We start from the raw sequence: 71,645 nt of genomic DNA on the forward strand, positions 1-71,645 counted from the left end.
ACCAACCAAAATACGTGACAAGAAGGTTTCAAGCTTCTGAATGCAAGAATCAGGAACCGAGGTCTCTCAGACCTCAGCTGAGCCCAGCCACCGTTCCTTGCTACCACAATGAGTCCCCAGGCCACTGTGCAAGCTGAGGAGACAGAGAGAGGCTTCAGGAAAGTCAGGGCAGCCAGACTTCCAGGGAGGAGCACTTGGAGAGGAGTAAGCTACACCTAGAGAGTTCTGGAGCCCTGAGGGAGGTTCCTCGAGACAAGGAAAATGAAAATGCCATCTGACATGAGAGGAATGAAACCACAGAAGGTGGACCAGCCTTTAGAACCTCACAGCTAGTGCAGAAAATGCTCTGTGTACAGCAAGTGCTGAGACAGTCCTCCAGGCCTCAGTGATGGCCACTGGAGCCTGCAGCACTTTCCAGACTTACACCGTGCTTTAGCTGCACAAGAAACTGTGGGAGGAGACTAGGCGAAGAATGCGTGAGGCTTCGTTCCACGTTGTTAACCTCCTGTCAATCCGTACGTCAAAATGTAAAACAATTTTAATCACACAAACGAAAGAAAAGCATATAGAACGGAGGGAAAAAATAGAGACCAACAAATGATCGATACAAGCAACCACAAGAATGAATATCAGCAAAATACAGAGTGGGAAGAAATAATCTAGAAATGCAGCTAGGGAAGGTGGCTCTGTGGGTAAGTGCTTGCCACACGAGCGTGAGGACCGCAGTTCAGAACCCTGGCACCCAAGTAAAAAAGCCAGAGGCAGCGACGCATGCCTGTAATCCCAGTGCTAGCGAGGCACAGCCAGGAGGGTCCCTGAGGCTTGCTGGCCAGCCAGTTTTGCTGAATTAGCATGTTCCAGGTTAAGCCTCTCTCAAAAGGTGGGAAGAGTGACTGCGGAAGGCACCCCATGTCGATTTCAGGCCACTGCAAACATGGGCGCATGCACGAGGACACTGCTCACAAAAAAAAAAAAAAAAAAAAAAAAAAAAAGATATATTACGCAGTTCCATTCATGTGAAACGCCAAGACAGTTAAAAAAAAAAAATCATCCACCGTGACAAAGTCAGGAGTCATCTGGGACCCTCTGAGGGCATGGTGGTAAGCCTTGCTGCAAAAGAGCACAAGAGAACTTTAGGAAGGATGATGGAAATTTATTTTATTTATTTTTGTGTGCTGATGAGTGTTTGCCTTCGTCTGTGTGTGTGCAGGCCAGGGGAGAGCATCAGGTCCTCCTGGAAGGAGACTTACAGACAGTTGAGGACTACCATGTGAGTGCTGGGACTCGAGCTGGGAAAAGCAGCTTGTGCTCTGAACTGTGTCACCTCTCCAGTCCCAACGATGGGCCTGCCTATGTCTTTTCTAATTTATTTTTATTTTATGTGCACTGATGTTTTACCTGCCTGTATACTGGTGTGAGGGTGTTGGATATTCCCTGGAACTGGAATTACAGACAGTTGTGAGCTGCCGTGTGGGTGCTGGGAATTGAACCCAGCACCTCTTGAAGAGCAGTCAGTGCTCTTAACCATTGAGCCATTTCTCCAGCCCCCAAATGTCTACATCTTGATTGCAGCAGATATTACATAGAGGCCACCCTTACCAATTCTCATTGAAATGAGTGTTTTTAATGAGTGGATATTATTACATCTAAGCCATACTTCCTGAAAGTTGAGATATTAAGAGTAAAGGAAGCCATGGGGTGTAGAGTAGCACAGGCTGGCTTCTGTCCCACCTCTGCCCACTCACTAGCTCTGTGACGGCAGGCAACTTACTTCATCTCTGTGTCTTTCCCTTTTCTCAGCTATAAAATGGGGTAGACAGTGGCACTGTCCTAGCTTGCTTTCTGTTACTGTGATAAAATACTGACCAAAACCAACTTGGAGAGGAAAGAGTTTATTTGGCTCCCAGCTTACAGTCCATCATCCAGGAGAGCCAAGGCAGGAACCTGGAGGCAGGAACTGGAGGCAGAGGCCATGGAGGGACGCTGCTTACTGGCTTGGTCCTCGCAACTTGCTCAGCCTGCTTTCCTACACAACCCAGGACCACCAGCCCAGGGCCAGCACCACCCACAGTGAGCTGGGCCCTCCTACATCATTAGCCAAGAAACTGTCCCACAGACATGCCTATGGGCCAATCTGATCAAGGCAGTTCCTCACTTGAGGTTCCCTCTCCCAAGGGGACTCTAGTCTGTGTTGAGTTGACAAAAACTAACCAGCACTGGCACCTTCCTACCTTACACTGCCCTTTGAGAAATAAACTAGTTGCTTTTGATGGAGCTTTGCTCGGAACAAGTTCTGAACATGAGTTTTTAATACCCAAAGAGGCCAGATGCAGTTTTCGAAGTTCCAATCTATGCCTGTCACTGTCACTTACTCTCTTCCTACTCCTGGGTGAAACACTTTAGTGGACATGCAACCTGCTTCTTCGTGCCTCACTCCCCAAGGCTTCTGCTCAGGGCTTCTTTCTGTCCCTCCAAGATGTCACATTTCCCAGGTCAAGGTCACCTATGAAGATTCCTCCTGGCTAGAGATCCCTTTTGGCCTGGCTAACTCAACCCATTATAAACCTCAAGTCTTCCACACAGCCCTCTGTGAATTCCCTAAAAAAGACAATTAGCCAGGAGAGAAAGCCACTACTTCTCTTTTAGAGATCCGGGCATGGCTGAGGTACATATTTATATCTGCATAATTATTTCATGCATTCATTTATCAAATGTTTACTGAGCAGCACTGAGGGCCAGGTATCATTCTACACTCTGAGGATACAGCAGCTTGCAAAGCTGAGTCCCCACCGATGTGTTGGGGAGCCAGGAAGAAAATAAATGGGCAATCAAGAAACTCTGTTTATGTCAGGGAGTGATGGATGCTACAGAGGAAAGCGAAGCAGGGAAGGAATGGGAACCACGGTAAAACAAGCAGGGAAGGTCTGAGGACAGGAAGGAATGAGTTACAGTAATATCTGGAGAAGAAAAGTTCCAGAAAGAAAAAAGAAAAGAAACACAAAGGCCTTTGCAGTTAGGAGCATGATTTATTTGCATGGTCTCCCATAAACCACACAAGAAGGAGAAAGGAAGGCAGTGAAGCTGGGAATGGCTGGCCTCCTAGGTTAGCACCTACACTTGGCTTTGAAACAAGGCGGAGCCACTGGAAGGGCATTAGCACAGGAACATCTTTTTTTAACTTTTTATTGATTCTTTGTGAATTTCACATCATGCACCCCAATCCCACTCATCTCCCTGTCCCCCTGTACCCACCCTCAACCCTTGTAACACCCCCAAAAGAAAAATATCTCAACGTGAAAGCTGTAGCACTTCAGCAGTGTGTCCAGCAGTCTGTCCACACTTCTTTGCATGCAAATGTTCATCGCAGTGAGTCACTGATCTGGTCCGAGGCTTCGGCTTCTGCTACAGCATCAAAACTGTATCCTCACTGGGACTCCTCTCAGATGTCCTGCTGTTGCCCAGCACAGGAGCATCTTACTCTGGCATTTATTTTAACTGGATCCTGAACACAGAGAATGCCTTGGACAGAACAGCGGCTGTATCAGGGAAACAGCCTAGATGAGCGGTGTGCAGAAGACTCAGTTGCAGGCAGTGAGGGTGAGGAAAGTTGGCTGGTTCCAGGGGTGTTCAAAGGTGAAACCAAAACATTTGATGTACAGGGTAAGAGAAGCCATAAATGATGCCAAAGATTTTGGTCTGAGCATGTGAAATAAAAAAAAAAAAAAAGTAGGAGCCTGGGGCAGCATCCATGCACCAATTTGTTGAAGAAGCACTGAAACTCCATTTTGGATGTCCTAATTTTGAGGGGCCTATTGAGTACATGGCATGGTATGGATGGCGTTGGAAAAGGCAGGATTTGAGTCTGCAGTTGGCGGGAGCAGTTCAGACAGAAGCTATCCAAACACAGCAGCCAGCATATTTTTAAACTCAGGAACTAGGTGAAGCCACAGAAAAATAAGCACAGAGAGAAAGGAGATTTCTAAAGACACATGGTTGGGCCAGAAGAGGGCAAGACTCTACCATCGAGATGTCTTGTTACACAAGTACCAACAGCAAAGTCAAGCAGAAAACTGTCAGAACAACCTAGCTCCTTCAGTAAATGAAAGTGGAAAGGTAGACTTAAGGGCTACATCCATCACTTGTGCATGCTTAATTTGAATTCTGATTCAAATATAACATTAAGAAAATGATTAGGGCTGAGAATGCAGTCAGGTCGCCTAGCATGCACAAAAATCATGGGCTAAATTTCTAGTACCACATAAGCCAAGCATGCTGGCACACACCTGGAATCCTAGCACTTGGGAGACAGAGACAAGAGGGTGGACTTTCAAGTCTTCCTTAACTAGCAAATTCAAGGCCAACCTGGACTACCCATCAGACTTTATCTCAAAAAAAAAAAAAAAAAAAAAGACAAACAACTGGAGAAATCTGAGCCTTGACTGTGTGCATATTTCAAAGAATAATTATTAGTCTTTTTAAATCTGAAAATGAAACTGTACCGTTACATTTTCTAAGGAGCTCTCATCTTTTAAAATAATTTCCCTATCTTGAGGAGTATACCATAGGGTTCATGTGGAGGTCAGAGGTCAACTTGTGGACGTTAGTTCTCTCCTTCCACCATGCAGGTGCTAGAGATAGAACTCAAGTCATCAGGCCTGGCAGTGAGTGCCTCTGCTGAGCCATCTAATATTTTAATAGAGGGATCAGCAAATTGCATCTTTGGCCAACTCAAATGGCTGCCTGGTTTATAGAGCTCATGAGTGTAGAATGGAACTGTGGTTGGATGACAGATGTCCCCCCACACCCCCCAAAGCTCCTGTTAAAGGCTTGGTCCCCAGGAGGGTACTCTTGGGAGGTGGTGGAGCCTTTGAGAGGTGGCACGTTGTGGAAAGTTCTTTGGTTGGGTCAGTGGGAGATTGTGCTCAAAGGGACTGAGAGGAGACTGCAGCACCCTGGACTCTCTCTCTTTCTCTCCTGCTTTCTGAGCACTTACGCTCCACCAAACATTCCAGACACGATGAACCATCGCAACCGAAGGCGTCAGCTTGTCATGGAGGAGCCTCCAAAGCCATGAGCTAAAGTAAACCTTTCCTCTTTATAAACTGATTGACTGAGGTGTTTGGGTATATTGGTGACCACAAATGGTTGCTTAAATGGGAAGGAGGAGGAAGAGGAGGAGGAGGAAGAGGAGGAGGAAGAGGAGGAGAAAAAGAAAAAGAATTCTTGACAGCATAAACATTCCACATAGGCAACTTACATTTTCACACCCACACACAAAATCAATACATAAATGGAGTTTTAAACTGTTTACTGAGAAGCATTGTGTGTCTGCAACAGAAACCTCATGCACACATTTTTGCCAGATCTGCTTGTGAGCCACCACATGGTAGGACTAACGTGTGGTATCCGGATCCCATAAGCATGCACAATAGTTTTAATCCTCAATAACGTGATGTCAGACCCTCTCCCCACCACTGTGCATGCCATTTCTTTGTGTAAATGCTTGACATTTTCTCCACCTCAGCTTCTTTTAAACACAGAGGTAGAAACTGCTTTTTTTTGTTGTTGTTTTTGTTTGTTTGTTTTTGGCCATTTGTTTTGTCTTTAAGCAAAAAGTTATTTGGACAGATGTCGAGGAATCAGGAAAGAAAATTAAGAGGAGTGGTGACGGGCGGGGGTACCTCAGGTGAGAGAGGTGAGCAACAGGGGATGCTCAGGGGTCAGGCAGGATGAAGACTGGAAACTGCATTTTGCTTCTGCTGACCCCAGGCAGGCCACACCCCCAGAGAGGTGATAAAGAGACAGGAGGGTAAAGACTAGAAAAGGCTGGACAACACAGACAGAAAAGAACTGGTTTGTAGAGGGAGACTTCCTCATGCTGCCCTCATCTGGTGAACACAGCACGTGTGAAAAGAAGCCCAGCGGTGAAGGGGTGCTATCAGAGACCACAGCACAGCCCTGAGCCACTTGAGCTCGAAATTTCCTTGGCTCACTCACTATCCCTCTTCTATCCTCTGGAGTGCTCGTCCCTTCCTGGTAAACTATCGGCAACTTAAAGGAATGACTTTCTCCATCTCTCCTCCTCCTGGTGGCTGCTGGGATTTTTCACTTCCCCCTTTTTACGTTTTTCTCTTGAGCTCTGATAAAACTGTTTTTTTTTTTTTTTTTTGGCCTTCCTTCTGAGTCAATGTATAAATTGTTTGTGAGAGTAAGAACCTTAAAAGGGAACCTCAGTTCCCTTTTCTTGGTTTCTCCAGTACCGAGGTAGCAACAGCACCTTCTTTCGGTACTAGCAGGAACTTCTGGTGGTAAAGAAAACCCCAGGAGGCGTGGTATCCAAAAATTACAAGCACCTCCGCTTTCCCTAGTCCAACTCTCATTAGCATTGCCTGACTTATTAGTGTTTTGCTCTCTCAGGGAACCTCCACAGCAAAACATCAAAAAACAATTGCGCACATTTGACTTTCCAGGGCAAAGGCAGACCATGACACTTCAAAACCTCCAGGCACCAAAACCCCACATTCTAAGAGGGTCTGAACTACCATAGTTCATGGTGTTCTAGAACATTCTGCCTGGCCCGGGAGCTGCTAGGTTCAGCTCTAACAATAACTTCCTGGATTCGGGTGGTTGGGAAATCTTTGGCCTCCTTCCCTTTTCTCTTTGGTCACACGCCTCCGGGCCATCAGCTTCATTCACCGTCCTCTAGTTTCCCAGACAATGAGGCTTCTTGTGCTGATGGCTACGCTGATCCTGTTACCTCTGTGAGAGCTCTACGATTACGAAATAAATACTCCTTTTTCTGGGCACAGAATGACTTCAGTCCAGTGAAACCCCAGCCCACCGCCAATTAAAGGCCCTTTGGGGTACTCCCTTTTAGAGGGCTGGTCAAAGACTGAAAGGACTGGGCAAGGTGTGGGCCATTTGGTGGTGGACAGCTGATAGCTTTCTCTGTGGCCCCGCCCCTTCTCCACCAAACCACCTGGCAGGAGCTCAGAGGAAGACAGCAGCAGTCATTACAGACCTCAGAGCTTCTCCGGACAGAGGTTGCCGGAGGGAGTGGGCAGCTGTCCTGCCAGCTGGAACAGGGGGGCTTCCAACATAACATCTCAAAACCTGCATGTCACAGGCAAGGCAGAAACAAGCTGCTCAGACTGTGTGCAGCCCGGGCAATTGTCTTCTGTGAGATGAGAAGTGACGCTGGGAGGTTCCTTCAAGCTGGGACACGACACCCAGACATCTACCAAATAGTTTACCACCATTGTGAGGCAGCTTCGTTTAAAGTCTGTGGCCTGAGCACTACATGGGCCCATGGACATTGACTGGGTTTACACACACACACACAACACACACACACACAAATAAATAAAAGATATTATTTCCTAGTAGAGTTTGACAAGCTATGCAGCCATGTGCCTGTAATGTAATCCTAGTACTGTGGAGGATGTCAGAAGCAGGAGGATCACTGCCAGTTTAAGGCCGGCCGAATGTATGTATCCAGTTCCCAGATAGCCTGGGCTACATAGTGAAATCCTTTCTCAAAAACAAAAATAAAACAAAGCAAGGGTATTTCATGGCTAAGGCAAAAGAAAACAGCCAGAGTTAAGGGAACTTGCATTTTATTTCAGTCCTTCATGATGGAACCTGCTAGCTTAGGGCTGCAGAAGTCAGGGGGATGGTGAGTGTGTTGGGAGAGGTATGGAGGCCTAAGTATTTATCCCCCTCCGCCCAGAATGCAAACTCTCAGACACATCCGTCTTGATCATCGTCAGAAGACTCTGGCTTCCGTTAATGGAAGGAAGGAGAGGTGGTACTTCCTGTCTCCTCACCAGGTGTCCTTCATATTGAGTCCCTCCCTGTTCACTCCATGAGCCCTGAGTTTGCTATGTTTCACAGGTGAATTCATGTATTTGAAGAGTTCATACAGCAAGCAAATGGCAGTGCATACCCTAAAACCCAGCTACCGGCTCCCTGGGATTCATGGCACTTGGAAACACTGAATGAGGCGGCCAGGAGTGTGCCCTGCACACGTATGCATCCCCACACTAAAGTCTTCTAGAAAGTCAAGTGAGCAGACCAAAGCTAACGCAGCTGCCAGGTGACAGAGCCAAGCCTGGGCTGAGGAATTGCAAATGTCGACACGCTCAGCCGACCCAGAACCCGAACCCAGGAATGGGATCACAGCTTTAACTTGGATTACCAGTTTCTAGCTGTGTGTGACTGAGCAAATTCCTTAATCTCTCTGGCCTTTTCCATCTTTACATGAGGATGGCATGAAAACAAGTTCTTAGGCATTCATAAAATGTATCACGGCAGGGCTGGGCTAGCTCAATGGGAGAGCTTGCTCGCCTAGCGTGTGTGTGTGTGTGTGTGTGTGTGTGTGTGTATTGCGTTCACTACCCAGAGCAAAATATATGTATCCGGTGTGTGCTGGGCCCATCTCCTCACATTTCCTCACAAGAGCCGGGCAAGCATTAAACATCACCTCCTCACCTTTAACATGCCCAAAGCTCCCAGCCCAGCCTGGCTCTCCGGACTCGAACAGCGGTTGCTGTTATGTGTGTGACTGATGCTATGGTTGCTGCAGGTGTCCTTACAATGGTGTCCCTCTGTTGCTGATGTGACTGTTCTTAAGCAGGTTCTGATGCCTTTCTGAGAAGCGTCATCACACACACACACACACACACACACACACACACACACACCCTCCCATCATCCTACACATCCCTTGTGTACTCACACTCTGCCTACCGTCCCTCTGTATGTCCACTCCGGGTCCCCGGCGCCTGGCCCTCGGATCCTCAGCTGATTTGCTGCAGGTTCCACTTCTGTGTCTGGTCACAGTGGGGCCAGGGCCACACCTCTCAGGACAGGACCGCTTGCCCACACAGCTCCCCCGCCCCCCTCCCTGCCAAGGCCAGATTGTTTGGGGTCCCCCCCTGCACCCTCCGGGACAGCAGCCAGAACGGGGCAGTCAGCTTCGCTGAAAGCAGCACCCGTGACAATGCAGTGAGTTTATTTGGATCCAGATTCAAAGACACCATTCAAAATTAAAAGTCGAGCTGGGTGGAGTGACGGCACACCTGTCGTTGGAGGCTGAGACCGGATGACTGTGAATTTGGGGACAGCACCATGGGCTAACAAGCTAAGACCCAGGCTCACAAACAAACAAACAAAAACAACAACAAAGCAAAATTACAGTTGGAGCGATGTGGCCACGGGCTGTTTAAAGATAGGACCATCATAGCAGGCTCCTTAAAAGTCCCGTCTTAGCCCAGTGTGGTGAACACAGATCTCTGAGGCCAGCCTAGCCTACAAAACAAGTTCTAGGGCTGCATAGTGAACCCTATCTCAAAACCCAACAAAAAAGCACGTTTACAAACTGTAAGGTAGGTGGAGCCTCGCATAAAGGAGATGGGATCCAGTGTGCAGGAGGAAGTGGCGTCTGTAGTTGCTGAAGCCATGTCTTGTCAGGGTCTCTGTTGCTGCAATAAAACACCATGGCCAAAAGCAAGCTGGGGAGGAAAGGGGTTTTTTGGCTTACACTTCCATATCACTGTTCATCATCAAAGGAAGTCAAGATGAGAACTCAAACAGGGCAGGAACCTGGAAGCAGGAGCTGATAGAGAGGCCATGGAGGGCTGCTGCTTACTGGCTTGTGCCTCACAGCTTGCTCAGCCTGCGTTCTTACAGAACCCAGGACCACCAGCCCAGGGATGGCACCACCCACCATGGGCTGGGCCCTCTCCCATCAATCACTGATTAAGAAAATGCCTTACAGATGGATCTTACGGAGGCATTCTCTCAATAGAGGATCCTTCCTTACAGATGATTCTAGTTTGTGTGTCAAGTAGACATAAGCCTGGACAGCACCCCATGCATTTGGAAAAAAAAAAAAAAAAAAACATGTTTGGAACTTTCCAGGAAAAAGGCCAAACCTACCAGCAAGGCTACAGTAGATGCACACATCAGAGATAGCAGGCAGAGATCTACCTTGGGTCCTCAGGAGCAAGACTGCAGCTAGATGAGCATCCATAGACTGAACAGATTATGCTCCCGTGAGAATAGCCTTGGGCTGAAGATATAGCTCAGTGTAGAGAATAAACATATGCCAGGCCCTGGGTCCCATCACAACATGGAAGGACTGTCTTTTTAAAAAGATCATACAATAAAAAACACAAGAGAATCCTTTCATTCCCAAAACAAGGGAAAAAAAAAAGCCAACTACTAATATATGTGCTTTTATTAAAATGAGAAACAAATACATTAAAATAATGGGTTTGCATCAGTGAGATTATGCATACCTGTTTTTCATCTTACCCAGTGAAAACAAAATTATGGACCCAAGAGGCTTTCTTACAATTCTCCCATTTAATGAAACATTTCAGTCATCCTAATTTTTGCATTATTTTGTCACAACAGCATTAAACATTCCCTTCAGAAAGGTCCCACGGAGGTGTTCTGATGCCTATCAATGAATTTTTATATTCTTTCTCCAACATCCTCAAAAAGCAGCCTTTTGTCTCCCAGGCCTTGGATCAATTTGTCCTCAAGCCCTGAAGGATAGGATGTATCTTGCATCTTTTGTCAGCTTCTAATTAGAAACCAGGTGCCTGTGAGCTCTGCATGATTTCTCCTAGTGAAATAAAAGCATGTATTGCCACACGAAGACCCATGAACTGGGCGTGTACACACACCACTGGGGAGCCATTCGAGGACACCTACCAAAATGCCAACAGCCGTGCACACGGCTACAGGCCGGACAGGTGAAGTTCACCGGCATTGTCTTCGTTTTGCCTGTTTTTCTTTTCTCTAGTTACTGTGATATTTGGAACCCAAGAGCCCAGCAGGGCTTTGGGACCAGAAACAGGCACCAGCGTCAAAAACAAGTGCTGAGAAACTGCAACTGAGTTTGGGAGGACAGTCGAGTGGTCCTGGCCCCTTCAGCACACCCCTGGGTTGGGGCTCACAGACACTTAAACACAATATTCCAGCCAGGGCAGTGGCATAAGGCTGCAGTCCCTTCCCCTCAAACAGCTGACCTAGAAGGATCACTCCAAACTCTTGAGTTTGACACCAGCCTGGCAACAAAGCAAGACACCATCTCAAAAAATAAATCAGTATTCCAATGTCAAATGCTAATCAGGGTGTCTGATAACAGCGTTTAGGTACCCTCTCTGTTCTTATTTATGTTCTAGAACTTATTTAGTTCAGCTAGCCAATGCTATGTCCACCATTTTACAGGTACTGAAAGTTAGTTTTAAAATGACTTTATAATGAAAGCATTGATTCATCTGAATGGGGCACCGTGACTTTCAAGCCCAGAGGGACTCTTAAATTCGAGTTATGTAATAATATTCTCCAGAGAAGTCTAAGATTTCACAGAGAAAAAGGATTCTGTTGTTCAGGGTACCAGTAGATGTTTACAAGGTGCGCTTTATCAGGAAACGAAGCCAAATGCCCCAAACTGAACTATGAAAAGTATGATGCATTAATCGTTAGGAAATGAGAATCAGATAGTTTCGCCTCATACACATTAGATGATCTAAAATACATAAGTGCTGGCAATGGTGTGGAGAAATTGGGACTCTCATGCACTGTTGGTGGAAATAGAAAACGGTTTCATCATTGTAGTTCCTTAAAAAAATAAAACCAGAATAAGTTACAATATGACACAGTAATTCCACTTTTTGGTATCTGCTCCGACCCCACCCCCCAAAAGTGAAAGCAGTCTTGAAGAAATATTCATAGAGTCCTGTTTACAGCAACATGGTACTCAACAGCCGAAATGTGGAAGCACTCTATCAGTAGTGAAATAGATAAGCAAAATGTGGTATGTCCATATAGTGGAATAGTATTCAGTCTTAAAAAGAAAATTTTATAAATATGGCTGCAACTTTGTATATGCTAAGTGAAATAAGCCAGTCATCCATAACATACACAAAAACACTTTGGTTCTATATATGCAAGAAATCTAGACAAAAAATGCTCATTTAATAGGTAGTTTCCAGTTTGACAAAATGAAGTGCTCCTGAGCTAGATGAAGAAAATGATTGCACTGTAATGATTATACCTAACAAAATGGTTGGTTAATTTATGCTACATGTATTTGACTACATTAAAAAAAAAATGGAAAAGCAAATGTTGCCGTTCTATTTCAGTGAGCACTAATAATTAAAAAACAGAATCAGCTGCAGAGGAGGCTCAGTGGGTGTCAGCACTGGCTGCTCTTGAGGACCTGGGCTCAGTTCCTAGCACCCACAGGACAGCTCACAACAGAGCTGTATTCCCGTTCTGGAAGAACTGGAGCCCTTTTCTGACCTCCACCTGCACCAGGCATACATAGCCAGCACACAAAAACACGCAGGCAAAACACTCATATGCAGGAAATCAAAACAAATCTTTGAAAAAACAAAAACCAGCTGGTGGAGTGGGACGTCCTTAATGGAAACTGAGGATAGGAAGATGACCTTAAGAAAAAGTAGCAAAACCCCCAGCAGCCTTGAACACAGGACGGGTCCCCTGAATAGCAGCACTAGGGCCAATTAAATGAGCGCTAAATCAGAGCTCTAACTTTTACAAACCTAAAATTAGCCCCAAGTTAGCTTACTTTTAAAATTAAGACACTACTAGAATTTTAGAATCCCTGCCCTGGAAGGACAGATAAACTGACCAGGTGAAATGCAGCTGTGCATAGCTTCAGCCTGTGCGTTATCTTTAGCCATGTTTCACAGCCTCTTAGCTAGTGTCTCACAGCCCACTAGTTACAAGAGACCTTGGAATCTCATGTCACAGTGCTGGATTTCCACTACAAGTATCTCTTCACATGGATGCAACATGAAACTCTTCATTCATGGTGTGTGTGTGTGTGTGTGTGTGTGTGTGTGCGTGCGCGCGCGCGCGCACGCCTGTTTGGGTATGAGGTACTTGTGCAGATATGTGTGTGCTGAGGTCCAAGGCTGACTTCTGGTAGTTTCTTCAGTTGCACTCAGTTTACATACTGAGGCAGGAGCTTCCACTGACCCTGTAGCTTGCTGTTACAGCTAACCTAGGAAGCAACTTTGCTCCAGGGATACCTGGCTCCCACATGCTGGGATTCCAAGGTCTCCAGGACTACCTGGGGACCTAAGTTCCCCAGTCCTCGTGCTTGCTCAACAAACAACTCAACTATCCGGCAACCCATTAGATCTTTGCTACATGGGCTGTAGGTCTGTGAGCAGTCAAGTCTGTGCTGTGGGGGTGCCAAGCCTGACTTCCGTACAATGCTAGTGACATATTCTGAGAGAGCTTCACACAGAGGCTGGAAACACCTAAGTTTCACTCATGTCCCAGCGCAGCTTATCAAGTGTTGTGAGTTGGCTATACAAAACAAACAACCTGCTGCCGATTCAAACAGGACGGTGGAAAATACAGTAGCGGTTTTAATGAGCTCATCCAAAAGGGAAATGACTAGGGTATTGTGTCCACTCACCCCTCCCTTCGCTGTAATCAGTGTTCTCAACGCTCCAGGGGTTTCCAAGGAATCCCAGGAATCCCAGGTGCAAGGCATGCTTCCTTTCTCCACTCACCTTTAGGGTCAACCAGCAGGCCTGCCTACCAAAGACAGAGCTCTTCTTGGTTTCTCGAACACCTTACCTTCACTGGATTTGAGGCACTTACGCCAGGAATGGAGCACACAAGGCAGCATTATTATACTTGGAGAGGAAAGCGTGATCCCCTCGGGGAGGGGGATACGGGGTGGGGTGGCTGTGGGCCACTGTCACTCAGTAAGCAACACCGCCATCTAGTGGCCAGTGGTCACAACACACCAAGACTTCCCAGACCACGTGCGAATACATCTGCATCTGGTTTCCGAACCACAAAATGGCGTATTTAATAAACTGGTCTTCAGAGAACCTCTGATTTTCTCGAGAAATTGTCCTTAAAATGCATAAACACATGTGCTTTCTATGCTTTTCTGTGGCCTTTTTCAATAGACCTCAACTTCGAAGACAGGAGCTGCTCTGAAGCCACCTGCTTCTGAACACCCTTCCCTGGTCTGGTGGGATTCAACAGCAGCAGCCCCTAATGATGACAGTTAGATAAAGAAGCAAGTCTCCACTGCCAGAGAAGCATGTTAGGGTCGTTGTGTTCCCCTGTTCACTGTCTAGGGCTCTATCTGTACTTCACTAACCTGAAGTCCTGGAAAAGATAGAACACCACTAAGAACCACACAACCTCTCATAGGACTACACACAGCAGCTGAGGGTTGCTGAGGTGGAGACGTAGGGGTGTCTCTTAATGGACACTCTATGGCCCTTTTGCCCAGGTGTTAATGTGAATAGTTAGTTAATGAACACCTGGATAATACACTGTGACTACGTCACTCACCACTGTCACTGCTTGTGACTACTGGGACTTTTAGGTTTTGGGTTAATGTCCATAATGATTACTGATCTTGCTAATGAAGTCTCCTCCATCACCATGTTTCTGGGTTTATTGGAGGTACCCTAGATTCTAGCATGTGTCTGATACGGTCTTCAGTAAACAGACTTATTTGCAATTAAGGATTTGGGGATAAGCCAGGTTCTGGCAAGAAGGCATACAGAGAAGAAACTGAATAAAGATATTTTAGGTTGCGTCCTATCAGTCAATGCAATGGACTGCTGCAATCCTGAGGACATGAGGAAGTCTAGGGAAACAAAGGTGTTTCACAACACCGACTGAGGAAGGTGCTTCCTAGAGCACTGTATCTGAATAAAACTAGTCACTTTAGGGATGGTCAGAACTGCCCATGGCTCTCCACAAGCTGCACTTCCACCATGCCCAAGCTGGAGCCTGCCTTCTGTGCTCAGCCTGCATGTTTCAGACCGTTCTCCTACTGAGCACTCCTCCTGGTAAGCTGCACAGAATGCAAGAAGAGTGAGAGTCATCTCCAAAAAACGTTTATTAGCATGATTAAAAACATTTTTTGAATAGTAACAGAAGGAGTTTCTAAACAAGAAAGAGTTATCAGTGGCTCTACCTTATAACCAATATTTGGAATTGAATGGACAGCTTTATTGCCAGTCTTCATTTATTAAAAACAATCCATTTATCGGTTCCATGATGACTATTGCTTTGTCTGGGAATGAGTCCCTACAGCAATTAAGTATAAAAATATCTTCCATCATAATGGAGAGTGACCTGCATTGGAGCGTGACTCTGAGTAAAGAGCTGATTGATTAAAAATACACAAAGAGTTGGGTTTTGTTTTAAACCACGCCTTTACACACTACAAAGAAAGAATTAGTATTTTGGCTTTTTAAATTCCTACATGATACTGAGAATGGCAGTCCCTGGAGGTCCCCCTGACATCACTGGATGCACGCCCTCTTCTGGAGGGCAGATTCCAGGGGTGACTCTGAAGACGTAGGCCTCCACATGTTTATACTGGTCTGAGAACAAAGACAGCGTCGTCCAGAACATAGTAGTCGTTGTACATGTCGCCTTCACACAGGTACGGCAGTCTAGTGAAAGCTTCGATGACAAAGCCAGCTTTCCTGAACACCTCGGGCAGGCTATTCACTTGTTCTTCCCAATTCTGTCCCTTGATTTCCAAAATTTCTGATGGTTTCTCCCACTTGCCACCTACTAGAACAAATAAAAACATTAAGTTAAATCCTTGAACAAATGACTCATTAAAAGAGGAAAGGGGAGGGAAAGCTAGTGTTCCAGGTACTGCTGCCTTAGATGTAGCAGGTCTGAACAGTTCTCCACACTCTTCAGGTGGTCACAGCCTGGAAGGAGTGATGGAACTTGCCCAAAATGATGCTCCCAGGCTGCCTGCATCCAGAGGCTATACTGATGGAGCATCTTCTGTGAGTCAGAAAACTAGCCAGTACATACTGAAATTGGGGTCAGAGTAACCACTAGTATTTGAAAGGTTTTGGACAGCACAAGGAATCACATATATAGAACACTGACTCAACTTCCTGTCTACAGAGTTGCATAGCTGAAAATTAAAAGAGGCTTATGAGAGATTTTAATTCACAGAAATACACATGCTTTTCAAGAGAAGCTGACCCATTCCCTAAGTCATCTTTCAATCACTTCTAAACCTATGTGCATCAGGAGCCTGGGGTGTGGGAAGCAGGCAGGCCGCACGCTGACTACACACAAACAGAACCAAGAGTACATTTGGATGTGGGGTGCCCTTAGAAGATGTGGTGACAGGCCACTAAATTCAGAGTGAGACTTCTGGTGCTAAGGAGATCTACCACGAGCAGGTGAGAGCAGGTGACAGGTCACACGGGGATGGGGACCGGGAAAGACTGCACCCTCTCCCAGTCAGGGAAGTTAACTCTTGGTGGGAAGGGAAGCTGCTTTTCCCCCTTGCAGCAGGAGACTGGTGCAATACCTGGGCTGGCTGTCACGACTGGAGTGAGAAGCTGTGAGCCAGAAGAAACTGAGACTATTCCCCTCGTGCAGGTACTGATATCAAGTGGCGAGGGAGGCACACTGACGGGTGGGCGCTAAAGGCAGAGTTTGCAGTACCTAGCATCAGAGCAGTTTCACAGAGTTCCTCCTGACTTTGAGTTCACATGGTTCTCCAGGCCTTCCAAAACTCCAAAACTCCAGGAGCCATTTCGAATGCTGTTAACAAGTCTTTTTCTGCTGGCTCAGGCTGAGTCAGCTCGTTACTTAGAACAAACTTCGACTAGCAGAGGCTGAGTGTGGGGAGGGGCTGGGGCTGCGTGCTGCACCCAGAACAAGCACCAAGGTCCATACTCATTTTGCTTACCAACAGCAAGGACAGGTGCACATGCCTAACAGCAGCTGTGTACTTCTTCACCCTAAGAGGATGCATTGGGTCCTGGCTTTTCTCCCAGGCCTACAGGAAACATGGCCTCCTGCTACTGTGCAGGGCTAGCAGTGTCTGGCCCGGAGAAGCAACAGCAGAACACACCAACAAGAGCATTCAGAAAATGTCAGGCACTGCCCGAGACCACATGACTTCCTGGAACACAGCTAGATGTAAAGCAAACCTCCACACAGAACATCAAACACCTCTGACAATTTCCAATATACACACATACTTAGAAACATGCTCCCAACTGAAATCTCAACTTTACATGGTGAAACGTATTACAAACCATGCTTACACAATTTCTAAAAGTTCCTGTTTGTACTTCCTTAATACGAGTTCCTCTCTTTACTTCTTCCTTTCTGAAAAAGGAGGCGGAAAAGGAAGGTCATCCTCTTGAGTATGTGCCCAGCACATGCAGAGATGGACCCTGTGAGCACAAGCAACATTGGCCTCCGGCTAGGAATCAGCCTCATCCTGTTTCATGTTGGTAAGAGGGTTTTTTAAATTTTCTCTACTTTATTAAATAAACTGCTGCTTCCCACCTAATCTATTTATACTTTAAGCTCTTACCAGATGATTTAAAATGTGTAGCACTACAGTTAGGCAGCGGCTTTCTTCTTCCTCCCAGAACTCAAGAAGTTTCCTATTAGCCCTCCAGGCCCTATGCTGTTACCCTGCTTTGAGCACCTCTCCCTAGACAATCTGCTCAAGACCATGGTGGTAGTCAACGAGTCACCGTCCACACAGGCAAGCTCTGGACGACTGCACACTGTGCAATAACGGCTCGATACTTCCATACAACAGTGGTTCTAAAGGCTGAAAAGAACTGACTCTCAAAGCTGCCGTAACCTGTCGTGGAGAAAAGCCACCCGATAACAGAACTTACCCTCAAATTCTGCTTCTATCTGGTCTAGCTCTATAAAAGTTACTTTCTTTCATCATAGTTTAAATAATCTCAGATCTAACCACAAAATCTGATTGCAGGGCATGAAATGAAGCAAAAGTTCTTGAAATTCATTTTTTTTTTCTCTCCTCTGAAAAGAAATACAGGGTAGAGCTAGCCTGGTGGTGGGCCTAGTATATGCAAGGTTCACTCTCCAGCACACACAAGAGAAGGGCAGAGGAAAGAAGAGATGAATTATATCAAAATGTCAACAGTGGCTCTTCCGGCTAAAGAACCATGGTGCTATCTTACACTGTTCTAGTGTCTGCAATGAATACACACTATTTTTGTAAACTGTTTTAGTTAAAGAAAAGTTTTACCCTTCCAGCTCTTCTGTGAAATGTTTGCAGATATAACGAAGGAGTGAACAGCTGAGATAGTGAGAAGAGATGAGTCAAAGCTGAGTAAAGCCAGGCAATGGTGGGATCTGCTGTGCTAGTAGCTACCTTTGCATATGTTTGACATTTTCCATAATAAATGTTGAGCAGGGCAGAGCAGTGCTGCACACCTTTAATCCCAGCACTCAGGAGCCAGAGGCAGGAGGATCTCTAAATTTGAGACCAGCCTGGTCTACAGACCAATTTCCAGGACAGCCAGAGCTATACAGAGAAAGCCTGTCTTAAAAACAAAATAATAATAATAAATAACGTTGGGGTTGGGGAGGTAACTCAGTAAAGTGTCCGCTGTGCAAGCAGAAAGACCTAAGGCGGCTTCCAGAGCCCGTGTAAAAGTCAGGCTGGCGGCACACATTTATAATCTCAGTGCTGGGGAGGCAGGGCTGCGCAGATCCCCACGCTCATAGCCAGCCTACTCAACCACTGAGACCTTCTCTGGGAAAACAAAAGTAAATAATTCCAAAGAACACAACGGAGGCTGTCCTTTGGCCTCCACACAAACTGGCACATTCACGCCTCCATGCCCACAGACATAAGAACACACACTTTAATAGGCAGACACAAAATAAGCTTAAGGGATCCCAAATTACTTATTTTCTAATGGTTTTGATTTTTATTTCCTCCACCAAGCTAAACTTTCAATATTTTCAGTGGAAACTGATTTAAAAAACGAACCAAAAAAAAAAAAAATTCAGCATTTAAGATTTTCTAAAAGAAAAACTTCACAGGAGAAGGCTTTTGGTGAGACACTATCCAGACTTCTCTTTTTGACTATCATTGCTCAACTGGGGTACAGCAGTGTGTCCTCCCCTGGCCCAGCCTGAGAGGAAACTCCTAAGTTGCAAGTGCTCCTTACTGTGTTAAGAGTTGGCTGTACTTTAAAATCTGCACCAGAAAGCCACCTGAGACTGGGGCTCTGTCTGCAGTGTTGGAATGATAGGACTGATCATTTTAAATCTGCAGAGCAGACCCTGGACTTCTAAGGTGACTGTGCCTGGGCAGAGCAGGGCTGCAGTCAATAGGCTAGTGAGCCCACTCCCCTCAGCTGGGCCTCCTGGTACTCAAGAAGCCAGACGGTACGCCGAGCTGACTAACTCCTCTGAGCAAGTCAGCACAAAGCCTTGGCTTACCTCAAAGCACACAATGCTCAAAGGGAAATGTAAAAACAGAATCTCACAAACGCTGTGACTAACTTTATTGCCTTTGCTGCTCTGGGTGGGAGCCTACAGGACAAAATGTTAAGTGAAAAAGAGTCATAGCCCCTCAATCAGTGGCTCTCAATTTGTGGGTCACAACCCTTTGGAGTCGACTACCAGATATCCTGCATATCAAATATTTAATTATGATTCATAACAGTAGCAAAATTACAGTTAATTTTGGAGTAGCAACAAAATAATTTTATAGATGGGTTCTCTACAACATGAAGAACAGTATCAAAGGGTTGCAGCATTAGGAAGGTTGAGAACCACTGCTAAACAAATATAAGCGTCAGAAGACTTGGATTTTTTTTCCCCCATTCTCAGGAGCAACTATTTTTGAGACCATTTGGCCTATACAACTAGGCAGAAATTGAACTAAAAACGCACGTAAATTCCCATATGCTTCAACCAATACTACTTTTCATGTGTCCTTTGCCCCAAGAGGGCTTAAGAAGCCTTCCCATGTCAGGGCTAAGCATCATGTCAGGGCTAGAAGGTCAAGATGCAAACTCAAGCACGAGGCACCTCCACAGACTGGAGAGCAGTAATGGCAGGAGAGCAATGCAAGAGCTGCCTTCTTTTAGATACTGTGGCCTGGGTAGCATCACATTTCACTCTCTACTAACCGCCCAAGGGGCCAGCATCCCTGCCACGATAGGAAACCATGCAGCATTCAGAACTATAATCACAGAAATAAATTCCAACTCCAGTCTGTATTCTCCCTTTTACTATACAATATGTCAAGTATGACTAATGCACAGGGGACCCTCTCCCTGGCCTCAACTCTACAATAGTCAGGGAAGCCATGAGCTGAGCCAGGGCTGAATTTTCTTATTGGTACATTCTTCCTGCTACCCTAATTCCCAAATGGACACGATTCATCTCTAGGCAGCCTAGATCCCAACAGGCAGGAAACCTGCCAGTGCTCATGTGCTCAATCACACCCCACAGCAAGGGGTACACAGGAGAAAACAGGCTCTTCAAGATTACATGGATGGCCTGAAACCAAGGGAATGCTTGTCAGCACTGAGTGTATATCTGGCTTCAGGTACACTACCTCCAATAGCCACACTGATCCTAGAAGAGCCTCTGAGGTTGTCCTCCAGTAGCCAGGTGGCAAGCCAACAACCATGAGGTAAAGGCCAGCAGCAATGAGTTAGCACAGGTAAGGACCCCTGTTGTCTTTACAGTCTTGTTTTTAATGGGAAGACAAGAAATGGGGGCTGGCTGGTCCCTGGCTCAGTATTGCCAAGCAGCAGCAACAGCAAAGGCCCTCAACACCCATGTGCTTCCTCACAGGTATGGTGGGCACCTGTACCGTCTCTGTACTGCAGCCAGACTACCTAGAGGTAGACTACACTTCTAAGGCTATCACCATGGAGTGTACCTTTTCCACAATTGGATGTTCTTCAAAGCAACCAAGAAGCCTGTGGTTTCGGTGTGGCACTCATCAGCCTGAGGTTCTGTGTTTGGATGGATGCAAAAATGAGGCAGACAAGTTCACAGTGAAGGAAACCCTGGACCAGAACCGAGTCTCCCTCACTGTCAACAGGGTGTCTCCAAATGACAGTGCAGTTTACATCTGTGGAATAGCATTTCCCCATGAAGTGACACCACGTGCTAAACAGATTGGAAACGGGACTACACTGGTAGTAAGAGGTGAGTGGAAAGGGCTACATCATTAATATAAAAAATAAATAAATTTTAAAAAAGGCTACATCATGTTTTTGTTAAGATGTTTATGGTTGTTAGTTTCAAAATTGTGTGAAGCCTTTGTTGTTGTTCACTATTTTTTTCCTTTAAAAGAAATCAAGTCTTGCTATATTGTACTAGGCTGTCTTTGAACTCTTGGCCCAACTCTTCCTCTTGCCTCAGCTTCCCAAAGATGTGGCATGACAGGCAAGTGATACCACAGTCTATTTGAAATGTCTTTATCTCAGACTACTCAAGAAAATAAAATGGCTTGTTGAAATTGCTGCCAGTGTTTAGGTAGGTTTGAATCCCTCATCTGAGTGGGGGATTGTCAGGGATCTCTTCAGGAAGCCCAGAGTTAACAGGGTTTTTTGTTTGTTGGTTTGTTTGTTTGTTTTTGTTGTTTCCTCTAATATCCAGGCAGAAAGACAGTGCCACAGAATGACTGGTGGCTTCTCTCCAAATTTGTGTTTAATTCTCTTTATGTTTTTAGTCCAATCTATTAGTTATTTCTGCTACTCTTACAGAGTTATGTTCTAGGTGGTGCAATGGTAAGCCAGTTTCTAAAGGAAGCTATAAAAATACACAGGTCTCCTATGTCTACACCTAGACACTGCACACACACACAGGTCTCCTATGTCTACACCTAGACACTGCACACACAGGTAACACCTAGACACTGCAGCACAGGGAAAAAGAGTAGATGCTCAGCTTTCAGAAATAAGTTTGGGGATGGGGAGAGAAGTGAGAAGGCCCACCATTGCCTCTGTATCTGTGGATACTAAGTGGAGCCAGTCAGGGAGGTTCTGGAAGCTGTCAACTTGTCTCAAGATAATGCTCAGGCTAACATGTTATACTACCAGATTTATATCATAATTTGTGCTTGTGAGATAAAGGTTTAAAGATCTGAGCAAAATGTGATGTTTTACAAACAAACAAAATGTGCATTGTATAAACTGAATCCATATAGGATATTTAGCTAGAACTATAAATTAATGGGCAATAATTTTGTATCTAACTGTATTTCATGTTTCACATAATCAATACTGAATGGCACACATTATTAAATCCCTTCTTTGAACACAGATCACTGCATGCCCAAAAGGAGAATTCAGAATATGAAAGTGAGTTCAATTTCTTCTACTTCATTATGAGAAGCACCTGTCACACAGTACAACTGCCTTTAAGGAAGGAGCTGGCTCTACGATTCTCAATGGACATCCTCCACTAGTATTTACCAGACAGCACTAGCTTTTCACAGTTACATCAACAAATACACAAGAAAATATCTGCACTGCACCAACAGAGTTGGTGACTCTTGTGCATCACTTCTAACAAAACAGAATTTAAATGTCTATGTATTTAAGTTAATACTTATAAAAAGCAATTCTTGGGCTGATGTAGCTGAGTGGTAGAAAAGGCTTACACATGTGCGAGGCACTAGGTTCAATCAGCAGTATAGTACCATAAGAAAGGGGGAAAAACAATCAAAACACAGACGGTGATTCTCAGCATTACAACACATGCTCAACTCAATTTGTTTGTTTGTCTGAGAGTCTCACTGTGTAGCCCTGGCTGTTCTAGAACCTACTATGTAGAGCAGGCTGGCCCAAACTCAGGGCACATCTGCTTCTGCCTTGCAAATGCTAGCATTAACACCACCATGCCTGGCTCTTCAGCTTAATTTTTTTTTATGTTTCTATTTTATGAAGAAGTGTTTTTGGTCTAACACATTTAAAGACCACTGAAACTGACGAGCATATCAGATGTTGTTAGGATGGGTGAGCACAGCAAGTTCAGGCTCCACCTCGAAATGTAGCTTAAGTGGCTTCTCACAGTCATCTGCAGGAACATGCTTTGACAGTGACTGTTCCTCTCTGTTTTCATGAAGACAGACTTCTCAGCAGGCAGGTGAACAGTCTCCTGATAGTGCTTTTAGCACTGCTCTCTGTCTACGTCACCGGGGTGTGTGTGATCTTCATAGTCCTCTTCAAAGTAAGTCTAATATTCTCTTCCTCCAATGTTACCAGAGAGAGGTTATTTTCGTCTGTCCGCCTCAGAAACAGCTGGCCCAGCAAACACCTGACTCACACCTCAGAGGAGGTGGCAGTCGCTTGAGCCTCCACTAAGACTATTAATCAGAGACATGTTCACAGTGTTTCTTCTTTAAAGCCTAGAACTAGAGGATTAAGCACTTGTATTGGCTTTCTGCTGCAAGGGTGAGGACTGGAGAGGGGATAGGTTTCTGTTATCTAGGAAAACCTGAAGAACAATCTTTTAAAAGCAGAAATAGTTAATGAAGATACTAGAAGTTGCCTTAAAATATTCAAGACGTAAATGTTCCTGAAAGAGAGTATCTTTGGTCTGTATATATGTTAAAAATTGGGGTATAAATACTTACTAGAATTTGTTCATATGCTATACTAAGCCCCCATTGAAGTTGTTAAATTTGTTTGTTAAACAAAAGCACCTAAAATGTTATGAAAGTTGCCTAGTGTGTGCCACTCAAAACACTGCACCAGCTCAGCCCTCTTTCTGCATAAGATTACAAAATGCTCACAGATTGTCTTATTCTTGGCAGTCAAAATGTAACAGTCCAAGAAGCAGGAAAACCAAAGAAGACTCTCAAAAGGTACTACCAATACTTGTGGTTTTACACAGCGGGGGGGTGGGAACCAGTTCAAACACAAACTGTTAGGAAGTCCAGAGAACAACACAGTAACTTCCACCCTGGAGGCTCCTATTCCCTGTTAGGAATCCACAGCCATCAACTGGAGAGGAACCTGCCATCCTAACCTGACAGCTCTCAGTCATACATTCTGCTAAATGCAGTCAGAACATGGGAGCTAACTGTGTGGCTGAAGGGGTTCCATGGCTGAGGCCCCTGCAATAAACGAAGAGCTCATGCTCCTGAAAGACACACCTTCCCTTTTGATTTTGCAGAAGAGTGCTCGGCGTATCTTTCGGGAAATTGCTCAAGAATTATACCATAAGAGATACGTGGAAACAAGTCAACCAACTGTAAGTATAAAACAGCATCTACCACTGAAAAGAATATGATGCCAAGAAGCTGTCAATAATTAAGTTTTCCTTTAGAAGACTCTTTCTCCAAGTATTTATTCCACCAAAAGCATGACAGAGGGCATTTGATAAATGTCCAACACTTAGAGGTCTCCTTGTTAGTGACATGCAAACAGTGTTTTCATATAGGCAAGGATCTTTTATGGACCAGGAACTACTTCATACTACACCCAGTGAGCAGTAGGCCCTAAGTCAGTGCTACATACCTGTGTATTTTTTAATAAGGGAAAAATAAATTTGCTAATGATACAAAAGCAGCATCTTGCTGGCTCTGGGGCTAGGCGACTGTGGACAGAATGGTCTGCATAATTTCCTGACATAGTACCTCTCAGACACAGTCAGTCCCAAGAGAATGCTGCTTTAAAGAAACCTGGATCCGCAATGCATGGCACAGATGCTAAGCCTTCTATGGCAATATACACAGAGAACTGATGACTAGAAAAGAGGTAAATACAACAGAATGAAGGGAGTAGATAATGGGAGAGTTTTCCAAGTTGTAAGGGCTTTTCATGGGCCAGGGGTGTAGCTCAGTGACAGAGCACTTACCCAACATTTATTAATGCCCTGGGTTCCATCTCCAGCATCAGTTTTTAAAGATAAAAATCTAACCTTTTTAACCAAAAGAGAGTATCATCCACATTGTTAATGCATCTTCCTGTGATATAAAGGAGGGGGGAGCATAAAAACAAAAACTACCTGTTCACAGTTTCTCCTATTGAAGCTAGGGCTCATTTTATCTTATTTTTTGAAACAGGGTTTCCCTGTGTGATCCTGTCTAGATGGAAACTTGCTATGTAGACCAGGCTGGCCTGAAACTCACAAAGACATGCCTACCTCTGACTCCTGGATGCTTTTTCTTTCTTCTTTTATTTTTATTATATAAATGCAGGTTTATTGGGAGCAGGGAGGGAGGGGGAAGAAGAGCATGCGCTGGCAGGGGGAGGAGTAGAGAAAGAGCAGAGAGGAAAATGGAGAAAGGGTCCTGGGTGCTTTTTCAATAAAAGCAAAAGTAGTGTCTGAAGGAAGAGTGGAACTAAGAACTTTAAAGTTCCAAGGCAAAGACTTGACAATAACATCAAGACAGATGTTATTTTAGTTCCTATATCCTACTCTAAGGGAAGGAAAACCAGAGCCAACCTTTGATCCCAGCTCTTGGGAGGCAGAGGCAGACAGAGCTCTGAGTTGCAGGCCAGCCTAGTCTACATAGCAACTTGCAAGCTAGTCAGGCTTATACAGTGAGGCAGCCTTTTTAAAATGAAAAAAAAAAAATAATGGTACCCAAACTTTTTAGTGTAACTGGAAGGACCAGGCATGATGGTACATACCAGCCACCCCAGCACTTGGGAGGCTAAGGCAGAATTACCAACTCAAGGCCAGCTTGGGCTGTACAGTAAGATCCTGAACCCTATTTCAGAAGCAAACAAAACCAAGATGAGCATGGTCACATATACCTGCAATCCCAGTACTTACTGGGTTGAAGCAGAGGATCTACAGCTCAATGTCATCCTGGACTACACAGTGCGTTCAAAGTTAGTCTGGAGTCTACATGATATCCTGTCTCAAAGACTACACAACACCAAAGCAAAAGGTGGGAGGGGGAGATCCCCGCACACAAAGAAAGAAGTGCATATGCACACACATACACAAGTAGGGGCATGTCCTCCAATATGGGTGTGCACACAGAACACATATACCCAAAAATGATTCAAAGTATACACAAGACCAAAGCTGCATGCTTACAAAGTAGCTCCTACGTAGCTGTTAGGATGGCACCACTGGCACCATAACCTTAAGCACAGTTCACTGTTTACTGTCACAGGAGAGAGATGACACCTACGAAAACAGAAGAGCACTCCCCAGCACGGGAAGACCGTAGATGTGCTCACTTCCAAACCACTGACAGTGTAACTCCAGCATCTAGGGCCGTGTGAACGAATCAGACAATCAAAACGACACTGAAGAGAGCTGGGAGGAAGCTCGGGTGGCAGAGTGCTTGCCTCGTAGGCTCAAGGCCCTGGGTTTGATTCACAGCACCACATCAACTCAGCAAGTGACACAAGCCTGTAATCCCAACACTGGAAAGGTGGCATAAGGAAGCTCAAGGTGACCCGTGAGTATAGCACAAATCTAAGGTCAGAGATACATGTTATCCTGTGTCAAAAACAACAACCACCAGAAAAAGAAAAAAAAAAAAGAAAAGAGATAGGACAAATGGAGCAGACAGCAGCCATACCAGAAGGCTGAGCATAAGTAGCTGTTACTAACAGTAACTACAAAATATGAAAATCTCAAGAAAATCCAACTGGAGGACATTTCTCTAATTTTCCAGGAACAGTCTAAGGAGCCTGATTTTAAAAAAAAAAAAAATCTTACTTGTCGTTTAAAATTGTTATCATGTGTATCCTATCAGTTCACCCAATGAATTAAACATGTGAGGCCAATAACAAGGAGAAGGCTTAAAGTCAACCCACAATCTCAAGTCTCAGGAAGAGTAAGGATCTTCCTGAGTTGTGTAAATGAGGAAACAATTAGAATCAAGTGAGAGGGGCAAAAGGAGTGAGAGAGAAGAAGGCCAAGTTTTGAGTAAGGGAAACATTTTAAAATTATCTTAGAACAAAAATGTGTTTCTTCTGATACTATAATGGAGCGCTGGGAAGTGTACATTGTCCTGCTGAGGTGTACAAACAACTTAGGTTGTGCCCCAACAAAATCAAGACTATAAGAGACTACAGAAGAATACTAACAGAGAAACCCAAAGCAGCTCAGAAAATGCCTCAGAACAAATGCATACAACTCACTCAGAGTGTCAGTGTGCTGCCAAAGAACTTCTGACGGAGGGAGGGGCCAGGGTCACGCACTTTTAGGGCCTGATACAGCAAGGTCCTCACTGTCTCACTAAGAGGTGACACTAGCAAGGCATGATGGCGCATGCCTTTCAATTCCAGCACTTGGGAGGCAGAGGCAGGTGGATCTCTGTGAATTTGAGGCCAGGATGGTCTAGAGAGCACCTTCTAGGACAGCCAGGGCTGTTTACCAAGAGAAACACTATCTCAGAAAAGCCAAAAAAAAAAAAAAAAAAAAAATGAGGGTGTGACATGGATTATTCTTTGAATATCAACAAGCACACACTGCTCACTAACAATCATAGTGTATTATCTCAGTACAGTCGCTTCTAAACAGGTACTAAATGGCACACATTCTTCTTAAAACACTGATACAATCTTTACATACTTCAAAGTCTCTTTTGAAGAGCGTGACAATGGTGGCTCAAATCAGTGCTATCCTGATAACATGTGTCCCAAAAACTGGAGAGGAAGGAGCAGTAAGCTCATTTTATTTGTACACATGTATACACACACAGGGACACATGTATTGTGTGTAGTACATACATGTGCGTATGTATGTCTGCAATTTAGACACGCAAAAGGAATAAAACAGTGGCATACCTAGCAGTATTTTGGTTGGCTAGTTTCCTATTTAAATTTTTTATTTTATTTTTTATTGATGTGTATGCATGTGTCTGTGTCTGTGCACACGTGTGCAAGTATCCACAGAGGCCAAATGAGGACATGAGATTCTCTGAAGCTAGAATGGCAGGTGGTTGTGATCTGTTCAATGTGGGTAATGGGAAGGAACAGCACTCTTAAACACAGCCATCTCTCCTGTTCCCCTCCCCTCTCTCACACATGACCTCATGTAGCCTATGAACTCATCATCTTTCTGCCTCCATACTCCAAAATGAACCTCCTACGAACTCCAAGAGGCACACCCCCTCACTTTAAAACTACCAGCTTAGGCAAAATAAATGAACTTACGAACCAGATGGCAGAAAGGGACAAGTACTAACTCCATTTGCGAGAGCAGAGTACTGGATACACGTACTGCTCATTGCTGTTAGTGATTGTGCTCTGGTATTGTCCCAGTAGACAAATCTCTAATGTATTAAAAATTGAATTCTAATGTGTTTGCCAAAGAATGAATGCAAGAACTGCCTCAAAGGATTATAAGTTGAAATTTGGAAGGTATTTTCAGAAGACAGACTTGTATCTTCAACATCACACTTACAAGGGCCCAATACCTGCTGAGCACTTGGCCACTCTGCAAGGTCTGCTCTGCACTCTGTCCTTGGCTTACAATGAGCCTGCCCTATCCCAAGCCTACCGTGTCTACATCTTCATGCTTTCACATACATTCTTGAGTTTGCAACATACTATGAAGACACAGCTCAACAGAAAGAGCAAGGCCCTGGGCTCAACCCCAATACTGTAAAAACAAGGCAACACACAAAGCTCATGACGTGCACATAAAGACTCCCTAAGTCCCAGTTGATGATCTTTCCTTCTCCACCCCCACAGTACTTTACCCTTGTCTCTTATTACATTATCCCAACATTGCCTGTTACAGCTACAATCTATACTAGAATCACAACTAAAAGCACAGGGCTCATTTATCTTTGTATTTCCACTGCCTGGCTCTTCCCAGAACAGAGTAGGCCTTCAAATATCTTTGCATAAATACAACTGAACAATAATTCTATTTTAAAACTTCTTGCAACTTCTGGCTAACTTGACCACAAACCCGTCCTAGTTCCTGCCAATAGAGTGTGTGGACAAGTGTGCAGACTCAAGAATTCACTTTGTGAGTGATAAAGAAATTGTTGGTACACTTCTAGGATCTGATGACTGTCAAGATGGTGTTGGAAAATGTCGCCAAGTTTGAAATTACACCTAAAGGATTATAAAATTAGATTTATAACAATGCTGGTTCCTGGAGGAGAAGGGCCTAAAATATGAATGGATTTCCTTGACTTATGCTAGATTCTGGCTTAAAAACAAAAAACAAACAAACAAACAAACAAAAAACCAAACACCTTTGCTGTTTAGATTCTATAAAATGAAGTTTCCATTAAAAGGAAACACTTTGAAGATATACACCCATTTTTCTAAGCTAATCATGGTTATTTTGAAAAAAGTAGTTTTGTTTTGTCTTTTTTTTTTTTTTTAAGACTTAAAAAATAAAGATGTTTTTGGTTTAAAAAAAACTTCTTGCATTTCAACCGAGATGAAAAACACTCCCTGCACGGACCCTTTTCCAGAGACTCCTGGCTGAATCCTTTCTTACTCTCTGAGCACCCAGAGATTTTTCCCTGGAGTTTCCCATGACAGCGAAGAGGAAATGATGATGAGACACATCTTTTTCCGAGTTCTGAAGGCTGACCTGCAATCAGAGTGCCACGTGCTGAGTTCTAGTAGGTCCTTCCTCCACACTGCTGAAGGCAGAGTGCAGGCTCTGAGACCTTTAGCAAAGGACCAGACCTCGTGAACTCCATCACCTCCTAGACCGAGCACAATGGTGAGAAGGCTTAAAGCACAGTATTAACTCCTAGATTTGTACACTCTTAAACAGTTTTTAAAAACAGAGCAACCAAGTAGTGATCTGAAACAACAGCAATCCTACTGAACAGCACTCGCTGCGTCCACTCCGTCTCCCAGAGGTCCCATGAGTCAGTCTGAGCCAGCTCAGAACACCACTGCCTCCATCTAGGTAATGACAAATACAGTAGTAAGGTGTGTTCCTTGATATATTTAAGGAGAAAGGCTTCTAAAGTGTTCCTAATGGCTTCTACCTGCATACAGGTAGAGTAACGTTTGAAGCATGTTTAGGGTAATCTAAAAACACAAAGAGGAGCTGGAGCAAAAAGGAGATTTTTCACTACATACTCTTTTGCAAGCAGCCTAAACAAATTTTACCATGAATAGGTTTGCATAAAATTATGATTTTAAACAAATTAATCATGTGATTAAATTTTCATTTGTATAACATAATTGTCCCTAATTACATCCTTTTCTCTAAATAGGTCTCACCTGATTACTAACTGCTAAGGAAGACTAGGTGAGGGAACCAAGCAAACAGATTAAAAAAGAAACACGAGACTGCTTTTTCTAAGTTAGTCTAAACAAAATTGTAGTTAAATGCGTGACACTGACAGCACACCCCCCCCCCGAAAAAAATCCAAGAGTAATCATTTCACCTATAATTGCTTTTCTGTTAAAAAATTAATTGGGCTAAGCAGACTAAGTGCACTCTGCGCCTTGACGTCTCCAGTCCTCACAGTTCCCATAGAAATCATCAGGATCTAATTAGAGACTTGAAGAAAGGAAGCAGAAACAGCAGCAACGGGGTCTGCCAGACAATCTGCAGAAGTTACAGGTCAATAAAGGTCACCCCTAGCAACAAGGCTTTGTGTCAAGTGTGTAATGTGTCACAGGCCACTCCTCAGAGTCCACAGGCAGCTCTGGACACCCACAATCAAGGAGCTTGTTCTTGGTCCTAAGTGAAGACTGCTCTTGTTAGCTTGCCTTCCTTTCAATTTTTCTCGTCAGAAACACAAGGAAATGAAATTTGTGGTTACATTGATGTTTCTTCCTCCTGCTTTTCCACCTCCTGCTATGCCAGGAAGCAGCATTAAAAGTTCTATCATGTGGTTGCCCAACGGGACACAGGAAGCCAGATCCTTACAACGCAATGACTAGTGAGTACAATGCAGAGATGGAGCCAAGGCTTAATCACAGAGCATGGCACTGCAGCAAGGTCAGATCAGAGGACACTTACTGGGTCTTTTCACTGTGTAACATACAGTGATATATATATATATGATACATGGCGCTCACATTTAAAGCAGGATGAAAAGCCACTCAACAATAGGAATGTTATATACAGAAGTAAAACTGAAAAGAGGACATTTATTCCATCCATTTTCTCTCTGCCCTCCCATGTCTACAGTTTTCCATCTTCAAGCCTGGCATGGCAGGAAGCACCTGTAACCCACTTCTTGAGAGGCAGAAGGAGAGAAGGATCAAGAGTTAAAGGCATCCTGATCCTTCTCTTACACTGCAAGTTCATAAAACCCTGCCTCAAAATTAATTAATTAGTTAATTGATAAATAGAAAGAAATTGGGAAGATGGCTCAGTGATGGGGCGATGGCTCCATGGGTAACATGCTTGCTATGCCAGCCTGAGTCCTGAGTTCAGACCCCTGGAACCCACAGAAGAGATGGGGGTGGCAGCATGGAACTGTAATGTCAGTGGAGGAAACAGGCAGCCAACTGGGGCTTGCTGCCCGAACATCCAGCCATAAAGCAGTTAAGTTCCAAGTTCAGTGAAACCCTGTCTCAAAAAGTAAAGATGAAAAGCAAGAGACTGACGTCAATCTTCTCTGCCTACACACACACACACACACACACACACACACACACACACACACACACACTCACACACACAAAAGGAAAGAGAGAGGCAGTAGGGAGATTTCTTATTTTCCACACCAATGCCAAAAACCTTTATTATTTAGTAAATGTACAGACAAGCATTGAACACAAAGAGAGGACCCTGTCATGGTGACCTACTACTATAACCCCAGCACGTGGGAAGCTAAAACAAAAGGATCATGAGTTTCCTTCCAACCAGCTAATGCTGCAGGAAGGTTCCTCCAAAACAAACAATCAAACAAACAAGGGGAAAAAAAGGAAGGAAAGAAGAAAGGACCATGACCATAGGTGAAAAATAAGGACAAGAACAGATTTAAGAAGCATGTACATACACAGTACCATAAATCCACAGTAGTCCACAATCACAAGAAACAGGAGCATTATTCATTAAAATATGAATCTCCACAATATTTAGTGACTCTAACACTTGCAAAATACTAAGGAATTCTTTTAAAATGTCTACAAGTACTGGAGAGCTGAGAAAATGTCCAATCTGAGCATTAAAATTAGAAAACTGAGGGCTACAGATTAGTTTAATTGGTAATGTTTGCCAGCCATCAGGAAGCTGAGGCTCAATTTTCACCACCACATAAATCTTAGCACTGGAGAGGTGGAGGCAGGAGGATCAAAAATTCAGGATCATCTCTGGTTTCATAGTAAGTTTGAGGTCAGCCTAGGCTACATAAAGCTGTCTCAGGGAAAAAAAAAGATTGAAGATTTTTAAAATATTAACATGTATAACAAGTAGTTTTATATTAATATACATTAATTTATCAAAATACAGAAGAGAATTAAAGCCATAATCTTCAAGATGACCACAGCAGCTTACAGCATGAATGACTGTGAGATAAATGGCTTCAGGGTTAAGAGCATGGACCCAAGTTCAGCTCCCAGCACCCAAGCAGGGCTCCAGTCCCAGAGGATCTGATGACATCTTCTAGCCTCTGCAGATGCTGTACTCACACACACAAACACACACGCTGGCAATTCTAAAAATAATAAAAAAAACCTGTTTATATTCAAAAGAAAACATTCATCATTTTTAGAGTCTGGGACAAGAATTATAAAATATAAAACAAAATAGCCATGACATTTAGCAAATATCTACTTGCAGATTAAAAGATACAATTTTATTGCTTGACTTGGTTTACAAGCCACTCCTGTTCAAGCTCCACTGAAAGCTAGAGAACACAGATACAGATGCACTGACCCAGGTGAGTATGAATTATTACAATGCCAGGGAGTACAGAGGGCTATAAAATCGGTATTAAAATAAGCATAAATCAAGGTGATACTACACATGGCCAACTGTATTATTTCAAATTCCAGGTAACTAAGAAACAATAGACTATGCTTAGTTGTTCTTAACATAAAATCACAAATACCATAGACAGTCATTCTGAAAAGAGCTGGCCTGCCCACACTTACCGTTTTCCACATAGGGATGAAAGGGCAAAACCAAGGCAAGGATGACCCTGCCTTGCGTGGGCTCCAAGACACTTCTGATATCTTTTAACAATGTCAGGGGCTGATCACAGCGATCCAGTAGATTTAAGCAGCTGATGACATCATACTGGAACCCTGTATTTTGCCATTCATTTATACCAAGCACTCTGAAAAAATAAAAAAGAACTTGGTTAATATTTCTCCCATTTACAGATAGTATTAAAAATAACTAAGATAGGGGGCTGGAGAGGTGGCTCAGCAGTGAAGACACTGACTGCTCTTCCAGAGGACCTGGATTCAATTCCCAACATCCACATGGCAGTTCACAACTATCTGTAACTCCAAGATCTGACACCCTCACATAGATATATATGCAGGCAAAACACCAATGCACACAAAATGAAAATAAATAAATTATAAAAAAAAAACCTAAGATGAGCAGAGATTAGGGGTGCATCCCTCAATCCCAGCCCTTGGGAGGGAGAGACAAGTGGGTCTCTGTGCATTTGAGGCCAGCCTGGTCTACAGAGTTTCAGGACAGCCAAAGCTACAAAGTGAGACTCTTGTCTTGAAAACATATCAAGCAAAAAAACTAAGATGCCAAGGCTGTAACTTTGTTAAAATATGCACCTATAATTTACACTTGCAATTATACAAAGGGCAGCTAAGGAAAAACTGACAATTGTGGAGCCAGAAGTCAATCTTGGGTATTATTCCTCAGATGCCACCCACTTTCTTTCTTTCTTTGAGACAGGGTCTTTTATTACTCCGGAACTCAAAAATCAGGCTATGCAGGGCCCCGTGGATTCTCCTGCATTCGTCTCCCCAGTGCTAGGATTGTAAGTTCATGCCACTGCACTTAACTTTCTCACATGGGTACTGGGGCACCACATGCTTGCATGCCAAATACCGTACTAAGCTAGATCCCCAGTCCATGACCTTATAGCATTTCTTTCTTTTCTTTTCTTTAATTTGGCCTCAGACTCCTGCTACTGCCTCCGAACACTGAGATTACAGGTTTGGTCTACCATGCCTGGTTGGTATTTTGCAATGTCTCTGAGTATCATTCAGGTATCTCTTCTTTTCAAACTGTATTTTTAAAATTGAAGCCTAGGCCAAACAAGCTTATAACAAACCAAGGAAGTAGACAGCTCCTTTGCTATACAGGTGTTTGTCTGCAGCAAATACCTCCTGAGACAGATATAACCTTAGAGCTTCAGAAGCGCTTTGCCATTGCGAGATTACGGTATAACATATCTGAAGCTGGATTCAATTCATTAAAGCAGCGCTTCAGAACACAGTCTACTGAGCAGACCCTGCTCTCAGGACAAAATGTCATCAGCTCTATCATAAGACAATGAAATAAACTATGAAAGAAATATTTGTATAATGCTTTGGCCAAACAATTTAAAATTACAAATTACACATTTGATTAAACAAAACAGTAATCTTAGGTCTGCAATGGAAGAGAAGCCAGACAGGAAGCAGCATGTTTCACTACGATAACCTCTCACTTAATCCACCTCAAAATCAGCTGCAGGTAAGCAGTTTCTGTGTTAGGAATTTTACAAAACAGAAATACACTCTTCAAACCAAAACTTAAAGGAGTTTTAATGTTGGGACAGTTAAACTTGTGTAGACAGCAGTCAGTCTGAGCCTCACTTCATCTTTTAAAGTTCTGTCTGTAAACTCAATTCCATTCTACCCAGGAATCCTAAGGAGTGGCTGGAACTTTTCCTTTTATGACAAAAATGAAAGAAGTGGCTTGACCAAGTTCATAAGTAACACAGAAATTAGAACTTGGAGCCCCTCCCAGCATGTTACTCAGGTGAAGGATCCTGGCCCTCTCCACTTAGGGTGAAGGAAACCCTGACAGTTATTACTTGAAGAAGCTCTGCCAGAGTACCTAGCTAAGCATGAATGACCACCTGTATATCCATTCTCTAGTATCTTTTCATTAAGAAAAGTAAATGAAGAGGCTATTATTCTCCCTCCCAGACCACTTTAAGCGTTGTTTTTAGTTTTTATTACATTTATGTTTATACCACTGCACATGTGTGGGAGTCAGAAGACAATCTGCAGAGTCAGTTCTCTCCTCCCACCATGTGGGTATCAGGGATCAAACTTGAGCGCCATACTTTGTGGCAAGCACCTTATTGAGCCAACTCACTGGCCCTGGTTGTGTTTTAATTAAGTAGAGAGATACAGGGACAGATTTGAAATCCACCAGGACTTAAGCTGTCATTATAACAAAGGCCTATGTACTCACATTCTGTTATGAACTAGCTTCTAATTGGAAGGGTAATGTATTTTAATTATTACCATGTAGGTCCACCAGCACCACAATCTGAGGATGAAACCAAGGTAGGCTACGCTGTCAAACTTCCTTCTATGTAAGGTCCTTCAAATACAACATCCCAAACAGTTATTTAACACTGCTATGAGAAGGGTTGATGTTCCTAGCCATAACTCCACTTCTAGAATCCAGCTGTACCTGAACACAGCAGAGACTACACTTACCTCTTCCTTCTATTTAAAGTCTCATCAAATATTTACAGCAATCTTTCTTTCCACCACCACCTCTGGTCTGTTCCTTCGCTAGTCTAAAACGCTCCATGTTTTCCAAATGTTCAATCTGCTCCTGCTCCACCAAAGCTGCAAAGATGCTATAACTAAGGTTAGTCTAAGTAAAGACATGTAGACAGGAAAGTCAGTAAGGACATAATTCTCTGTCCAAAGCTTCCAAAATATCGTAAAGGCAGATTCTACCTCCACATTGTGTAAGCAGCCAATACAGAGAGAGAAGCCTTTTACATTTTCTTCCAAAGTCTCTGAACCCACAAACTTCATCCTAATAAATACTCTTCCTAAGTCTCCCAAAGGTCTTAACACTTTACAGCCACCATTAGTGACAGCTGTTTGCGGAAGGAGTGGGATCCAACTACTTACTGTCAAGGATGTAAACAAATTGGTTAGTGAGGATGTAAATAATATAGGTGCTATGAAAAAGGTTCAGTAAATTCTTTAAAAAATTACACATAGATTTAGGGGACTAGAGAGATGGCACAGCAGTTTGGAGCACTTGGTGCTTTTATAGAAGACTTTGATTTGATTCCAAGTGCCTATATGCTGGCTCACAGTCATCTGTGACTCTAGTTATAGGTGATCCCAACACCCTTTTCTGGCCTCTGTGGGCATCAGGCATGCACATGGTATACAGACATACATGTAGGCAAAACATTATACATATAAAATATACCTAAAACAAACAAACCAAAAAACTCAGCCTTAACATGTAATCTTGCAATTCCACCTTTAGGCATATACCCAGAAGTAAGAGCAGGGGCATTTATATTACTCATTTGGCATGGCTGTGGTGGTTTCAATGAGAATGGCCCCTGATAGGTTCATGTATTTGGATACTTCATCCGCAATTGGTAGAACTATTTGGGAAGGGCTAGGAGGTCTTGTTTAAAGAATTATCACTGGGGGTAGGATTTGAGGTTTCTCAAAAAATCATGCCATTCCTGTTATTTCTCTCTCTGCTTTATGGTTGTTGTCTGAACACGTAAACTCTCATCTACTCCTCCAAAGTCATCTCTGCCTGTCACTATGCTCCCCACCATGATGGTCACAGACTCTCTTAAAGCCCAATAAACTTTTTTGTACAAACTGCCTTGGTTACAATGTCTTAGCACAGCAATGAAAAGTAACTAAGCCAAATCAGTGCACACCTTTAATCCCACACCCGGGAGGCAGAGGCAGGCAGGTCTCTATCGATTCGGTCTATCAAGTCCACAGAACGACTTCCAGTACAGCCCAAACTACCCAGAGAGACTCTCAAAAATCAAAAACTAACACAAATGTCAGAAGCAACCCAAACATCCATAACAGAGAGAGTACAGTAGTGTGCACACTACTTTGTACAGTAGTGTTATTCAACACTAAGGAAATGTAAAGCTACAACATAGGTGAACCACCAAGAACAGTATGCTTAATGAAATAAGCCAGGCAAAGGGCTTTCATGAGCCCTCCTATGATTCCTACAAGTCCTACAAGGTACACAGAGTAGTCGAACTCATACGAAGTAGAATGGTAGAATAGGCTGGAAAGAAGGAAGAATGAAGGATGATTATTTCAGAGTGTCCTTAGGGAAGATGAAAATGCTGTGAGGATGGATGATACAAATGTACCTCTACCTAATTATAGACTTAGAAATTACTGAAATGGTACATCTTAGGTTAAATAAATTTTGCCAATTAAAAAAAAAAGCATACAAAGCATCTGTACATGCTAGGTCCCACCAAGAGGTCATGCCCTCATAACTGACTGCCTGCTCCAAGCTGTCTCTCACTCATGATATGTTCCCTGTGCTACCAAGTCCCCTGCTTCAGAAAAATGCTGCCATGGAAAATTCCCTTTCTCTGGTTTCCCAGTGATTTGTGTTTAATTCTTAACCATGGAAAACTGTTCCTGATTCTTATCACTAGGACACGGCAGAGGTAGATGCTTGCCGAGCAAGCACAAGGCCCTGCATTCAATCCCCAGAGCCAGGGGGAAAAAAGTAGGTAAAGCACACATGCACACACTTTCAAGAAGAAATCCATCTAAGACCAAGTGCCCAGCACTCCCAGCACACCCCTAGAACTGGTACCTGTATTTCTTCTTCTGGAGCTGCCAGATCATCGTTTCAGAAAGCTCAGTGGCATAAATTTCTTCAAAATGAGGGCTCATGATTTTTGTGACTTCTCCATCTCCAGCACCTAAATCAAGAAGTCTATGGGTTTTCCAGTCTGGATTAATTTTAAGCAGTCTCTGAAACTGATCTGGTGAAAACACAAACATGGAGCCTCTTCCTAGCAACCTGGGGAAAAAAAAGAACAAAAGTTGAAATCTACAAATATTAATAACTTCTACATACACACAAAGAAAACAGCACCAAAAATTTCTGACATTATATGATTAAAGTAGTTTATATTTTGTGGCTAAGAAGCAAATTCACTAAAATATCATGAAAAGATATTTCTTTTTAGTTGCAAATGATACTCCAAAATGCACGGGGATGGTAAGAGGGAAGGGAAGGGGAAGAGAAAAAGAAATTAAACAATGGAAGTGAGAACCAAAGTCAGAATAGGAAGAAAAGATGAAAGAAATCCCAGGCTAAAAGAGTCAGACCATAGTACTAGGAAGAATCAAACAGGCCTTTTAGAAAGATGGACTCAACAATGGGTAATAGGAAAAAATAGCTTTATATGAAAGAGTTTTAAGGTACCCTAAAAATACACTTAAAATGTTTTAAAAGAGGAAAAGAGCAAGCCTGGTGAGATCAGCCAACTGTCATTAAAGAAGTAGGTCCATACTCAGGTTGGTTTGTTTTACAGTTAGCTAAGACCTATAATTTATTAAAGGTAAAAAAAACAAAAAACAAAAAAACTTCAAACTGATAATACTGACTGAAAAAATAAAACAAGGCTGGAGACTAGAGGAATTCCTCCTCAGAAAAGCAGGTGCAGCCCAAGCCAGCCTCAAAGAAGCACACTCCCTTCTTGCTCCCAAATTCTAGTTTTGTCTGGGGCAGAAACTCCCCATGAAGCAAAACAACCTTTTCTTTAAGTGAAGTGAAACTCAAACAGTACAAAATCCAAGGAGCTATTATCACTGCAGTGAGGCTAAGAGGCTGCAGCTGCTGGCAGCCCACTTTTAAGATTTTCTCTGCAACCCAAAGCAGCTTCTGAGCTAAGTCCTTTTTAGACCCTGAAAGACAGACTAAACACCACTGGTACAAGAGGCAGGGAAATCTGCACCATTCTGTCACTTCTTGGAAATAATCAGAAAGTAAAAGAGGCTTACCGTTCAATGACTATCAAGATGCCTGCAACACCATGCTTGCAGCAGGACCAGCTTCAAGAACAGTAATAAAGTAATGGAGCTGACGTAATAAATTCCTTCTCATCTTTTGCCATTAAGACCATAAGAGAGTTTAACAAAATGTAATAATATATTTATAGTAAACCTTGTGCCCCACACAATGCTAAAAGACTGGGAGTAGGAGCCAAGAAGACCCAAGAGACAGCTAAGCATGTTGCTGAGAACCACAACTTTTTAACCAAAGAAAGCCATATCTCATAAGAGACATAACTAATCCACATAATTAATTCACTGCTAGTGGAAAAACAAGCACATGTGAGAAAGGAACTGTACTTGCTGGAATGAATGCACAGAATCCATGCAGGATCCAGTCAAGCAGAAGGGACCCAGACAGCCTGATGCTGACTTCATGCCACAGAACCAAAATAAATGACAAAATGTTTTGCCTAAAACTTTCCTAGCTATAAAACATGTTTCCCAAGCCATATCCTTGGGATGTAGAGAACCCTGACATGACATTACAAAATTCTAGGGCTATGGGACCATCTGAGGTCAGAGCTCACAAAGTTAACTCACCAAAGTCTACATTTAAAAGAAACAAACAAACAAGGGGTGGGGGGAATACTACCTTATCTGCAGAGAACATGAGCAATGAATGGAGGCTCCATTAAAAAAAAAAAAAAAAAAAAAGTGTCAAAAGAGTCAAAATCCACAGCCCAGTAAGTTAGCCAGAACCAACTCCACCTTCAAGAGGATCAGTCAGACCTGAGAAGCTAAGCTTCCAATGTTTAACTCACACAACAGAATTACCGAAATGTGTGTGGAGACGCTATACTAGTATGACGTCAAGGCTTCTGGAAAACATACTACAGAGACAGAATGTTCTCCATCGTCTCTGGTCCTTCATAATCATCAAGTCTCTCTAGACCCAAGTCTACAGAGGAAGTGTGTCTTCTTATAAAATAAACAAAAACAGCTATTAAATCACTCCAGTGATATAGCTTAATGGTAGAAAGAGTCCTTGTCTCAATTCTATCACGCAGTAAAAATCCCCAGTACCATCAATTAAAAACAAAAAAGAAAGAAATATTTTTAAATTGGGAGTGGTGGCACATGCTTGTTATCCCAGCAATTAGAAGATAGAGGCAGGAGGACTGCCACAAATTCAGGAACAGCCAGAGACACAAAGCAAAAACAATACCAAACAACACTTTACTTGGCCTTCTTTCTACCATAAAGAAATTCAGTGAGTATCCTGGCTCAAGAACGTTTCACCATAACCATGTAGTTATTTCTATTGTAGACAGTACCACTACATAACAGAAAATACCAGTGGGTTCAAAATTGAGTTCTGAGTTGAGAATAGGAGACAGGGCAAGAAGGACGTTTAGTAGGGGAGAAGGGGGCAGTGAGATGGCTCAACAGGCAAAGATGCCCAACCTGACTACATAAATTCAATGTCCAGGGCCACATGGGAAGAGAAAACCAATTCCCACAACTTGTCCACTGCCTTCAGCTGGTATGACCTGGCACATGGCACCTGTGTGTAAATGTGCATGTGCATACAAACACACACACGGAATGAACAAGGCAGACAGTATTTGAGAGCTGTATCATTGAGCTTAGGAGAACAGGAGTTGGAAACCAATCTGGGCAACATATCAAGGTTTCATTAAAATAAAAAGGTGAAGGCATAAGAGTTACAGATAAAGGAAGTGATCAGTATTTACTAATTATATTGCCCCTTTGATCAAACTACCAAATTCTAGAGCAAGGAATTTTAACTGGGTTCCAACAGGTAAAGGAAAAGTAATTTAGTTTGAAACTGACAGAATCATATAAAGTACAGAAAGTAGGCACTTTTAGTAAAAGACTCCCACTTTTTATCACTCAAGAGGAAGAATCTCTCTGCAATGATGATGCACCTGATTTCCAAAGGAAGACTAGCATAGGACAGAATTTCAATACAACCAATTTTAGGAATAAAACATCAGACTAGGTAGTATAAATTCAACTCCCAACACAAAATAACAAGTGTTTGCTGAAGCAAACATAAGCCAAGCTCATATAAACAAGGGTGAAAATCAAGTAAGAAAACCTCAGGGATGGCTTGTGGTGCCTGAAAACATACTTAAGGGCCAAATGATAGACTGGGGATCCAGACAGCAAAGACTTGATCCAAACCTCAAGGGAAAAGAAGAAAAGGGTTCAAGGAGGCCTGTTAAGCATCATGATTACTTGCTAAAATTTGGCTTTCTCCATTCTAGGGCCTTGGACACGTTTAAAAATTCAAATAAGTGACAAATAATATTTGCAACATCTTTTCTGCAGGTATATATGAAGGAACCACTCTGGGGTTAGAGAATGCTACACTAAGGTTACAAACTTCCTGGTGAGCCTCAACATTATGTTAAGGACAAGTGTCAGATCCTTCAAACAAGCCATTGCCTACCTGTTGAGCTAAATAATCAGATACCTGTAAAAACCCTGCCAGTGGGATGTGGGCTTAAGGCAAAGACCCTTCAGCATAAGGGCCTCCACTTGAGGGTTTGGTCTCAAGTCTTTGCTCTACCAAAGCCCACAGTTCACAGCCTGCTGCCAGACATTTATTAGAAATGCAAACCTTTGCTTGCAGTGGTGGTACACAGCTTTAATCCCAGCACTCGGAAGGCAGAGGTTGGTGGATCTCTGTGAGTTAGAGGCCAGCTAAAACCACACAGGGAAACCCTGTCCTAAAAAACCAAGAGGGGACAAAAGCCCTCAGCTGGGTGTAGTGGTGTACTCTTTCAACCCCAGCACTTGGGGGAAGAGGCAGGTGGATCTCTGTGAGTTAGAGGCCAGCCTGGTCTATATAGTGAGACCCTGTCTCAACAGACAAAACAACAAAAAACAGACTCTCAGAACCAACCAACTCATAACCTACCTTTTAACACCATCTCTTGGTTTCGTGTACTTCAGAACGGGAAATGAATTAAATGAAGTCTCCCCACACACACAGAAAAACAGGCTAATAAAGCTACTTGCAAAGTTACAATGAATTTAAAAGTCTAAGTACACAAAAGCTCCAACAGTGGGCTTTGACAAGGATTTTGACAAGCAGAAGTGTTGTAGCTAAGGTAGTATGTACAAGGTATCTTTCCTCTTTCCTTTTTTAAGCCTAAGAATAAAAGGAATGAAGATTCTAATATTTACTTACCCGTTGATAGATGTTCTAGACATAAACAGGCTAAAAACAGATGATACAAAAGAATGATACAGTTGGATAAATAGCCAGCCAGATTTCTCAATGCTGTTGTTCAAGAAGATCTGTGTTCCTTGATCAAGATAACTCTGAACAAAGAGAGACTGAAGTGATTCACATAATTTCTCTCTGTTGCACACATACCACTAGGAAAGAAAAAAAAAAAAAAGATTAAACACAGTTGATGTAATACTAATAAATCTAACAACAAAAAGCATAAGCCTAAAATCTAATCTAATATCTTCGAATATAATCTCAAGACTCTGAGGCCAATCATAGTTTCTGCCCACACAACCCATGAAGTATAAAATTCTTCTTCAGGCATGACATCTCACTTCATTCTCATTGACTAGCCCTCTAGGTGGGTAGAAAGGGTGGGGGCAGGGAGGTTCAGATCATGCAGCACAGCAGGTGGCAGATGACCAACCAGGTCTTAGATCCCTGACCCAAGGCTTCAGCCACTCCAATCAAGTCAGAAGACCTTCCTTGGCTGCCACTGACTCAGCATCACAGAGCTAGCATCACTATGTTTAAATGAAGCATCACTTAATACAATGACTGCCTCAAGGCAGACAACCAAATCAGCAGCAGAGTGGGCAAGAATTAATTAGTACTCAGGAAAGCAGATCAGGCTGCCTGTCTTCTTCAGGGGTGTAAGGAAAAGAGACCTTTGAACATCCTGGGATATGCTTTTGCAATAAGCCCCCCAGCAGCTCTCAAGAAAGCTGAGCAGCTACCTGAGTTCACTCTGCAGTCAGAGGGAAGACCAAGTGATAACCCACTCAGAGATAGACTCTAGCCAGGACATATTTTTAAACAAAATTCCACAACTACAGATAAAGTTAACCTTCCAGGGCTAGACACGTGGCTCAGTGGGTAAGAGCACTGGCTGACCTTGCAAAGGACCTAGATTCAGATCCCCAGCACCCACAAGGCAGCTCATAACCATCTGTTTTAGGAGGTCCTTAAAAACTCCAGTTTTAGGAGATCCAGTGCCGTCCTCTGACCTCCAAGGGCACTGCATACATATGATACATACATGCAAGCAAAACACTCATATGCACAAAATTCATTTATTATTTATTTATTTATTTATTTATTTATTTATTTATTTATTTATTTAGCTAGCTAGCAACACTTCCCAGCTCTCTATAATTAGTGTAGCGGGAAAGTGGGTTCAGTGTCAGACCCACAAGCAAGTCCTGGCTCTGTAACTCCTATGTGAGCTCAGACGAGTGAGAGCTCATGAGGGCTCAGACTCTCGTCCCTTAGCAGACGAGTGTGATGCCACAAGTATTTATCTTGGGTACTGAGGATTAAACAAAATAATGCAGGTAAAACAAAAACAAAATGCAGGATTAAACAAAATAATGAGACACCTGTGAAAACACAGTGATTCCTCTAACATAGTCTGATTGACCAACAAGCCCATTAAACACAGTGGAAACACTTTTAATGCATGGTTAGGAAAATACTAATATTTCCAAGTAAGGTGTCTACTTGCTAAAAGTGACTTGTTTAACCCTAAAAAATCGACCATTTACCAGCAGTAAGTGTCCCATAACTTTCTGCACAATTACTGGAACAATTTCACTGTCATCCTATGCTTACTAAATGCTGAGTGCAATCAGTCTTCTTGACACTAACATTAAAAGAAACCAACTGTAAACCAGAAAAAAACATGCAAAAGGTTGCATTAAATGCCAACGATTCATCCTTTACACACCCTATATTTCCAAACTGAATAAATCAAACCTTTCTCATTATTGACTACTTTGTACTAACTTACTATTTAACAACTATTACCAAAACTGCCTGGACTTCACCTAAAGCTCCTTGTTGTCTCTACCCTACAGTGACAAGCTATAAAATGGCTTAAATTCACTGCCTATACTTCTCTTGTTGGTCTGGAAATGTTCTTGCTTAATCATTTACTAATCCTTAAAACTTACTGAGCCCAAAGCTATGCTCCAGTACAGCTCATAAACCATTTTTATTGTACTTGTGACCTTGTGCACATTCTGAACTCTGAACTCTGAGTTACTCTGACTTTTAGTTATTTTTTTACTCTGAAATGTCTAATTAAGTTGAAACCCAGTACCCTGCTAAGAGGCAATCAGGAGCACTCTATTAATGTGGGCAAGAAGTCATCCAACTGAAAACCAGAAGCTAAGAATTTCTTGGTATACATTTGTAAATAGATACCAAAAATAACAAGAATAATGGTTTCTGACTTCCAAAAGTAAGCAAGTGGCATCATTAATTGCTACTATTGCTTTCAAGCACCAAGAAAAAAAAAAAAGCCCTAAAATTTTAATAGCATATTTCTCCGTTCATAAATAATAATACATGTGATTGAACCTTTACTGCCACGTAAGTTTTTATGGTGTCTGAGTAAAAATGGCACCCATAGGCTATCTATTTAAATGCTTAGTCACCAGGGAGTGGCACTATTTTAAAGGATTAGAAAGATCAGAAGGTGTAGCCTTGCTGCAATGGGTGTGGCCTTGTTAAAGAAAGTGAGTCACTGGTGGCTTTGAGGTGTCAAAGGCTCGTGCCAAACCCAGAGTCCCTCTCTCAGCCTGCAGATCAGGATGTAGCTCTCAACTGCTCATGTGCCTGCCTGTCACCATGCTCCCTGCCATGATAATGGACTAGCCTCTGAAACTCTAAACAAGCCTTCAATTAAATATTTTCTCTCTAATAGTTGCCTTGGACATAGTATCTCTTCACAGAAACAGAACAGTGATAGAAGTTATTAGTGAATGGAATTTGCTACAGAACAAAAAAGGAATAAAGCTCTTTCTTCTCTTTGAAAGTTTCCATGTTCTTCCTGATAAGTTATGTGATACAAGCCTCAAGTCCACAACAGCATTAATCATCATTATTAAAAAGCAGAAACAATTCAACTGTCCATCAACTGATGTGTTAAAAAAGCGTAGTGGATGCATACATGAAAATAATATTCAACTATAGAAAGAAAAAGTCTGGGCTCATGCCCCAGATGACAAGCCTTGACAACATTCTAAACTAAAATAAGCCAGTCACAAGAGGGCACACTATAATTATTCTGCTTATAACAAACATCTATGATATGGAAATCCAAAGAAATAAAGTAGATTTTTGTGGCCTGGCGTTTGGGCAAAAAGATAGTAGGGGGTGGCTTCTAATGAACATAGGTTTCTTTTTGGGGCAATAATTTTTTTTCCAAAATTAGATATTAGTGATGGTGGAACACTCTGAAAAGTATTAGAAACTATCAAGTTAATCATTCTGAACTTTTTATCGGGACTGTGGAGATACCTCTGTTAGTAAGGTACTTGCCTTGCAAACATGGGGACCTTAGTTCAATGCCCAGAACCATGTAAAGAAAGAAGCCAGGTGTTAACTTTAGACTACTGTGCTGGGAAGGTGGAGACAGATAAAGTCCTAGGGCTTGCTGGCCAGCCAGCCCTTGCCATGCCTATCTGGCAAGTTCCAGGCCACTGAAAGACCATCAAAAAGAGGACAGACTGGACAGCTCCTGAGGAATGATATCTAAGATTATTCTGAGTGCCACCCATATTCACAAACATGCACACATATACACCCACACTGTTTTTATAGCAAACACACCAGCGGGCAGTTTGATCCTACAGAAATTAACCTCTCTGAAAACATATATGACTTAGCAAACCTCTTAGACTGTAAACTTTAATAACATATAACAACAATAACCGTCAAAGTGCTCACCATGGTTTCCAAGGCCTTACAAGATTATTGTCCTTTCTTGTCCACAAGCTCACCTCACAGCGTGTACTACCACACTGGGCTCACATTTTGTCAGTGTTCTATACTCTCTTCTGAGGGCCCCTTTCCCATAGCTATTTCACATGCCATTTGTTCTGTCTACTATGCTCCCCTCCAGGTTAGTGCAGCCCAGCTTAAGCATTTCCTCAGTCTCCACAAACTTCCAGAGTAGCTTAGAGTTCCCTGTCCTAACCCTGTCACATACATCCCATGTGTCTCCTTGGCAACATATATACCAGCTCAACAGTGACTATACACAATTTTTTTGGCATCTATGCTCAGAGACTAAAACATTCAGAAAGACTGGGACAATAGCTGGCTTTAGTTTGATAGATAGAGAAAAATGATTTATTTGTCAAAGTGTTCACCAAAAGAATCATTGCTAAGACCACAGGAAGTTTAAATAGGTAGAATTTCCCATCTTTAACAAACTCGTGGAGTAAACAAGGATAACCAGAGAGACATCCTGTCACTGAGTTTTCAGTTGCTCCAACTCCAGGGTTTCTACAAGGCCTTGCTTAACCCTAACTTTACCAACAGTGGTTCAAGCTATCTACTTTCGACAAAACCGCATTACCTTGCACAAGCAAACATGGAAGAGAAACAGTGAGCACCCACCAGGCACTTGGTGAATCTTTATGTTGCAATTACATCACATAACTTCTTGTCTTGTTTATTTTTGACAGGGTCTTAGCACAAGCCAGTCTGGAGCTCACCACGTAGCTCAGACTAGAGGCGCTCATCCTACCTCAGCCTCCCAAGCACTAGAATTGCAGGCATGAGCCACACCATGTGGGTTAAGCCTCCTATTTTTTTCAACAAACAGGAAATCTGGAGTTCCAGAGTGCCTTCAGCTGCTTCTAGATTCCATTCATGTGACTCTATGCCAAGGGCATCTTTCTTAAAAGGCTCTTCTTGCTTCACTCGATCCAGTATTGTTTAGAAACAAAAACAGGGCTATTCCCCAATGAAGCTGGTCTGAACAAGTTTGAGGAAGAAAAAAAAAGAAATACAGTCTGGACACTGTATTCCCATGGGCCAGATTTCTCAATCTTGGCACTGATATGTGGGCCTGATAATCCTTTATTATAGACTACCTTTACATATCAGATGCTAGCAGCACCACCCCAACCAAGTGCACAAAATGTCCCAACTGCCACTGCTTGAGAACCAATATGAGAACTGGATTTGGCCACTATTGTGTCCTATCTTGGCTTGACTGTGGTCTAAGACTGCTACTGATTAAATTAAAGGAGAGACTCGTTGGTCTCAAGAAATTTGAATTCCAGAACGGAAAATAAAATCTAAAACCAAAAGAAACAAGTAGTAATGAGACTGTAATCTGGGCTCCAACCTGCAGAATCCTCAATAAGCAAACCTTGCTCGGATGCCAACAAGAGACAATCAGTGCACAAGCTGCCACACCCAGCTGGTGGATCCCTGTACCACTGCTCTCCACGCAACCAGGCCTGAATGGCTAAGCTCTACAGAGCTCACAGTACTCGGTGGCACTTTCCAGCCAGGTAACTTCTTTGAAGGAATGCTCCTCAAAGGCTGCAGAGACAAAGGTGTACTGGGCAAGAACTATACTTATTAAATTTCATGGTGGAAGGCTGTGCACCTGGCTATGCACCAGGTCTACATAGAACTCAACATCTTAGCTGGAGACCACAGTGTCTAAAAAGGCTTTTCATTATCATTCTCCTTTAAAGATATGTGATCCTATTAAGAAGTAAACTTTGATAAAAACCTTTTAAAAACTATAGTAACTAGCAATACTGTAGTTACTTGCACAAGATTCCAAGGACAGTAATAACTAAACAAATAGTAAAGAGCCAAGTTAGGTGGGCAACAGTAGCCTGGTAGTGTTTCTGACAGTATACTAAAACAAGGATATGGGACATGAAGTTATATTGTCTTTCAAAACTTCTTCGTGGGCTGGAGAGATGGCTCAATAAGAGCATTTGCTGTGAAAACATAAAAGCCCAAGTTGAAGCCCTAAGTACACACACAAAAAGCCAGGCATGTCTGTGTGTGAGTATAACCTCATGTCAGAGGGTGGAAACAAGTGGTTCTGGAAGCTTGCTGGCCAGGCAGCCTAGCCAGAACCATGAGCTTGTGGTTCAGTGAAGACTCTGTCTGTCTCAGGAGAGTAAGACAGAGTGACAGAGAGACTAGACCCAATCAATGTTCCCTAGCCTCAAGACAGAGTGACAGACAGACTACACCCAATGCTCCCTAGCCTCAACAACTGTGCTCCTGCATACTGAATGAATACACATTACACATATGCACGCACACACACACACAACTTCATTAGTCACATGAACATTTCTTAATATTTATATAACCTTGGTTAATAGTCACGTTTAGAGTGAAAGAAATGCAATTTTTCTATGAAACAACAGCTGATTGTCAAAGGCTAAGGGACACAGTTAAGTTTCTCTAAATTTACTTTTTAGAACTTCTCTACCAAACATACACTACACAATGAATAGTCTTTTCCTTCAAAATACAAATACAACAGAACTGAGCACAACAGTAGAACTTGAAAATTGTAAAACACAGTTTATTAACTTTACACAGTGTGACATAATAAACAATAGATATTTGGTCTTTACCCCCATATGACTGGTACAGAGCTCCTAAAACTTCTGGGAAACCTTCATGGTGATAAGAATGTCTTTTGGGTACTGGAGAGATGGCTCAGCAGTTAAGAGTACTTACTGCTCTTCCAGAGAACCAGGGCTCCATTCCCCAAACGTACAAGCAGGTTCACAACCTTCTGTAACTCCAGTTCCCAGGTAGCCAATGCCCTCTTTCTGGCCTCCTTGGGAACTATGCATGCACATGGTGCCCAAACATACTCGCATTCAAAACACTCATACACATAAAATAAAAATAAATAAGTATTTTTTTAGTTAAGGAGAATGTCTTTTGTTCATCAATAAGATGATTCCCAGAATAGGAAGGAGGAAAAGTTATGACTAGAAAGCTGGAACTTTCTGCCCTATCCTACATCCCCAAGAACAGAAAAAATGCTAAAGACTGAGTCTGGCCCTCCACGACCAATGATTCAATCCACTATGCCTGAACCTGGGAATCATTACAGCAAATTATAAAACCCAAGGGGGGAGGCTGCAGGAACCTCTGAACATACAGCCAAGACGAGGAAAGGCAACGGCACCCTGGGGACCTGGAACTTGCAGCTGGCCTCTAAAGCGAGTGGCAGTCTGGCGGGACCAAGCCCTAAGCCCTATGACTTCTGCCCCTGTCTTGTTGCTTTGAGTATTACCAAAGCAAGGTCAAACTGGACAATGGCAGGACATCAGGCCCTACCACTGTGTAACTATAAGCATAAGCCTTCAACTAGTTTATACACACTACCCTAATTTCAGCATCTCCACAGAGGTACTCTGGAGTGGACGCAGTTTCTTATTAAGAAGGCAAGCCCATTTTCACTCAGCCTTCAGAGAACACACAGTTACTAGAAGGTGCTATATGAAGTAATGGAGAATGCTTGGGCCTTGTACTGAAACGAAGCTGGACTCAAAACCCTGACTCTCAAAACAACTGATTCTCTGATCTTCTGTGAGTCTCTTGTAGCCTCAATCTTCCATCTAAAGTGGGAATGGCAGCACCTATGAAGAAGAGCTGCGGTAAGGGTTATATAAAGCATAACCTACTCAAAGGCAACAGGTACACAATAAAAGTCTAATAACTGCTCATATGTCAGAAAGAAACAGCAGGTTGGTCTGGAAATAAAAACAGTTCAAGGAAAAGGAAAGGCTACACTACCAGTTTGGGCACCCAAGACATCCTCAAAAAGGGGGGGAACCAATAAATTTAATGAATAAACACAGTCTTTCCAATTAAAGAGGCAACAGAAAACGCTCATGAACTATATCCTATAAAGTTAAGGACTCAAAACTGTCATTCCCAGATTCTACAGTGAAATGCAATCAGTCTGCCATGTTCTTGCACCTAAAGACAGCTCAGGAATAAATCCATAAACTACTCACCATTTTTCTAGAAATCTGTAACAAGTCAGTATCTCTTTACTTGAGATGTGTAATGGGGCCCTGGAAATTAGGAATTCCTCCAAGATATATCTATGATGAGTGAAGGCCTGGCCCCAAAAACCCTGGTCCATGAATCAGGAGAAAGACTTAGCCCTCAATTCTGGTAATTTAGGCCCATAATTAAAGACACATGCATATTTCCTGGCTTTTGGTGCATCTTTTCTATAAATTATAACACTTGGCAAGGACAAGACTGACTAAGAATTTCACTCTCCCTAGTACTTGCCAAAACTTGTAAATAAACCTATGTCCTTCTATCAGTTTCTATCCCCAGGTTTTCTGTAGAGCACTCAGCAGCAAAAACTTAAGATTACAGTAACCATTTCAATACACACAATGAAAGGCTCCCTTGTATTCATAGTGGAGAACCATTTATACAGATTAGATCAAGTTGTTTTAGCTCTGACTTAACAAATACGTTAACTGGCAGTCCTCATTCCAAATACTCTCCCATGACTAGTATGTTATAATTCTAAGATTTTAACAAAACTGATGAGGCAAACAGCAGACTCTTTTTGGTAGTGGTTACAGGGTCCTCTAGGGCTCTTTCAAAGGGCAACATGATGACCCTCGGCATGTTCAGGGAAGGAGGTGATCTTAGTGTTCTATGAAACTGAGGCAAGCATTTGTTTAAGGGCGTCAGCACGGGGAGCAGATAGGAAAGAAACCTTCTCCAGAGTCTTTAGTATTCAGCTGCAAAGGCTTCCCGACTGGACAGCAGAGAGACACCAATCCATTACAGTCTGTCTGTCTAGCTGGCTGGCACTCTGAAGCACAGTTAACTCATGCCTGACTTCTGCCAACCTCTCACAGTGAATGAGGAATAAAGGGGCAGGAAACTCAAACCTGTCCTTTAGCACATCAACGCTGGCTATGACATTCAAGTATTTTTTCATTTGGAAATATATATTCCAATTCTACCTTCAATCTATGCCAGCCAGTAGAGGCTGGCATAGCAGTTCTGAGCTTATGGAAGAAGGTAAAAATAGTAAGTACCAGGTATACATGTAACTTGCAATTTTAAGTGACCTCTAAGTAACTCCAGATATTAAATGTTATATTTGAAAAACAAATTGAAGTTTTTCACCTAAAGAAACCGTCATGGTTTGGTTTTATAACAACCTTTCGGTCTATCAATTGAGAGGCTGTGGATGACTGTTATTACCAAGAATCTAGTTACTGGGGCCTTGAGGAGCCTTTCAAGTTTCAATAGCTCCGTAATAGTTCTTAAACTTTAAGCACTAGGTAGAATGCACCAAAAAGGACTACATCCAGAGGGCTTCTGTTGTTTTCTTTACGTTCTGAGGACACTGACAATGAGGAGTGACATCTAGTTCTTACTACTCTCTCCACTGAGTCCATCCTCCCATCCTGTGACTGTTGATTAACCAAGCTGGCAGTTTTTCTTGATGGGGTGGGGGGAAACAAACCAGACTTTTTAAGATACTTACTTTTATCAGACCAGAGAAAATACTGTTGGTCAGTGATGAATCAACTCTACGTCCTTACCCTGGACACACCCACAGTCCATAGCTAAACTAACATGGTGGCTCTTTCAACAAAACTTGATTTGAAGATTCTGACATTTGAATTCCATACGTGAAATTCTCAGGTTACAGAATATTATTTTCCACCTCCATTGCTAACCACTAAAAAACATAAGACTAGGGGGCTGAAGAGATGGCTCAGTGGTTAAGAACACTAGCTGCTCTTTCAGAGAGGACTCAGGTTCAATTCCCAGCACCCACATGGAAGCTCACAACTGTCTGTAACTCCAGTTTTAGAGGATCCAACACCCTCACACAGACATGCAAGCAAAACAGTAATACACATAAAATATAAACAAGTAAATAAATAATAAAGAGATGTAGTCTCAAGAGAGAGACTGAGGCTATTCTTATTTCACAGGCTTCCCAAATCAATGAGACCAGTTTGGCCTGCTGGTCATATCCCTTCTCCAAAAGAAGCCCTTGCTTCTTGTCAAGGTAAAGCATAACCCGTTCTGTAGTACACTAGACCAAGGCACGTAGTTCTCAAGCTAAACCCAGCAGAGCCTTGCATCTAATCTTAAGCAGCAATTTTTAATGAGTAAACGTCACCCCAGATCTTTCTCTTAACCAAAGAACCCTGCACCATAAATCCTTCATAAAACACTACCAAGAAAGCCCGGGCTAAGTATGGTTTAGCCCATAACTCTTCTTTCATGCAACTCCAAAAGAACCAGATGCGGCTGGCCATGGAACCCACACACCCAAATGAACACCAGAAAACCTCTATAGAACTATTAATTTGAAGGGGGGAAGCCATTAAAGTTACTTTACAAGCAACAAAGTTATGCAGCAAAACAGGATTCTGGAATATAAAAGAAAGAAACCATGCACTCTGCCAGAATACAGAAAGGACAGTCTCCCACTCTGGGTTAGCTCCTAGTGGCTTCTAGGCACACACACTTTCCTCCTGGTTATTTTCATCTTTGCCCACAGACATTTATTTTCGTAACACAAATGTATTCACCTCAAAAATGTCTGGCGGGGTATAGTGCTGCACACTTAAAATAATCCCAGTACTCAGGAGGCTAGGGTAGGAGTACTGTGAATCTGAGGCCATTAAGGGCAGGTGGTGGTGGTGGTGGTGGTGGTATACTCCTTTAATCTCAACACTGGGCGGGCAGAGGCATGCTCTGAATTCAAGGCCAGTCCTGTCTACAGATGAAGTTCCGGAACAACCAGGGCTACAGAGAAACCCAATCTCGAAAATCAAACAAACAAAAAAGGAAGAGCAAACCAGGCACAGTGGTGGAACACCTGTAATCCTAAGACTGTTTTGAGTTCAAAGCCAGCCTGGACTACATAGGAGTACTAGGCCAGCCAGAGCTACAAGGCGCTGTCTCAAAATCACACACATACACAATGGATGTATCTCATTGGTATACAGTACTTGCCTAGTATGTACAAGTCCTGGGTTTGATCCTCAGCATGGCAGAAATAAATGAATGTATACAATTAGAAAATGCTCTCTAAGCTGGGCATGGTGGCACACGCCTGTAATCCCAGCACTCTGGGAAGCAGAGACAGGCAGTGAGTTCAAAGCCAGCCTGGTCTACAAATTGATTCCAGGATAGCCAAGGCAACACAGAGAAACCTTGTCTCAAATAAAAAAGAAAGAAAGAAAGAAAGAAATGCTCTCTACTGGGAAATACTAAGATAGTGTCCATTGTTTCATTCTCCCAGGGCTCTACAGAAACAAAATTTTCAGTTTTTGAAATAAGTACAATTTTTAAAAAGATTTTTAAAAATATTGTGTGTGTATGTGTGTGTACATGTGCAAACACCCAAGAAGGCCAGAGATCTCCAACCCTGCTGGAGCTGGAGTTACAGAGCTGTGAGCTGTCTAATGTGGGTGCTGGAAACTGAGCAGCACATTCTTTTAACTACCGAGCCATCCCATAAGCACAATTTTTATGAGCACTTAAATCAAGCCACTACAGTAACCACAAGCGTTATCATAAATACCAACAACTGGGAGACCCAGCCATAATTCCTCATCAGAGAAAATAATCTTTTTTTTTTTTCCATCCACTCCTTGTTAAAAAAGCAGCATTTCCAAGTCCTTGCTCCACATGGGCAGGAGGCATTCTGATAGCTAGATAATTAAGAGTATAGTACTTCAGAGTTGTCTCTATGACACTGCGCCAGCATAAAACAACCCATGACGATAAATATGGTTATACATTTTAAGGTTGTATACTAAGTTTATATGCTCTCGTAACAATACCATGCAAGTGATCATCTAAAACACCACAAGGGATTTTTTTTTATATAAATCTGGGATTTCTTCCGAAACAGAAAAGGGGGTCTGAGTATCAATGGCAGAACAGTTCCCAGGACCTGAGTTCCACCCCAACATCATAAAGCAATACGCCCTAGTAATTAGCAAATAAAAACAATGTTACTTTCATACATGAAAAGGTGAGGTCCAAAATGACACACGAGAAATAATTCCTTCCTTCTCTCTGTAAAAGCAAGATGTACTAAATTCTGCCTTTTAGAAGCCCAAAGTTTGTGTAAATTCAAAGGCTTCTAGTCAGTGAGAGCAAGGTTAGCCGCAAACTACTTAGGGCCAAACATAAAATACCTCCCTCTTAATTCAACAGCTGACCCATGCATACTTTTTTAAGTGGTTCAAACAGCTAATGAAAAGACCAACTGGTAGAGCCCCATGGCTCACGATCCATTAACCACAACCAGAATTCACAGTCGCACAGTTCAGACTTTAAAAACCTCTCCCTTTAAAGCTTGCATCATCTTCCTCCTCATCCCAACCTTTCTGGTCAGCTAACTAAACACAAGTTTAAAGGACACGTCTCATGAACAGAGAGGGGGAGGAGGGTTCCGAGGCTGGGAGCCCAGACCTGTCAAACACATTTTTTTTTTTTTAAGTGCTTCGGGAAAATGTCAGCCGAATGGTTCACGAGGCCCGGTTAAATTTCTTCATCATCCTTTGTATGTTCGAAGATTGGACTAGACAAAAAGAGAGACCGGCATTCGGTTTTGTTCCTCGGGGAGTGGGGGAGGTTGGTAGGGGGGAAGGTTGGTCTGGACGATGGCTGGGGCTGTTTTCTGCACAGGCCAGTGCCAGCTGGGTGGCCCACCCCGAAGTTGCTCGGGCCCGGTGCGGACGCCGCCGGGGGCCTGGGAACAATGCGGGGCTCCGGGGCGCCCGCGCCGGGGCCTGGGGAGCCGGGCGGCGGAGGCCATCCCCTGCCCGCGCCACCGAACAAAAGGCGCCCCGGGGCCAGCGCCCGGGCTGGGGAAAGTTTGCGAGGGGCCGGGGCCGGGGCCGGGGCCGGGGCCCGCGCGCGCCGCCCCGCACAATGGCCCGGCCGAGCGCGGGAAGGCCGAGCGCCACGCCCCCGCTCGGCAGGGTCGCGGCCCAGTACCTGGTGCGTGTCCTTCCCGCCGCCCGCGGCCGCCGCTGGCCCGCCGGGGCCGCTCGTCATGTTCACGTACAGGGAGCGGGAGAGCGGGCTCCGCAGCGTCCACATCCTCCGCGCCAGCCACACGGACGCCAGGCTCAGGCACAGCCAGCCCGCCAACAGTCTCATCGGGGGGCCGCGGCCGCCAGCTCGGATCACCGCCGGGCCCAGGAGGAGGAGGAGGAGCCGCCGCCTCCGGCCACCGCCGTCGCCGCCCGAGCTCGAGCCATCGCCGCCAAGTCGCCCGTGCAGCCCCCTTCGGGGCCGAGGCGGGAGGGGTGGGAGGAGCGGCGGGCGCGCGGCCTTCTCACGTCCCCCGCGGCCCTTCCCGGACCGGAACGCCAACGCCTCCAGCTCCGGTTTCCACCCGGAGCACGTACAAATGCAGGAGGGGCGTTCTCCCCGCCCAATGAGCGGGGGGCCGGCGGGCCGGGGAGGCGGGAGAAAGGGCGTGCCCGTTCTCCGTGACCGACGTCTGGACGCATAATGGCGGAAGATGTGGGGAGACTTCCTACAGGGGTTCCCGGAGTCGTACCGCTCCGAAGTGGGGCCTGCCGGACTTCCGGGCTTTCCTTGCTGCCTGTGGGCCTCTCGACTAAACCTGGCGGGACTTTGACCTAATCGTTCAGATTGACTGGAGGAAAAAAGGAACTTATTCCCTTTCTTTTCCAAGTACAGACACACTCGGCCCCATGTTTCTCGGATAGACCAGCGCTGCCCTTCTTGTTATGGTCGTGACTGTATAGCCAATAATTTCGATCTGGGGCCTGTGATCCTGACTCCCAGCTCCAAAAGCCACCCAGCAGCTGCAAAGCAGAGAATAGGGGGAAAAGCTCCCACTGTCCCTCCTGGCCCCAGCGTTCCCAAGCCTGAGGAGCTGCTGGGGAACCCTTCTTAAGTGAAAGTTCTGCCTTTGTTGGAAGCTTATGCTAACTGATGGAAAATAGCACCCTGCTGGACAACGAAGGCCACAAGTTAGGCCCTGGCTGTCAATGTTTCCTTGAGCTGACAGGCAGAAGTTAGAGCTCGGCTCCAGATTTAGCCAGATGTTTCTTTGATCATTTATAGCAGGAAGAAGCCCAGTGTTTCCAAACTGAAGGGTCATGAGGAATTCCTGTGTCTCAACTTCCTGCTGCTACTCAGCTGCAACTAGAGAGTGACATTATTCCCTAGGCCTGCCACTCGTTCCTAGGTTTGTTGGAATATGCTTTTCATTTGACAGCGCCCGTGATTCTGTACATTAATTTTGGTTCAAAACAGTCATCTTTAATTTCATGCTACAGATGAGAAATATCATTTCTTACTCACAAAGACTTTAGGTGCTAAAGAATCTCTGCTTGCCCTCTTTCCTTAATAAGAGCATTTTGTTAACAAATGCGCAGAGAATATAACACTCACACCAAAGCCGGAAATGACAGTCTACTTTGTGTTCTCTTTTTCCGGGATATTCCCTGACATCTCCCTTTTGGGTGTAAAACCAAAGACTATGCCTTACTAAGCAGAGCTCAACTTTTTAGTAGTACTGGTCCGACACACTTAAAAGGAACTATAAATAATGAGTGCAAGTGACTGTACTTGTCACCTCTTGAGTTCCAGTAAAGCTCCTCTTTACCAAACCAGAGCCTTCATCATTTTTAAGTAAAAGGGAGATGCAAGCAACAGCAGTGCCAAAGCATGCATATTTCATTTCTGAAGACAAAGGATATAAAAAGTATGCCCTAACTATAGATTAAGCCTGCCTAACCACAGCTCCAAGATACATCTGATAGGATCTGAAGAATTTGGGGTTAAAAAAAAAAACTAGCAAATTACCCTCACCTCAAACTACTCTATGATTACTATCTGCTCATGTAGGTGTTATTTGCATTTAGGAAGCACAGGAAGAAAGCAAAGCACAGTGTTAAGCAAATGAAAAGCAAATTTGATAGCAAACCTTTTCATAGAAGGCTGTATCCCAGCTCCTGGTTGTTCGAGCCATCCAAGAAGCCTTGCCGTGTCTCCTCTCAGCCTCCTGAGTTCCAGATTAGGAGGAAGGAAAGCTGCAAGAGTGAGTGTACTAAGCAGAAGTCCGGATTGCCCTCTGGGACGGCCCTTTACCAGGATGTCACCACTGTACCCTAAAGCCTCATTTATCCATAATGGGACCGCAGAAGCCAAATATGAGCTATTATCCTATTCAGCGTGGCTTTGAAATGCAGTTGGTGATACTCGAAAGTCACATCCCTGCTATCTTGTGCTTGCTGACCTTGGGTGTCTAGCCTGGGTTTCTGTTCTATTACCAGAAATTGTGGCTGGATTACTTTCCAAATATCCAGCCGATTGGGGCTTGTTTCTTAAGCAGTAGTTCCCTTCTCCCTTACCTCTCCCTCCCCTTTCCCTCCTCTCTCTAGCCCTCCCCTCCTTTTTATCAGGTCTTGCTATATAGGCTAAGCTGGCCTCGAACTCACAATCATCAGCCTATGCCTCACAAATACAGGGATCACAAGCATGTGCTGCCACTCCTGGCTTCATATTTGTTTTTCAATTTCAAAGTGCAGTGTGAAGAAAAACCACAGAAAGATAGGCAGAGAGACTTGGATTTACAGAAGACATAAAACCATTGTAGCCTCCTTGTAGAACTAATGGTCTAAAAAGACCCCTGTATGTTTTATATATGTGATGTGTGTGCGTGTAAGTGTGTGTGTGCTCAGATTTTTGTGTGTTGTGGGTACACATGCATGTGTATGTTCGTAGAAGCCAGAGTTTGACTTCAGTATCCTCCCCTATCATTCTCCACATTTTTTTTTTGAGACAGAGTCTGTCACTGAACCCAGGACACATGAGTTGGATAGACCAGGCTGACCAGCAAGCTCCAGTGATCTGCCTGTTGCCACCTCCACACACACACAGTAGGATTACGTACATTCACTACCATACCATCGATGCCAGGCATCTGAATTCAGGTCCTCCTCTTGTGCAGAAGTCTCCACCTCTCCATCCCATAGGCAAATGTTTTTTAAGCTTAATACTATTTGGTACCCCCTCAGAGAAAGGTATGTTTGGCCCAGTATAATAAATCAAATGTGTCCTGTGGTTTTAGGCACCTCTAAAAACTAAGATTAGTAAATTATTGGTTATGGTTCAGATCTTTTGTTTTTGTTTTTCAAGATAGGTTCAGATCTTTTGTTTTCTTTCTCTGTGTAGCCCTGGCTATCCTGGAACTCACTCTGTAGACCAGGCTGCCCTAGAACTCAAAGATCCACCTGCCTTTGCCTGCCCAGTGCTGGGATTAAGCTGTGCTGCTACCACCCACCTTGTCTCTCTAAGGTCCATGTGAAAAAGAGTTGGTCACCAGTCTGTGGTGCTACTAGGAGGCAATAAAACCTTTGGAGATGGGGCCTGGAAGGAAGTTAAGCCAGTAGTGTGTGTCTGTGTGTCTGTGTGCACATGCTCCAGAATTTCTCCCCATTTTCTTCTTTTTCTCTCCCTCCCTCTTTTGCTCCCTTCCTTCGTTTCCCCCGTCTTTCCCACTCCCTACAACCTCTCTCCCTGGCTCTCATTAGGTGAGCAATTTTGCTTTCCACACTCCTCATCATGGTATTCTTGCCACAAAGCTATTAAACTAATTGTCCAGGGATTAAGCATATTCCTCTATTAACTTCCCCAATTCTTTTATCTCAAGAATGGAACAATGACTAATATGGTACTCAAACTTTTTTTTTTCATTAGTAAGTGTAACAGGATTTTCTTTTTTAAGAAACTTCAATCATTTGCAGTAGAATCATTCTGATCTCAGATAAATACAAAGTCAAGGTGAAACTGAAAACATCTTTTTTTTTTTAATAGAAGCATGGGCTGAAGAGAGGGCTCAGTGGTTAAGAGCATTTTCAGCTCTTCCACAGAACCTGGGTTTGATTTCTAGCACCCACGTGGTGGCTCACAACCATCTGTAACTCCATTTCCAGAGAATCTGACACCTTCTTCTGACCTCAGCCAGCACCAGACAGACACAGGATACACACACATGCATGCAGGCAAAACAGCCATACACATAGAATTTAATTTAGAACAAAATAGCAGCCTAAAGACTTGAGGTAACGAACACAAATCACGAAGTGTGCTTCCCTGGAGACCTCCCCAGGGCTGCTCACCTGGGACCTGAGCCTGAGACACTACATGGTGTGGAAGCCTGGCTGTGTCTTCTTGCTTGTGTAACTGAAGGCAAATCACATGACCTCTCCAAGTCAGTCTCTTCCAAATATGAAAGGCTTATTATAGCACTTCAAGGCATAGTGAGATCAAGCTTTATCATCTTCAATCTGGATGAATCAGCCTTTCCTCAGAAGCCCTTTCCTTACCTATAGCTGACCAATTTTACAATTCATCTGTGATAATCAGGTGGTCTGAACTCCTCCTCAACTACAAAATAGCACTCTGATAATTATACTTAATCCTAATGTGATTTATGTCTCTTCACAAATTATTTTCTTAAGACCTATGATGATAATTTCTTTTAACTAACATGTCTGGAAATGTTCTCACAGTTGTGCTAATGTTCTGAATACTTGTTCTCTGGTCGATGAAGCTGTCTGTGGTAGAGGTTCAGGGGATGATGGCTATGGAACCTCTGAGAGATGGAGCCTGGCTGGCAGAAGCAGAATAAGAGCCAGTCTCTGAAGGTGAGAGCCCAGGCCTGATTTATGTCTCGTTCTCCTTTTCCTGGTCAGCCACAATGTGAGCTGCCAGTCACTGCGTCACGCTTCTGCTATGATGGACCGAAAACCATGACTCAGAAGAAACCTTTCCTCCCTTTGCTGTTTTTGTCAAGTATTTTGCCATAACAATGAGCAAAATATCGTCATATCTAATGAGAGTTTTATCCTAAGGGAATGAAGATGAGAGCAGAGGGTAAGGAATACAGAATTCAAAGCTATAAAACGTTCAAACAAAATCACAAGTTCAGGCAGCAAACTCAGGTTATCTGCTTTCTCAGAGATGCTTGTCTCCAGTAAGAAAGCCTCCTGTGCTCTGATTTATATGACATTTCTCACTGATTCACACTTTTGCCTTTTTAGCAGGCATGGTGTTTCGCCTGTTTCCAGAGCATTCTGAGCTGTCACAACTCCCTTCCTCCCTGAATGACAAACTCACACCTACCTCAGTTTATGCCAGCAATATCAGCAGAAGGTATGAAGAAAGGAAACTTCCACATACTCAGTAATATTGTTGAGCATGGTAGCATGCCAGGCCCTAAACTAGAGGACTAGGACACTAAACAACCGAAGCAATTCACGTCCCTCAAGCCTTCTGTCTAAGTGTGGAGGTAAACCCGACCGGCAAATATGAAATGAGTGGATGATTAAGAAATGATGAGCACTGGAATTGGACTGTGTATTGTTAGAAAGCTTTAGAGAAACACAGTGTGACTGGGAGTGGAAAGCAGGACCCTTCAGGACAAGCTGCTCTAAGGAAGTATGGCTGTGTGGCCCTCTTTTTCACATCCTCTAAGCTGCCAAGCTGCCCAAGTTCCTGCTGGGCTATAGGTGTACCCTGAATGATTACAGAAACTGAAATAGGGTGTTTACTAGAACCTTTTAGAATATAAGCAGTCATGGTCTTTAGAATTTTGAAGAAAACCATAGAGATTAGCACCACGCTTTACATTCAGTCAGCAATCAAAGCATCTAAAATCAACCCTGCTGTCCTTGCACAAGGTATTTAGGAGTCCCAGGGATGTTCAGGCATCACTTGACACTTTGCCATTTTAAAGGTCCATAGTGTGTGTGTGTGTGTGTGTGTGTGTGTGTGTGTGTGTGTGTGTGCGTGTAAGCCAAATGTATCCCTTCAAACTTAGGCCATTTTAGTAAGGTTTTTGTTGTTGTTGGTGGTGGTGGTTTTGAAATGTTTTTAATCTCAGAAGGAGCTAGGCATTGTGGTATAAGCATGTAATCTCAGCACTTGGAAGGTAGAGGCAGAAAGATCATGAGTTCAAGATCGGTTTCCCATACCTGTACTTACACCATATTGTGTAAGACTGCTGCTAGAATTTTTCTTTTGGCAATGCTAGAGATCAAATCTAGAACCTTGTAGATATTAGGCAAGTATTCTACCACTGAGCTACATCCCCAGCCCCTGGTTTTTGGATAGTGTCTCACTATGTAGCTCAAGATGATATGCTTGAAGGGATCCATGTGGCCTATATATACACACACATATACATACATATACATACATATATATGTGTACACAGACGTGTGTGTGTGTGTATAAAGTAAATATGGACCTTTCAAGTGAGTTTGAGTCAGAAGCCTGATAAAAGAAGAAAGCTCTTGTTTTCATTGTTTCTGGGGCATTTTCAAAGGCCCAGAGCTCTTTCATCTTGTTTTAAATGTACTTTCAAAGCAACCCCTATGCTTGGCCTCTTAATTGCTCTCTCCTGTACATATGTGGGTTTGGTCTTATGAGTGATTTCTCCCTCTCCACCCAATTCACAACATAACTTTACGATACCTCATTTTGATACACTTTCTTTGAAACTACAAAAACTTACTTTATGACTAAAAAATCATTCAAACTTCTGTTTTATATGAGACATTAAAACATTGCCCTGGATCATGAGAATCCTTTTAAAAATCTAAGTATTTGCTAATAGAGCAAAAATGCATGCATACAAGCAAAGTTATCTAGAAGAGTTTATATACTGTGCTGCTGTATAGCCACATGTCTGCTGGCATGGAAGAGGCCACTACTTTATTTTTGCATAACTACCAAGTGGTTAGAAATAAGGAAGAACATTTTGATGAAAGAGAATACTTGAGCAATCCTCCAACCCAAAAAAATCAGATAGAACTACCTCCTTCTCTGGAGAAAACTATTATTCGTTTTTAAAATAGCCATGTATGATCTGGGCTTATTTTATAATTAAGCCTAGGATCTTCCTCATACTTAATGTGAGTACACTCATTATGGGGGTGAGGGAGAATGGAGCCTAGGGAGCAAGCTTAGTTGGAACCTGGGCTGTAGCTCAGCTGATACAGTGTTCACGGAGCTTGTGTGAAGTGCAAGGTGCAGTCCTCAATACCATATAAACTGAACATGGCTAAAGATGTGGCTCAGTGCTTGCCCAGCATACATGAAGTCCTACTTTATCACCTCAGAACTACATAAGCTACATAATGCATACCTGTAATCCCAGCACTCAAGAGGAAGGCAAAAGGATAAGAAGTTCAAGGTCAGACCGAGGAGACAGTGAAGTGTTTTCCTTACAATTGTGAGACCCTAAGTCTGATCCCCAGCACTGATATTTTAAAAAAAAAAATTAATGATGACTCATGCCTTTAAACTCATCACTAGAGAGACAGAGACACTGGTTCCAGGTCAGTTTGAGACCACATCTGAGGGAGGAAAAAAAAAAAAAAGGCAGACAATGCCTCTGTCTGAATAACAACACCTACGGTTGTCCCCTGACCTCCAAAATCATGCACACAAACTGCAACCACAACCACTAAATTCAGGGTCATCCTTGGTTACACAGCAAGTTTGAAATGGACTACAAACACACACAGAGAAAGAGAGAGAGACAGAGAGAGAACTAGAGAGTCCGAGAATCAGAAGACTATCACAAACCAGAACATTTTGATGAAAGAGGATGCTTGGGCAATCAAACCAGGAACGATGGTGCATGCCTATAACCTCAGACCTCTAGAGGATGACGTAGAAGATTATGACCTGCAAAAGGCAGGTGGGCTATAGACTGAGTTCTAGTCCAAAACGTTGTCTCTTTTAAAAAATTAAACACAGAATGAGAAACTCCCTACTATTTTCCTCTCCAGTTAAGGTGTTCCTTGTCAAAACTTCTTTGTTTCATATAGGGTCCTAAATAGATAAAGTCAGTATTGAAAACAGCTATTGAGTTATTCTGTCCTTGCTTTGTTAGCTTTGTAAGCTAATTGAGTATTACGCCCAAGATCCTGAACATGCTAAGATAACTACATGCCCATCTCAGTGTTGAAGCTTTTGGTAAAAGTTTGAGATGTTTTTGGGTATGTTCAATTCTAGCAGCTTTTCCCAAGCACAAAGAAGTCTCCCCTAAGACCAACAGAACCAGGATCCCACATGCTACTCCCAATACCACCACTGAGACATGTGGAAGCCAATTTTGCTTAAGAACCTAAGCAAGGTGGAGTATATCTGTAAATATAGGTCAGGCTGTCGTCCCACCAAGAAAATACCTCTTTTTATAATCAAAGTTGTAAATGGCAGCAGAGCCAAACTTGTTGCAATTCAAATGGACATCTAATTGAGACAAACTGCTTTAGGTTAGTTATATGTAGTCTTTGCTTTGTTGGTGTATTGTGTCACATATATACATGTCTGGGGGTGAAGGTGTGCATGTGTGTGTATGCAGGTGTGTTTGCAGAGACTAGAGACTGATATCGGGTGTAATCTTTGCTCAAGCTCCACCTTAGTTTTCAAGACTAATTTTTCTCCCTGAACTGGAGCTCACTGGCTCAGCAAGGCTGGCTAATGAGCTCTAGGGATGGTCCCTTCTCTCTTCTTCTATCCCAGTGCTGGGATTACAAACACCTACTCAGTTTTTACATGGGTGCTGGATGTGTGAACTCAGGTCCTTGTGCAGAGGGCTCTTTACCAACTGAGCTGCATCCACAGCCCCCAGTTTCTTTTCTCAGTGTTTGCTGTTTGTATGTATAAAGGCTACTGGTTTTTTGTGTTGATTTTGTGTCCTGCTACTTTGCTGAATGTATTTATCAGCTGTAGTATTTTTCTAGAAAAGCCTTTAGGATCCTTTTGAGACAAGGTTTTACTCTGTGACACCTCTAAGTTGGCCTTGAAATCATGGCCACGATTCTTCTGCCTCATCCTTCTGAGTGCTGGGATTATACGCATGAGCTACTATGCCCAGACCTCAATTCTAATCAAGTAAAGAGTGCCCACTTTGTCAGTACATATACTAAAACTGGAACAAGACAGAGATTAGCAAGCTCCCTGAACAAGGAAGACACGAAAACTGAAGATTGTTCCATATTTTTTAACTTTAAAGAGCAGGTACATGACCATTTTCAAAAGGGAGAACATGGAGGAGAAATTTTTATTTTATTATTATATTGTTATTGTTGTTGCGATCATTTCAGGCCTGAGAGATGGCTCGGCAGGTAAGTGCCTGCTACCAAGCCTGGCCTTCTGAGGTTAGCCCCCAGGACCCACATGGTAGAAGGAAAGACCGATTTCCTCTGACCCCCACATGTGCATCATAGCATCTGTACACAGAGACTTAAGACACACGCACGCGCACACAAACAAAATGCAGGCTCTTCAAAGGAGATAACATTTGCACGCGTCACCCTTACCACAATCCACCTCTACACTTCTGCTCTCAGACTAACACTCTCTGGCTGTTGAACATTCGCTTGTCACCTTTCCTCCCCTCACACCTTGACAACTGCCATTCTACTTTCTGTCTCTAAGAACTTGACTCCAAGTGTCTCCCATAAGTGATACCAAAATGTTTTTCAGTATAATGCACTTATACTTCATCTATACCGTAGCGGGTATCAGAATGTCTTGCTTAAGGCTAAGTAAAATTCACACACAAACACGTATAGAGACATATGAATAAACACTGTTTATCCATTCATCTGTCAACCCCCATACTCTATGCCAATTTATCCAGCCCCATCCCGTCTTTACCATCAAAAACAAATAAACATTTGTACCAGGACACACGAGACCTAATGTCTGGTTACTCCCATTATGCTTTTCATGTGCGCATGGATACTCCATAACCATAACAATTTTATTTGTATAAATAGCAACAAGGGACTGGGAAATGGCTCAGTTGGTGCACTGTTTGCCTTTCAAATATAAGAATCTGAGTTTGAGTCTTAGGACACATAAAAACCCAGGCACAGCAGCCATGTCTGTGAAGCAGCACCAGGGAAGCAGATGATCCCTGAGGTTTACCCACCAGCTAGGCTAGTTAACATGACAAGCTCCAGGTTCAGTAAGGGAGTCTATGTCAAAGACGGACAGACAGATGATAGACAGACAGACAGACAGATTGTATTTTAAGGACTATGCAGAACAAATTATCAGCTCCTTATGATCTAAAATAAAATTCCTTTGCCTTTGTCATCTATGCATATCACACATAGGCACAGATAGATGATAGAGAGATAGACAGACAAATACAAAAGCAATGAAGGAAGACACTCAGTACTGACCTGACTGCTGTGCATATACAAATGCATGCGTGTGCACCCTCACACACGTACACAGAAAACCACAAAGAATGAGAATTAAGAAAAACACTCATGCAGAAAGCTATAGGATAGTCACATGCTCGCTTTCATTATTCCTGAACATTTCCTCAAATTCTAATAAAAAATGCATCTGCTCTTACACAATCCACAAAAAGAAGTGGAAAAGTGTTTTCCCACATACCTTGAAAATAAGTCTCACTGTTTCAGAGTTCCATAACACTCACAGAACAGGAAATGATCAACTCCAAAAAGCACATAAATGTGACAAAGTTTACAAGTGGAGGTGATGGTATTTTAAGAACTGTGTAGAACAAATTATCAGCTTTTTATGACCCAAAATAAATCCTTTGTCTTTGTCATTCATGCATGCCACGTACAGGCATACAAGCATGCATACTCCATCTGCTGTTTCATAGTGTGAGGCTTGTCCAGTCTATTGTGAAGCACTGGAAAGAACTCATGAACATGGAAAAAGACATATTTCTGCCTCGTGGAATTCTGGATGTAGGTCACAGCCTACTCATCCAGAAAGAGAGTCCCTTCCCACATCCCTGCGTGGGTACCACCTGTCAATTAAAACAATGACAACATGTACTTGGTGCCAGGCACTGTGTTCAGTGTCTTACACGTGTCCTTTCTTTTCATCCTTGTGACTCTGGTGCAATTGTTTCTCTCGTTCCCACCTTTTTCCAGCAGCACTCCCCAAGGCACCACAATTTTTCACTGTGAAAGGGGTGAGGCAAGATTTTAAACCTGGCAGTCTTAGCAGAATACCTTCATCACCTTGGCGCTCTGCTGCCTCCTAGTGTTTATGGGCAGGCCTCCACATGCTAGCACCACCCTGGCATTTTGGGTTAAAATGCAGGTTTGCAGAATTCTCCCAGGTGTACCACTTCAGAATCTTATAAACAGGGAGATTTCAATATGGTTCACAAAAAGAAGACAGAGGGAAGGTCTTCAGCAAAAGCAATGATGCACTCAACCAAGAGAGCCATGGGACATTTTATACAGTCTACCGTGGTAATCCAGAAGAAAGGTGACATTTCCTGATGGTATCCATGAAACAGTGTCAGGAACCATTTTGTTAAAGGAGCTCATTAGGCAGGTGGGCCTTCTGGAAAGGGATCCGGGATTTTGCCAAGTCTGTACCATGACACACCCCAGAATTACTTACAGTCTCTGACACTCATTCTTTGTGCACTGTTGTATCTCTCCTTTCTCTGGTACGGTGTGAATCATCACCTACTGGATATTTACATACTCTGAACAAACTTCCTATGGGATCTTAATGAAGACATACTGCTGTTCAGATGAATTAATTGCTGATTATGGAATTCCTGATTTGAGTCAAATGATTTTAAAAGTTAAATTGTTCTAGAGCTTCTAAAACAACTTTAGAAAGTTTATGGCTGCAATAAATACCTTTGTGGACCTCCAGATGCCTCACTAAGAGACATGATTGAGACAGATGTGTGTTTTCAAGATAAGCCTTCGTTACAAATCCTGGTATACACCATAAATATAAGCAAGTTGATTTAAACTTCCCATGAACCCAAGTTAAAATAGGACTACCAAGCAATGTCTAATTAAGTACAAACCTTGATGTTATTATATACAAACTGTTCTGATATAATTCCTTATACCTTGTCACCTTACGGTATTATATAATGTCATTTTAAATTTACTTTGTTTCTTAGAATGAAAGACAGATAAAATTATTGTCCTTAACTCACTATAAACTTAGAGATAGCTGAAAAATGTGTAGCCAGGTCAGTCTTAATTGAAAAGACATATATTCTTATAACTTTTGGACCCTGTTAACCTTTAGGCCTTGTCAACCTTTGTCACTCTGAACTCACTATGAACTTATGTAATGGATACATAGACAAGAAATGTTTAGTTTTAAAATATGTAACCTGCTATATTTTAGAATTCATCTGTTTTTGAGATTAGTTGCCTTTTTGACTATGAGGTAATTCCCTTTCTGGGAGCTTTCTCTCAGAGGTATAAAAGTTATACAATAAAGGTGGCAGAACACACACACACCATTGGCAGAAGCCCGATGGTGGAAGCCCATTGAATGAAAGCTGGCTGGAATTTGCTTCATCCATGAGTTGTAAATACGTGTTTAGATATGTGTTTACATGTAAATATGTATCTCTGTCTGTTTTTTGTTCATATGACACATGAGTATATGTCAATTGTCTGTCTGTATGTAAGGAGCTCCTTTTGTATTGTTCACTGAATGTGTGCATGAACATGTACAGGCCTATATGTCTGATTGTTTGTCTATGTGTACATATGGGATGATGCTATGTAAATGGCAGCCTAAACTTGATGCACTTTCTGCAGAGGGACACTAGCAGAAATTAACACCATTGTCAAATGTAAGCTTGTGTGAACTTGTTGAAGTTAAAGTCCTTAACTTTATCCACCTTTTCCCTTGAGCATGTGGGAACTTGTAAGAAAAAGCAAATCACAGTAAAAGCTGTGTATGTAATTTACAACAAACGACATAGACAGCAAAGTGTGATGGCTTATGCCTACATTCCAATACTCAGTAAGCTGTGACAGGAGGACTGCCACTGAGGTCAGCCTGTACTACATAGCAAGTTCCAGGCCAGTCTGGGACACAAACTAAAACCGTCTCAAAAAAAAAAAGTTAAATTTAACTGAATTCACGAATTTGTGTGCTGAAAAAGTCAGCAGGACTTCACCCATGCTAAGTCTATCACTGACCTGGACAGCACCCAACCCCTGATAAACTTTATGTAATATGTCATGCTGCAATCAAGAGTTACAATAAAGCTTCACTGCTGCTCGCTCCTCCTGACGCTGTGACCAAACACCTGGCAGAAACACACTTCCAGGTTGGAGAGTTCATGTGACTCTCACAGTCTCAGAGGGTAGAATCGCCCGGGAGGCAGCTGCTCTCGCCGTGCCACCTCAGGAAGCAAGTGAATGATGGTGCTCTGTAACCCTATTTCTCCCTTTGCATTCAGGCTGTGGATCCAGACAGGGATGGTGCTGTGCGGAATGTGGGCTCCCCCACCTATGTCCCTCTAGAAATACCCTCACAGACCCGCCGAGAGGCCTGACTCCTGGTTGACTCCCAATCCCATCAAGACACTGATGAAAAACATTACTCTTTTATACTAAATATGATTTTTTTTCTCTCTCATTGGCTAGCCCTGCCTAGTCTAGAACTTTCTCTGTAAAGCAGGATGGACTCAACATCACAGAGATCAGCTTGCTTCTGCCTCCAGGTGCTGGGATCAAAGGTGTGTGCCGCCACCTCTGGCTCCTTTCTCCATTTTTAAATCCAGATGTTTTAATACATTTGCATTGGATTTGCTACGTGTTTTAGCTATCAGCCCCTTCTCGAGTACATGGTTTGTAAATATTGTCTCCCAATATATGGGGTGCCTCTTCATTCTATTTCCTTTAGTGTGCAGAAACTTTTCAGTTTTATAGAACCCCATTTCTTTTTCCTCCATGTTTTCCTTCATTGGTTTTACAGTATTGAATGTTTTTGAGTCTTTATTTTCACTTGACTTCTATAGTGTGTAATAAGGGTCAAATTTTATTCTTCTGAATGGGGCTATCTACTTTTCCCCAACATCATTTATTAAAGACACTTCCCTTTACCCCACTTGTATGTTTTTGGCCCATTGTTGAAAACTCAGTTCACTGTAAATGTGGGAGTTATTTCTTAGCCTTTGGTCCTGTTCTAATGATTCACGTGTCTTTTCACCACTAATACTCTATTTTCACTATAAAAGTTTTGTAACACATTTCCAAGTTAAGGAGTGTAATTACCTTCCCTGCTTTTCATCTCATAAAAATATGCAGACAATGGTGATACAGTGTTAATGGGGAAAGCTGTAGGAGGTCTCTTCTTGGTGGCATAGACCTATAATTCCAGCTATTTGAGAGGCCGAAACGGGAGGATTGCCAGTTCAGTGCCTGACAGAGTATCAACGTGAATTCGAAGCCAGCCTGGACAACCTAATGCAACCCTGATGCAAAATAAAAACATTTTTAAAACGTAGCTCAGTGGTAGAACATTTGCCTAACATGAAAAAGGGTCCCAGCCCCGTGGAAAAAAGAGGAGGGAAGAATGCTGCCTTTTCATAAAATTGGCCAGAGAAGTCATGTGAGATCTGAAGAACTATTAAGAGAAGTGTATGCACTGACCAGCGGGCTCTCGTCACACAAGGTAGTCAAGTGGTGAAGAGTTTCAGGTCCCCAGCTGTATGAACACCACACCAGGAAGCAGCCCACGGAGAGGCCTTAACTTAGAGAGTCAAAAAACACTCAGAACATGCTGTCAGGTTTTGTTTTATTTGCTTGGTTTCTGCCTTTGAGCGCGGTGTCACCTATAGGATCTGACAGGCACCTGAAGGGGTGGCACGGCCGCTGTGCTTACACAATCCCTCCCGAACAGTCTGTTCTGTTCCTGATGGAGAAGGAGCTCCAAGCCAGAATCTGCACTGTTGCGATGCCCATCGGGACCACACAAACCAAACCAAAGATGCTGTCTTGAAGATCTATGCTAGGGGAGAAGATGTACAACAGTTCGTTTTTCTCCCAGCAGCTTCTTTTCTCACTAAGTTGGAGCTATGTGACACGTGGTGTTCACATTTTATCTGTGAGCTCATTTAGCTAGAAAGAGACATGCTGTTGTGTGGTTTTGATTCTGTCAGGTGACTGAGTAATTTCTTCCTTACAGATGCACACAGGAAAGAAAGGTGATTACCTTCCCTGGTAACGAGTGCATCACGAGCCTCTGTGATGCACAAGACGTGCGTGGGAGGACAGAGAACAGAGCCAGGGACACAACGCAGAGGTTTTCAGTGTGCGCTCAGGTTAGACATGGTAGTGTATGTTTGTAATCCCAGCACTCGGGAAGCTGAGGCAGGAGGACTGTGGGTTTGAAGCTAGCCTGAGCTACACAGGCAGTTCCAGGCCAACCTAGGACTGCACAGCAATACCTTGTCTGAAAGAAAACAATGGAGAATTATACTGCTGAGCCTCATAGTACAGACCTGTACTTGCAGCTACTGGGAAGCTGAGGCAACAGGGTGGCAAGTTCAAGGCCAGTCTGAGCTAATTTTCTAATGCCAATTCTGATTCTGTTAACTTCCCATACTGCTGGACATATGTGCTGGAAGTGAAGGGGTGAATCTGTACTCATATAGGAAACCTTCTTAACACCTCTAACCTGTGTCCCTTGCCTTGTTGCCCTGATGGCTTAACATGGTGGCATGCTGTGCACAGAGATACATGCATCCTTGGATGGCTTCAAGTTGAGAAACATCTGCCAAGCTCTAAACAAAGTAGGTGAGTTTAGACATTCATTTCTAGTACATGTGATGGCTATAAAAGTATTATGATAGAATTTCTCAGGGTGTTAGACAGAGCCTTCTGTCAGAAGGTTTATCTACTTTTAGCAAGTGGAGTCAAGACTTCTCAGAAAAAAAAATATATAAACAGTTCTGAAAATGCATACATGCATTCTTGTCTAGAATCATATGTAAATATCTACCCTCCCTCTAACATCCCTGTCTTGGTGCTCTGGTCTGGATTACATTTGTTAGGCGTGGCCATCCTCTGAGCCCTCACTCATTAAGCCTGCACTTCCCCTTGTCTTACATGGTCCAAGAACTGACTGCCACCCACCCACCTCCAATTTTCTTCTGCTTCTTCTAGGGTTCTGAGACAACCTCCAGGTCTAAGGTCAGCAGCTCGACCACTCACCACATCCAGATGGTGGCCTCACTGCCCAAATTCTCTGTGGGAAACTTCATTTCTAGAAGCATATGGTAGTCTGTCATCCCAGAATTCCCTCTTAAGGAAAATCTTCTCCCCTCTTCCATAGGAAACTGTCTCTGTCCTTGAGACTCGGTGGGGCCTAACTTCCCACTCCAGACCCAGCAGTCACAGGAAGTCATGCCTTGTGAATTACTACTGCCGTGGTGACAGGCATGTGACTCACATGGTGCCTCCTAGGATCGGCCTGCAGGCTTTGATGTGCCTGGGTCAAAGGTGCATATTTATTCATAGCCTGGAGCTGTTCAGTTAGCCTAAAAGCTCTGTTGCTACCAAGTAGTAAAATCTTGAAGCCAAAAACACATAGAAGGTGAAAGGCTCCTGCTGTTATTTGAGGTCCAGCTCTGCCGCACTTTTCACACGTAACCAGAAGGTCCCTGTTCTGTTCGGCTAGCTTGCACTACATTCCTGCCACTTACAGCCACAGTGGCCTGAAAACCATGCCTTTCCAACTGGCACTTATGCCCATGTTGCTATAAATTAGCTGCTTTGACTCATGCTGGGTGAAGGTGGCATGTAATTGGCCACAACCAATTAATCTGTCTCTTAAGACAATGAGGTTTGAAACAGCTGAGCACAGATTTCCAGAATGAGAGCACAAGGTCACAACTGTGCTTTTGAACTTGAGGTTGTAGGTGCTTATAATTGTGAAGCATTGCTCACCAGCCTTGACTGTCCATTGATTTGAGCCACACAACACTAGATGGCAGACAATGGGTGAAAAATGCCAAGAGGTAATGGAAACCCAAG

General features: G+C 43.2%; 3 protein-coding genes and 1 non-coding gene across 6 annotated transcripts in view; 2 read left to right on the plus strand and 2 right to left on the minus strand.

Annotated features, from left to right (window-relative positions):
- Positions 1-14,905: 14,905 nt before the first annotated feature.
- On the minus strand, positions 14,906-55,169 carry Mettl9 (methyltransferase 9, His-X-His N1-histidine). 3 transcript variants are annotated; one of them, XM_055627524.1, is made up of 5 exons: positions 54,769-55,167; positions 41,914-42,104; positions 37,504-37,713; positions 32,832-33,016; positions 14,906-15,606 (listed from the first exon to the last, which is right to left on the minus strand). In XM_055627524.1, the coding sequence occupies exons 1-5, from the start codon at positions 54,931-54,933 to the stop codon at positions 15,404-15,406; spliced, it is 954 nt and encodes a 317-aa protein (XP_055483499.1). In that variant the 5' UTR covers positions 54,934-55,167; the 3' UTR covers positions 14,906-15,403. The 3 variants fall into 3 exon arrangements, with proteins under 3 accessions (XP_055483499.1, XP_055483498.1, XP_055483500.1); XM_055627523.1 differs by having other exon boundaries at positions 14,906-15,609; XM_055627525.1 differs by lacking the exon at positions 14,906-15,606 and adding an exon at positions 32,193-32,392 and having other exon boundaries at positions 54,769-55,169.
- Positions 16,958-27,575, plus strand: Igsf6 (immunoglobulin superfamily member 6). The gene is made up of 6 exons (XM_055627526.1): positions 16,958-17,312; positions 20,662-21,021; positions 22,946-23,049; positions 23,636-23,686; positions 23,998-24,075; positions 25,955-27,575. The coding sequence occupies exons 1-6, from the start codon at positions 17,225-17,227 to the stop codon at positions 26,009-26,011; spliced, it is 738 nt and encodes a 245-aa protein (XP_055483501.1). The 5' UTR covers positions 16,958-17,224; the 3' UTR covers positions 26,012-27,575.
- Positions 55,170-63,730: 8,561 nt separating the features above from the next.
- Positions 63,731-63,834, plus strand: LOC129691542 (U6 spliceosomal RNA). The gene has a single exon (XR_008722479.1). It is a non-coding gene; the product is annotated as a U6 spliceosomal RNA (small nuclear RNA).
- A 5,644-nt stretch (positions 63,835-69,478) lies between these two features.
- LOC129691425 (transmembrane protein 180-like) overlaps positions 69,479-71,645 on the minus strand; it is a 34,922-nt gene continuing 32,755 nt past the window's right edge. The window contains 2 exon segments of the mRNA XM_055627560.1: positions 69,479-69,613; positions 70,038-70,043. Coding sequence (XP_055483535.1) covers positions 69,489-69,613; positions 70,038-70,043 — 131 coding nt within the window. The 3' untranslated portion in view covers positions 69,479-69,488.

Source organism: Psammomys obesus, unplaced genomic scaffold (genome assembly GCF_907164565.1).
Source record: "Psammomys obesus unplaced genomic scaffold, mPsaObe1.curated_primary_1811, whole genome shotgun sequence".
Lineage (NCBI taxonomy): Eukaryota > Metazoa > Chordata > Mammalia > Rodentia > Muridae > Psammomys > Psammomys obesus.

Bases quoted from the DNA above. Each gene is read 5' to 3' on its own strand.
- Igsf6 (XM_055627526.1), top strand. From the start codon at position 17,225: ATGTGCCCAGCACATGCAGAGATGGACCCTGTGAGCACAAGCAACATT. The intron at 21,022-22,945 runs GTGAGTGGAAAG...GTTTTCATGAAG, and splicing joins GACTACACTGGTAGTAAGAG to ACAGACTTCTCAGCAGGCAG. The intron at 23,050-23,635 runs GTAAGTCTAATA...TATTCTTGGCAG, and splicing joins TCTTCATAGTCCTCTTCAAA to TCAAAATGTAACAGTCCAAG.
- Mettl9 (XM_055627523.1), bottom strand. From the start codon at position 54,933: ATGAGACTGTTGGCGGGCTGGCTGTGCCTGAGCCTGGCGTCCGTGTGG. The intron at 42,105-54,768 runs GTACTGGGCCGC...TTTCTTTCCTAG, and splicing joins GCGGGAAGGACACGCACCAG to TGGTATGTGTGCAACAGAGA. The intron at 15,610-32,831 runs GTAAGTGTGGGC...TATTTGTTCTAG, and splicing joins TCATCCCTATGTGGAAAACG to TAGGTGGCAAGTGGGAGAAA.